Source organism: Falco cherrug, chromosome 18 (genome assembly GCF_023634085.1).
Source record: "Falco cherrug isolate bFalChe1 chromosome 18, bFalChe1.pri, whole genome shotgun sequence".
NCBI lineage: Eukaryota > Metazoa > Chordata > Aves > Falconiformes > Falconidae > Falco > Falco cherrug.
Genome location: NC_073714.1, coordinates 2,413,305 through 2,485,393, shown reverse-complemented (window position 1 = coordinate 2,485,393; position 72,089 = coordinate 2,413,305).

Genomic DNA, 72,089 nt, shown 5'->3' with positions numbered 1-72,089 from the left:
AGCCTTTCTCAAACGTTCCTTCTTTCCCTGACCTCCAGGAGTGACACCCTGATGTCAGCCAGACCTGTTAACTCCCGCTGCAAGTGCAAGCAGGGAAAATTCTAGAGCTGAGAGAGGGCTACTCTGACAGTCTAATATCTCAGACTAAAATGAGCGGAATTTCATAGGAAAAGGAAGAGAACCCTGTGTAAAATGTCAAACAAGAAAAGAGACTTACAGGAAGCTCAAAGTACAGTAATCGTACTACAGAATCATACTGGTGTTCCCAGTAAGTGGTTATGTGTGGCTGACACGTATCTACTTGCCATGCAAACATTTTCCAGTGTTTAAGCTGAAAACCTTATACGGTTTGTATGTAGTCTGTGGGACTCGGTAGATTAATAAATATTTTTGAATTGAGAGGAGGTTTTAAAGCTATTAACCCTATTTTTCTTTCTTTTTTTACAAGACAAAATATATTTAATGTCATGCTTCACAGCTGAAGTGATTGTGGGCTGGAACGGGAAGAACTGTTGGCCTACCCCGTTACGCACATTTACACAGCTGGACAATCTGTAAAAGTGATGTGAAGAAAATTCACAGGAACTAGGGCTCAAAATACATTATTTCTAATCCCAGTTCAGCTACAGAGCATGTGAGAGACTCGGGGAACTTTCTTCTAGAAGTGGGAACATCTTCCTACATCACAAAGTTTAACAAGCCAAGACACTTACTGTACCTCATGTCATATACAGATAAAAGAATAACTATACATCCCTCCTGTCATGCAAAGCTTAAATTAGGTTGAATACATCTATTACTTCAGAACTTTTCTGCTCATCCATCAAGCTAAGAAATACTAGAGAAGTTTAAATGAATAGTTTTTATGCACTTTATTCTCATAGTTAAGTTCTCTGGGAAGACTTTATTAGACTTAACTCAAGAACAGCCTCCTGCAATAAGCAGTCACATCAGATTACTGCTCCTAGAAGACTTATGTAATGAAACAGACACATCTCCTTCTGCTTTCATTCTACATTCTTGCTTTAATTATACACATTGTCTGTTATGAAACCTTGTCATGTTGTCACAAGTGACCTCTGTGCTGAACTTTGCCTTGTCAAGATAGCTTTATCATTCATAAATATTTCAATGAGAACCAATGACTGGTTATGAAAGATTGATTTCTTACAGTTCACTGACCCTTCCTTCGAGGCCTTTTATTAAAATTAGAGTAAACCCATCCCAGAAATCTGAGCATTAATTGTTAATATTACAGGCTACTGAAACACAGAGTCCTCAAGGAAAAGAGATACGTTGCTGCCTTAAAGTAATACATCACTGTAGAAATTAAAAGCAATCAACAGAGTTTAAATACATTACTTTCCACGTTCAGAACCAAACTGAGGTCTTTAATGGACTTTACATTAAATCAGGCAGGTTAAGTGCTTTGGAGGCCTCTTGTCAAAATTTGGTTTGGAAAATTGAACAGCAACGAGTTAGATGTTCGGGCACCCAAGAGATTTGGCTGAGTAATCAGCTGCTGCCTGTGCGCCATCCCTACCTCAGTTAACCATCCTGCTGGAACACTGCATCCCTGCCCTCCAAGCACCCAGGGGCACAAGATTCGAAACTGGAAGCAGAACAGGTAGATCCTCTTTAAGATCTGACTTATAACAGCTGTTTCTGTTCTTATCTGGTGCTTCATGTACTTCAGCACTTTAAGTAGCTGCAACTTGACCAAGGGAGCATGGGTGAAATTATTTCCAGAGTTAAATTTACTGCAGAGAGAAAATATGGAAAAAAAGGAAAAGGAAGAAAAAGAAAAGCCAAGAGGAGGCTCTCAAATCCATAAGCATCTCAGACCCAGGGTTCTGTCTTCCAGATTGCACTCTGCATACAGGTGAAGCTACATAAATAGCAAATCATTTAGCTGATCAAAAGCACTCCAGCAGCAAAGGTCTGCCTGATTTCTTCACATCAATAATGTCTTGATAACATCTTGGCTCTATTTCTCCAGGACATTTTCCTTTCCCAAGGAAACCTCTGCTATCATCCTAAGAATATCCACATACCTCAAGGACAAGCCTCAGCAACATATTTACTTAAATGTCTTCTTTGGGGTATATTTCTAATCTCTTAGGACATATTTATGACCATCAACTGATCCCTCTTTATATTTTATATCAGTAAACACAACTAGGAGCTTCACTAAGGGCATTTAGTGTCGTATTTATAATTTGTATGCCACATCCAAGGAGGATATACAAACTGCAAATTAATCTGATATTAGTCTGTTCCTAGACATCATATTTCATCACCGTAGGGGCAATTGCTAATTTACATAAAAATGTTATCAACCCTAAATCCAAATGATCAATTACTTGTGATCCTTCATTGTTAAGTGGGGTCAGAGGAAGACAGGGACATCATTACCAGTTTAAATGCCTTTTATTTACTTAAAGTCATACTTTAATGCAATTCTGTCAGAAATGCAGACCTGTCCTTGTACTCAGTCTTATCTACTACAGCTATGCCAGATGGCTTGACAGCCATTTGGGAAACTTTGTGTGCCAGTGTGCTCACCTGCAGGAACTAAAGACAGCAGGGGTGAGAATTTTCTGCCCACTTTCACCTTTGAAAAGAGTTGAGTGTGAACACCCAACTCAAGATAGGATGCTGAATAACTAGGGGAATGAGCTTCCAGGTGCCTCGCACCTGGACCACAGGTGCTTCCTTGTCAGCAAGTAGAAAAATTCATACATCAGATGAAGAATGGTGGGCAAGTAATTTTGCTTCTGCTCTAATTCCAATCCAAATCTTTCCACACTATTTTTTTATAGTTGCCTTTTTTCATCTTATACCTCTCCCAGCCTGTGTTCCACATTTTTCTTTTTTTTTTTTTTAAAGATCACTTGTTTCTCATTTAAGATTCCATAGCTGCTCCTTTCAAAAAACAATGTTTACATTACTATAGGTCCCTTGTGGAAGAAATAAAACTATACTCAGCATATTGATTGCATGCACTGATTTCATCAATAGCCCCTCCCCGGTTTGGGTAGAGGGTTAAGCTTGATAGATACTGTACCGAACCTGTCAGCTCGGCGCTCTGAAACGCAGCCCAGAGCAGCCCAACCACACTGTTTGTTTGGTTGGTTTTTTGTTTATTTTAAACAACACTTTGTAACTTTCCAACCTGGACCAGAAGTTTCCCTTCAGGTGGATAAACAAGCAGGGACACTTTCCACCTCTCAATTACTCATGCATAAAATTTCATTTCCAGAGGAACTGTGAAGCCCCAAGCTTTTATGATGAGAAGCGAATTGAAGCTTGAAAGTCCTGATTATAATGAAGTTCTGATTTCACTGAGAGAATATAAATAAATTGCACAGCCCAGCATTATTTAACATGTAGCTCATCTCAGGGAGGAAGATTCACCATGGAGATAAATCTGAGTTGCACTCCAAGTCTTCAGTCTTCCTGTAGAGGAAGCTGATCCTCTGATAACTGAACCCGAAAGCTGAGCATCACAGCAAGAAATTTGGACGAGTATTATTATAATTTTTGGGGGGGCTGCCAGGCTATCATTGTTAATTGCACTAGGGCCTTTTCTTGCCATTTTCTTCTTAGATTAAAGACTTCAAGTACCCTCTGTCTCTTTGGTGGAATATCCACAGAACACATTAATTAAGTTACTGTGGGGGCTTCTTGTGGATTCTGGGCACAGTTTATTAGCACAGGGCTGCAAATAGTTCACTGTCTGCTGGCGCATCAAGTATATTTCCTATCTCAGAACTTCTATTACACCCTATCATAAGCACATCACAAATATTAGTTAATTCAACTTTGATAACCTGGAAAGTAGGGCTATCAGATGAATGATCCAACAGAGTGCTAATTTGAGACCTGGATAATCGATTTTCATGTCCTTGCTCCCTCGTCTCACGGTTGTTTTATTAACTCCTACGCAAGTTACATGGCCTTTCCTTAGCTCTGCAAAACAGGAGCATCACAGGTGAGCTTCTGGAGATAAATACTTGAAATGATGCAAGGTGCCCAGAGTTGCCCACAGTAGGTCATATCAAGGGTCATTTACATATTTTAGATAGCTAGTTACTACATATGTCTTTACAGACAGTAATCTCAAACAGGAAGATATTTTAAAATTATTTGCTGAAGGACACACACCAAGTAGCAGTTATAACCAGCAACAGACCCCCCTTCTCCTGAGCCCCATTCCTTTGGAAAAGCAAATAAAACAGCACAAATTTCGGGGGGGGGGGGGGGGGGGGGGGGGAGGCGGGAATCAAGTATGCTTCTCTATAAAAAGAAAAAATAAATCCACAAACCAAAAAAACACTGACTTTATGGAAGAACAAATACACAGTATCTTACTATTCACCATTTTGAGAAGAGTCTCTTAATTACATAATGTAGTTGCAAACTACAAAAGGTACAGGGAATAAAATCAGATAACCTCCTGGCAAATTCCGGGGTTCTCAGCAGGTGCTGGTTCATCATTTCTGTCCCAGTTAAGACACTGTTGCAAGACCTCTGGAACCAATGCACTCAGCATTTTCCAATATTGCAATTAATTCAACTGAGTGAACTTCAAAAAGTATGTTAAATGGTAATGACTTGGGTCATTAACTTTAACAATGTCAGTGTGTTCGCACCATCATATTTACTATAATTAGCGTGCATATTATTAAATAATATGCTAGACACAAAGAAAAGTATTTCAATCTACAATCAACACTACAATCCTGAAAAATATCAGTGATTCAAAGTCAAATGCCTACCTGTACACTTCCCCCCTACCACATATGAAATAATTCTGCTAAACTGCAAATTAGTCTACCTTCTTTTGGAGGATGTGAAAAAAGCAGCGCAGCTTTAGAAAACAGGCTGCTTAGAAGTTAAAGAGGGTATTTTTAACAGAACTGACAAAAACCTGACAAGTATCATTTGAAGACAACATCTCTACTACACGTGCAAGCTGTATTACCTGGATGGCTGTGCACAGGCACACCATCTCCCGCACCCCTTTTTTTAAAAGGAGCACTTAGCATTACGCACCTGCACCACAGTAAGACTACAGGCAGTCAATCATCTCCATTGTTAGAGCTTAACCTCTACGGAACTACAGGACTTTATAACTAGGAAATCTAAGTTTAGCTAAGGAAATAACCCTTACAATGCTATCTATAGATAAGTAGATCTTTTTTTCTCTGACTTGGGGCAATTTCAAGAAGTAATATCACACTCAGGCTGAGCTACTAGGACCAGCAGTAGACAGATCATAGAATCATTTAGGTTGGAAAAGACCTTTGAGATCATCAAGTCCAACCGTTAACCCAGGACTGCTAAGTTCATCACTAAACCACGTCACTAAGCACCACATCTATGCATCTTTTAAACACCTCCAGGGACAGCGATTCCACCATCACAGAGGAAAGACAGGAAAGGAGTACTAATATAAAGAAACCTGAAGTTGATGGCAGAGGTTACAGATTATTACCTTTCTTCTGGTTGGTCTTGATATCTAGGTGAATACATTACATTCACATTACTCTGTGTGACTGACACAGCACCTAGAATATGAGACATCAAGCCCCATACCTTTTTGCATAAACATCAACTCTCCATGAGTTAAAAATGTCCTTTCAATTGTGATATGTGCATGTCCTCATGTTCCAGCATCTCCCATTTGCCTGTCGGCATTCTCCAAATGCCACTGCTGCTCAGGGCTCTTCCCTCCTCTTAGTTTCTAAATCGTGTGGTGGCTGAACACATGGAACAAACCCAGAGTATGGCTGTGTGTGAAGATTCAGAGTTATTTCCCTGCAAAGGGAAGTGGGATGATGCTCCAGAATGAGCACAACACCAAGAACATAACCCCCAATGTGGCCATTAAGTGCCTGGATCTGAGGAAGGAATCATATATACTGCAAAATGGCTTAAGCTGAGTCAAGTCAGTGAATCAACGCATTCCCTCAAGGCACAGAACAGCTGGCAGAAGGAGTTCACTGCTGTCTTTGCCCACAGCGTTCCACGGTTATCTTGTCAGCAGCGTAAGAGTAACACATTGCATCTGCTTATTTGTGCTGTTGTCTTAAGGTGGCTGCAGATTATTGTTTAAACCTGAATTCTCTTCTCCCTGCAAGTACATTTGAGCACATCCATGCACACTCTGGGTCTGAGTCTGCAAGGACACTTGGCACTGTAAAACATATTACGGATGACATGACAAATCAAACGGGATTCCCTCAAGCCACCTATGAAGGCAACTAGCAACTGTTCAGCAGATGTCATAGTCTCAAAGTCAGCTGTATTTTCTTTTGTGACTATACCTGTCTAAAGTTTAAAATGTGTGAAGTTTATTTAATTATTTTATTATTTTAACGAATTCATTCAGTGGTTATTAAAATCACTGCCCCTCCTACAAAATCGGAAAGTGACTTCACTCAAAGACAGGACTTTCAGCTCAACTGCATAGGCTACATCTTCAATTAAGACAAGAACACTGTACTACACTTCCAATCTGCCCTTGAGAAGGTTGCATGTGTAGAGAACCCAGAAAGGTCAGTCAAGGAGCAGGGACGGTTGAGAAATATGGAATAACTTAAGTGGCATGTGTTAAACTCCTGATCCCAGGGGAAATGAACACAGGTCAAATCAAAGACAAGACAACACACTCATGACTGCCTGAGTGCCTTGTTGCAGTGACTATCAATGAAATGGACAGATCTGTTAAAAGAAAAATGTATCAAGACCCACTTCGCATAAAAAAAAATTACTGCAAGCCACAAAACACCTACAACACGTTATGTACATCAGCAATTTGACAAGATTTTAGCTGGTGACTAAGAGGCAAAATAATCCCAAGAAGAGCCCCTGACCAAATCATCTTCCTGCTCTGGCTTCCTGCGTGTTGCCCACTGATTAGCTTGTTTCACAGTCATGAGGAAAAGCAACATAAAACATACTGAGGGATTTTTTTTTCCCTTTCCCAAAGTAACGAGTAGTTGACACCCATTTAAATATTCAACAGTGCAAGTGTTCTGCCATTTAGTCTCATCACGTTGCTACACTGTGGAAACACTGGCTCAATTCACCTCTTAAGATTTCCCACAAGAAATAACACAAGTCTGGTGTGAACTGAACATTTGTGATAAGCAAACTTCCTCCTGCTGTTCACAAACTGAAACCTGAACACAGTCGGCAATGCAGAGCCTCCTCATTTTTCTCAACGGCTGTTGCTTCCATGCCTTTGCAGAGATCAAAACCTTAATGGCTATGCACTTGCTCTCCCATTTCCTAAATTCTGCCCCTCACAGCTACTAAGAAATACCTAAATACCCATTAGATTAGACTTGCAAACAAAAGTTGGACTGAAGTGTGGGGCAGAAGGCAGGACAGCTATTTCTTTAACTATTCCAAATGCCAAGGAACAAAGAAAATCTCTGGGACCTAGAACAGGAAACAGAGCTCCTGCTTATACACAAGTACAGGAAAGCACCACTTCTGCTCTTTGAAACATTTATCACTTCAAGTCTCACCAGCAAGGACTGTTATTGCTGCATTAGGCTGGCATCAGGCAGAGAGGTTGGGATAAAGGGGAAATGGAGAAGAGCCGAGACAGAAGTTGCCAAGAAGATGTAAGAAATTCATTTCTCTAACACAGGGCCAAGCTTGTCATTAGATGTCAAGTGCTAGATTAACAGCTGTAGGGGACCAAATCTCTGTTTGAATCTCTAGGCTCTCAGCAAGATATGGTAAAAATCCTCCCACAGAAACACTGCCTCTAAATGGCAAAGTATTTTTGCTCCAGTTTCACTATGGACTTGGACTGACTGCCAGATAACCATACACAGCTGTTACCAACAGCACCTATGCGTATCAGTTGGAAATACCAAGTTTGCATCTTGACAAGTATGAGCCAAAATAATGCAGTATGCCACCAGCACCTATCCTATGAAACTAAGAAGGACCTGGCTTTAGATGCCAAACCAGGCATTCCTGATTTGGGTATGAAGTACCCAAATATAAACCCTGCCCTCAGTCAGTCCTAGATCAATCCTTTTGGCCTTACACTGGGATTGAGAAAACCAGAAAAGAAAATTCACAGTTGACTGAGCTAAATAAAAGGCTAAAGGAGGTTGCACACGGAAGTGAACACATAAAGGATCTCCCCTACATTTTAGAGATCCTATCCCTACCCCCCACCTCCCTTAAATTCAGGTAAAAATCTTGCCCACTGTCCTACAGAGTCAGATGAGTCCCTTCTACCTTTTTGCCTTCTCTGTCCTTGTATTTTCTTCTAGGTGAAATGACTAAACAATCCAGGAAAATGTTCAACTTTGCAGAGTCTGTCTTCCTATTCATAGTCCAGACACTGAGGCCAGCCTCAGGCAATGCTGCTGAACACACAGCAAATGGCAAGAAAATTAACATAAACTTTTTTTTTCCTTTCTTCCTTATTTGAATTTTTTTTCCCCAACAAGGTACCCCATTGAAATTCAACATACATTTTAGTGAAGCACTCTGATGCTGTGTGACCTTTGTGTGACATTTTCTTTGCCTATGTGCACCAGGAGAGACCAATCCACCCTTTAACAACTCCATAATATAGCACCATGGCCATGGCAGGGAATGATAAAGACTGCTGTGATGAGTGCTAATTCTTGTGATATTGGAAGGCTCCTTAAATCAAAGCACTGAAAGTGAGAAGTGAGGTGCATAACTACAAGGTTTATTGATCATCATTACTACACGAGCATAATTCTAACCTGAGAGAACTCCACAAAGTCCCTGTATCGGGGCACCTACCAGTTTTTACTAAATAAAGGTAACAAGTGTTTAGCACAGTTGACAAAAAGAGAAAGAAAGAGTTAACCTTATGGGCTGCTAGCTTCGCATATTTAATATATTTAACTTATACCTTGCTATTCTACTTCCAAACTGGACTTAATGCTAAGCAGCGACTCCCCCTACTTAAAACAGGAAGAAGGTGAAATGCACAGGCAGAGAAGACTGGTACAGCAAACCCCAGTATACCCATCTATGAAACAGTAGAGATAGCAATTAAAAATAATCCAGTTTGCCAAAACTGATATAAATCATAAATGGATTCCTATTTGGATAGGTTCTGCATGATTATTGATTTTTTTAAAAATAAAGATATTTAGAAAAATAAACCTTTAGAGCAAGTTCTCACAGTTTGCCTGGGTTTTTAAAATACTTTTGTAAGTAGGATTATCTGTTTCAGAGACATCAAATCCACCAGTGGAAACATTACCACATTGCGAACATCTGACCTCCAACACTAGGAAATAATGAAAAATTAATGGATCCAGATGTGCCAATCCTGCCAATGGACAGATGTTCATTTTACACACCATTTAGAAATCCCCAGTGCATTTGACTACATGATGATAAAATGACTAAATAACAGGAAGAAATGGAATAGTGCTTAGAAAGTGAAATCTGTGCTTTTCCAATATATGAAAATGCACAGACAGGCATGCAAAAGATTACACTAAGAACACGTCATATATATGGCAGCAGATTTAATTCAGGAATTTCTAATAGGACAATTAGAAATTGCCACTATTAGGGACAACCCTAACAACTTCATTTGAGTCATACCTAAAGACTCCAGCATAAAAAAGTGACAAATAATTTGAAGAAACACAGAACACCCTCAAAAATCATCCTTCCATTAGACATTTGACTAGCCTGAATCTATTCCTTTGCCATTATCTAATATATATCTTTAATTTTCATTTTCTTCTGGAGCTCTTCTGTCTTCTTGGAGATTATTTTTTCTTCTATTATGCTTGTCCAACATGGCACTTACCCTTTAATGAGAAACAGGTAAAATTGTCCCTTGTCAGTCTGCGCTTGTCATGCCTAGAGAGGGTTTTACTACATCATAAAACCACAAAATGTCCCAGTACTTAAAAGAGATCTATCTTGCTATCATTATGTCATCTAGGTTCTGCACACAGTTCTTTGCAATACAATAAATCCCTGAGCCGCAAAGCAATGGAAATAGCTGCTGCATCGCATGTTCATATGTGTTTTTTGAAACACATGTATGTTATGTGTTTCATATCAATATGAATGAAAAAAAGACTTTTTACATGAAGTACTGAATGCTGATAGCTTATTACTGGCTCCTACTGCCAACAGTGATAGTTTTCATGTAATTGTTGCTGTAGTGTCTAGTGTTGAGACTGCACACTCTGACGAACAGTCTTTATGTGTGGGTTGGGTGCGCTTGCTGCTGCGCCCGGGATCCCCAGCGCCTTCCCTCTACATGCGCAGCCGCCACCACCTCTCATCCTCATCCTCATCGGGGAAGCTTTCAGTCTGCAAACGAGCATCTGTTCATGTGCTACAGAACAATTTGTTACATTAGATTCTGAAAGCATTTTACTAAGGAGCTTATTTATGCTTTGTGCTTTGATAATGACTCTGATGAAGAAAATTCCAGGAGCAGAGAGAGAAAATGGAAGTTGATGGTGTTTGAACGTAATTTCAATGCTGGCTGCACAAAGCTCAACCTTTCAGTAGCAATTCTGCCTCCGTTCCATTGATTTTGCAAACAGTTGACAAAGGCAATTCTACTGACCAGGCAGATTTGATTAAAATACTGTATTAAAATATTCTATGGGGCTCTCAGTTATTCCATCCTTCACCCATAGGGTTCCTCTAGATAGTACAGATTCATCTTGGTGACCGAAATAAGACCAATTCCCTGCTGTATCTTGTTTACTATCTGTCTTGTCTCTCATGTTGACTGGTTCCAAGTACTTCAAGGAAAGAAGGTATAGGCAAGTTCTCAAAAAAATCTTTCAGCTGCTAGTGCAAAGGAATAGACGTATCAGACTACAAATAACACACAGAGGAAAGTTTCTCCTCAGTCCAACAGAGCCAACGATGCCTTTCAGAGTAAAAAACAGGAGGAACAATATTGTCATTGAAAGGGAAATAATTGAAGACTGGTGCCAGTCATTTAAGAGGGATACTACTAAGAGTCACATTTTACTTTCAGCTCTAAGTGCAAGTTACAGGGGAAATACATCATTTTGCTGCATATAATTTTCCTCCTTTATAAAGTGGAGTAAAAAAACATCTAAAAGCAGGGTATTTGCCCAGACAAGGTCATATGCTTATGTTATGTCCATTATTGGTGCTACTGTCTTTAGATTTCAGATGTCCCTTTACATAAAAAAACACAGCAGCAGAAAATTAATTCCCTGATGCTTGATACATTTTACACTTTGACAGTAATGCAGGGTGAAAATGAGAAAGGCTCAAGCCCCTTTCTCATTAGGCTGTGACTTATACCTGAAACTGCCCAGCTATCTACAACAGCGTAAGCTGTTGGGCAGTAAAGAATCAGATCCTGCACTGAACAGCAGTGGTGTTCTGCACAAACAGTGCAGATATGCAAATTGGGGGGGGGAAATGCGATTAATAATTATTAACAACAACACCCTACAGAGCAAGCCAATCATCAGCTCTCCTGTTGACAGATCTAGGAGCAAGATTACAGAAAACGCTTTATACAAGAACCAGCAATTTAACAAGCTCCTAAAAAAAGCCTTGTATTTTGGGGACTTTCAATTTCCTTTCTTTATCACACATGAAACCTGAAGCTCCCCATGGCTGACTAGTGACTCTCCTTGGGATCATCACCTCCACCCTGCCCACGCTTCCTGTGGTATGCATTCACCGCGCTGCGTACACTGCACCCTGCCCAGTGCTTGCAGGTGACAAAGTCATCAGAAGGAAAAGTCCCCCTCCCCTCAAACCCAGAGCTTAGGAGAGAGGACTCACCAGCAGCCCTTGTTTATTAGGATGATGCCCCCTGCTTTTTCTTTTTCTTTTGAATCTTACAGAATGAAACTGGTTGTTTACAACAGCCCATAAAGATGCGGAACTTACACAGCATCTTCTGGTCCTGAGAGGTGACCAGTCTGTTGGCGACAGAGCCCCGGCTGGCCGGGAAGCACATCCAGCTGGAATCTCGTGCCATCACACCGCCTCGTCCAAGGGCACGTGCGTAGCGGTGGCAGAGCTGGGACAGGCTGAGGCTGCCTACTGGCTCGTTTGGACAGAGCGGAATCGCAGGCCCCGTGAGACAGAAGAAGCAGCATTGCCTACAGCGTGCTACCACGGGGAAAGAGAAGACACCTACAGACAGTGGTCCAGTTTGTTGTCCTCAGCCCTGAAAAAGCCCACTCCCGTGGAGAGTGCAACGCTATGCTTCTCACTTAGCATTCATTAGGTCTTCAGTGGACATTAACTGCAGAGTTATTTACACAGTTTATGGGGAATAACACAATGATTTATCAATCCCCAAAAGAAAAATAAAGCCCAATTTCTCAGCTGAGATTAGAAGAGAAAAAGAGGGAAGGGGCAAATCCTTCAAGCATAAACAGGCTGCACTATTTATATACGAAAATGGTTTCTGCATCTATAAACTTACCATGCCCAAGTACTTTAATTAATTGCAGTGGTTGCTATGGTAACCTTCCTAACTCAATTATAGATCTACAAAGAGGTGCAGTGTATTTATGACAGAGCAGCAGGTAACTCCTGCTGAAACTCAAATAGAGAGCAGATATCACAAAAATAAAAACACTGTGCAATCACTGTCAGAAGGTACAAAATGGATGCAATGGGTTTTTGTTTAACCACATCTGACCCCCAAGGTCCCTACCAACTAAAATTATCCTATGATTCCACCCACTGTAGCCTCCTGAGGGATGATCATACAACATGGGAGCATCAACAGATTAGTGACTGAACAAAGCTGATTGCATTGGCTCCATCTTAAGCTGAGCAAAATGGCAACATAACAGGTGGAAAGGAAAAAGATTTCAGTGAGAGGACTGTAGCTTTTGAAGGATGAGTGAACTCACAGGGCCTCCAGCTACTGGGGAACACAGCTTCCACCGGAGGCTGCACAGCATGACTTAACAGGTAGAGCTCAGCTACTTGACCCCAAAGACAGCATTCTGCTCTACTGCAGTTTTTCCCTCTGACACTAGAAAACCAGTGTCTGTTGTTTGTACCTCAGTTCCCCATCTGTAAAATCAGGACTGTACTTCCTGATTCCTCAAGAACATAGAGACAAAGATTGTTATCAGCTGCACCAGCTCAGAACGGATAAAGTCTGGTTTAAGGTTATTATCAGATTAATGATCATGAAGATTGATGATTCATAGCCAGTTCTCTCTCCCACCAAGTACTATTGGTGTTACTATTCAGCTGCAGAGGCTGAGCACTAGAGAAGACTCAAAAGTCTCACAAAGACCTAATTACTTTCCTGCATTACAGCAGACAAATGGGTCTGCATCACAATCAGTATTCCACCTCCAGCAGTGATGTAGATGTTTCAAAAGTGGATGCAGTGTTCCCTGTTTGTGCACTGAATGACCAACAGAAAAGGAAAGGCAAGAATAAACAAGTGAGAAAAAAAAAATTGGTATTTCCTCTTAGCCTAGTCACCTGAAATCTGAGGACCGGTAACCTTTCCATCTATTATGAAAAATCACCTTGCCATGTGAACTGGGCTCTATTCTTTCCCATACCTGTATTGCTCATATCTTCATTTCTCTGGCATCTTTTTCAGGAACAGACTCACATGACAAAAAAGACATGACTTTCCCGCTCACGTGTCTGTCATCTGTTTGCCCTAGATGTGACTTTTAGTCACTGTGGCAAGGTATTTTTTTGCCCCTCTACAGATTCTGTCACTTATATTAAGTGTCCTTTTCTCCCATTTTAGATTAAATGCCTTGTTAGATATTTCTAAAGGTGTCTTTAGTGAGACATAATGATATTTCTTACCCTCTCTGCCCCTATCCTTCAAGGTCACAGACAGAGACTTCAGCTTGTTTCTTAAAGGTTAAATGCAAGTTCCAGAAGAGCAATGTGAACTTTGGAGAGCTAAGCAGAAAAAAAAATCAAAACCTTCAGAGGATACAATATCATTATGTAAGAAGTAGTGAATATGAATGATACAACTAGCAGTTGGAGATGCTGGACAGAAAACAGCAGCTCCCCTTCTGCACAACAACTTCATCTGTCTCTGCAAACCGACTGCTACTTTTTCATACATTTTTTTCAGGTCTGCCCTGCTCTGAAGAACGCTGCAGCCTGCAGAGCAGGAGGTTGCCAGAGGCTTTTCATTTCAGGAAAGCCCCCACCAGCTGTGACTGCACTCCCTGGAGAATATAGGTTAACTCTTCAGAGATGGGTATTTTCCGGTCTTTCAGGCAAATAGATGCTTACTAAAAAATCAGTGTTCAGAGGTTGAACAAATTTTGCTCTCTTCTTAAACAGCTACTTTAAATCATAAATTCCTGCTCACCTTTCTACACCCATACTACCCTCTTAGGACTGAAATTAGCCCAATTCAAAGGATCTTATCCTTAGAAAATACGTTTACTCTTTTTTTCATTCTCTATTTTTTTCTGTACCCATCATTTTATCACTGGCCCTTCCAATTTACTGGGCTTACGACAGGTACACTGCATAATTCTATATGGTTTGCATGCTGAAATTCACATTAGGTGATACTATAATCCCTGCTAGCCTTCAACTCATTCAACCAAACAACTGTTACAGCACACAGCTTAGCTGTGTAATGCCTATACTTCAAACCTTTGCAGGAAAATCTGAATCCAGACTCAGAAAAGCAGAATCTCAGTCTGACGCATTGATCCTGAGTGCACTATGATCACTAACAGCAATTTGTCCATTTTCCAACAACTTCTCATGATCTTGCAGTATTTCACAGTTGTAAAACACACAGAGTATTACAACTACCTAGTGTATAAATGGGTGCTGGGCAGCGACTCTTCATTCTAGCAGACCTGCCTGTTGTTCCAGCTAAGTCTGGACTCTTTGGCCCCATGTTTTCAGGGCACAAAACCTTGCGGTGGAAACTACTTGAGAAACTACTTTTATTTTGAGTCTTACAACTGAAAGGGTGTTTTTCCCAAGCATAGACTGCTAGTATTGGGTCACCCTGTTTCATGTTCTTCCACTTTGAGGAAATCCCATCTGTAGTCCCATTTTGTTATAGATGGATCTGCCACACTCATGCAAATGCCCTAGCAAATGTAAGTCTGGAATGAAAAAAAATCCCAAGCTTTTACTGTTAAATTATTAAGGAAACAAGAGACTTTATAGTGAGAAATTGGCCAACCAGCTCTAAGTAACGTAGTATCACAAGTGAGTTTCTTCTGGGTTTATATACATCCAGAATTTTCTTCAGTCTATCAAAGGCTCCATTTTTAAAAGTATTTTTTTGCTCTTCAGCTTTTGTACTCAACACAGTTCTGGTAATTGGACATGACTTTTACCTTGGCAGCATTGTGGAAGCAGAAGCTGATAGGGAATTAATCCATGCCTCACTAGCATAGCAGCAGTCTCCAAGGGTCTGGATTATCAGGGTGAGTTTAGCAGCTAGCTCTGCTACAGCACATTATACATGACTGGGCCTCTCCAAGGGCCAGAAAGCACTGCTGAGGAATTCCAAAAACATCTTACTGGAAAACACAGCAAGAGAAAGGCATTCTGTTTTCTTCATCACAGTATGGTTTAAGCAATGAACAACACAGAGCAAACCTTCAGTAGGTGTCAACTATGGTGTTCACTTATTTTTATAAGTTCAGGAATGACTACAGGTTTGCAACTATTTTATTAAATTCCATGAAATTTCTGTTATCGACAAATTGATGACTACATTAGGATTGACAATGAAAAGAGCTGTAGACACTGGGACCTTTCTATACATATTTTATATCTATTTCTATTTATAAATATATGTATAAAAGAGGCACTGGATTAAAATATGTATGAAAATGGTAGATCAGACACTTGCCTTTCCAGCCTCTCTCAAGAGCAAGGGAGATCAGTGAAACAGAAACAAAGAAAACTTACAAGATCTAGGAAATGTTCTATGCTATTTGCTAAGAAGCACTAATCAGATACTAGGTTCAGGTTTTTTTATCTGAACAGATTAAAAAGCCAAACCAAGCTACTTAACATATGCACAATGAGAAAACTCTACCTTTGCACCAATTTAAGAAAAGAAAAATTGACCTTGCTTCAAGGCATAAATCGACCTCTAATAGATTAGGATTTTTCCTGCAAGCAGGTCTTAATTAAAAAGTGCACAAAATCACTTTGCAACATAATTGTTGGTGGTAGCCAGTATTGGAGAGGTTATTACATTAAAAGTACTACCAGACTTGATAGTGCCATATGGCCATTCCCACGCCACTAAAGAAATAATTCTTACACATCCAGTGTGTGAGCTGATTACAGTAACTGGTTGCTATCCTGTCCAGAAAAAAAAAAAAAAAAATCCAGACAAAATCCCCCTAACTACTCTCTACATACATTCCCCATGGAAACTGGCGTTCTCAGAAATAGCTTGAACTATGCGGTCCAGAGAAGAACACAAATAATAAAGAATGTAGGGATGCAGGACACTCATAATGGCAGTAGCTGTAAGACTTGGTTTGGAACCAACCCAGATATTCATGTGATTTAAGAGCGATCTTTGCCATTCAACACTATGGCTACAGATTTAACAAGAGACATACAAGCAGTGCACCAAGAAGCCCAAACACAATCATTTCTGCTATTCATAGTTTACCTTTTCAGATTTCCTCTCTTTCTATTGCTCTGGTTCTTCTCCCAAGGGAGATTAGATGTGGAAAACAGCAGGCTGACCTTTAACATTGCTTTAACACTTCACCTTCTTCAAGTCCTTTACAAAGTAGGTAATTAAACCTATTGTTCCCTCAGCACAATACAGAAGGCACTATTCCTAGCGCTGGAGATCCAATTCTCCTCCTAATTGCATCCTGCACAGTACATTCTAACAGGTCAGACTATCTAAATCAGCACTGCTCCACTGAAGCAAAAGGAGCTTTGCCAATTTACACCATGGCTATATTGGGTCAAAGGTATTCCTTGGAAGTATGTACAAAATTATTAGGCCTATTACTATATGAAGTGCTGAACACCTTTCATATTTTACCAGGAAATTTGGAGAAGCAAATATAGAGATATTGAGAATCCAACTAATATCACTAAAAAAAGGTCACGTAGGAAGTTGAGATCAAAGCCCATGCCAGCATTTATCCCTCTTCCATCTCCATTTCAGTTCAGTTTTTTAAAAAAGACAACCAAAGGCTATGGAAACTTGAAGCTTAATACTTGATGTAAAGGTAGCTGCTCATCTACATTGACAACACTGCCTTTATAGTATCAATCTTTGACTATAAACCTCTCTGTGAACCTAACACTTGACCCCACACTTTTATTTAGCAAAGAACTACATGCACAGCATCATCTTCATATTTAAAAAGTTTCTGTAAAGGGATTTTAAGCAAAGTCAGTAAATAGCTAGGCAGCAATTGTCTCAAACTCAGGTAAAACAAAAGCATGTGTTGGTAAGACCCTGTAATAAATGCTAATAACCCGGACAGTATTTGCCCTGCATGAGTTGACCTTATTACATATGAACAGTTCATCTATAATGCATTAAACTCAAGTTCTTCCTGTTCTAATGAATTAACTGCACTCCAGTGGACTGCCACTGAGAACCTGTTTGGGAAAATAGCTCCAATAAAAATCACATCAATAATAACACCTCCAAACCATTTAACAGTCGGGAAATGCTTAAACAATGATTTTCTTTCCCTTCTCTTGTCAGAAAGTCTTCAGAGAATATAAACATTCCATGATAATCTTTTGTAAACTGAGTGCAAGCAATACTCTTTTTGGTTTTTTTTAATTAAAAAAAATAATCAAGAAATAAATAAGAAAAAATAGGCCCACAATGGAATGCAATTTCTTCCTCGGGGTTAGAACATGATGTCCTTACACCACTTAATTACTCTATCAGAGTAAATTCTCTCTTAATGGCTGCTGACAACAGATGACATTTGCATTACAAATTTTTCCAACACTTTTGAGAGGTACTCAGATTTCTTAAAGGTAATGCGAAACTGGTACTTAGATACTACTATCTAAAATGATGGCACTGTCTAATTGTTTTCATGAGATCACCCAGTGAGATTCCAATGCATTATTTATATTACTGGATAGGCAAACCATTGTGTTAAGTGCTGTATGAAGTTCCTTGTCCTATGTAAACTGTAAAGACCTCAAGTGGAGAAAGCATATAAAATACATCCTTAATGTTAAAAGCATATTTTAAAACTCATTGAAGTTAGTCTTCCTTTTGTAAAACATATTAATCCTCCATCATACAGACTAGATAGTATCTGAGAGAATACAAGCTCCTACATTATTCTGCCGGTTACTAACTGCTGTAATGCCCAGGACACAACAGCTGTGCTAGTATATATATCTGCATCATAACGGGGTGGGGGGGACATGACTTAGCCCACTAGATTAAGTGTGGCTAAAGGAATTGCTATAATAATTCAAACAATGGGCTAACATTCATATTCTTACAGAAAGATGACGATGGCCAGTTTGTTAACCTGAAGTTGCCTCTTCTAAAAAGATGGCATTTCAACAGACATGCTACCAAAAAACTACACTTGGGAAAACTTTTTAACACTTACTTTCTCTTGCATATGCAGTTACATTTCAGAAAGCATATGTGGCTCCTATTACCTTTAAAATAGCGGAACTGTGCTAACATGAAAAGGGTGGGAGAGAAGAATAAGACCAAAGTAGTTTAGGGAATACAACGAAGTTTCCTCAAACATAAAATCAAAGCAAACAGTCTGATGATTATGTAACAAGTGTTGAAATGACAGCCACGTTCCTGGTTTCCTTGTGCCAGTTGAATATGCCATTATTTTAAGGATTACTCATTCTCTAGAAATGGTTTTCCTCCTTCCTTCTGACTTGATTTTCAGTGCACAGTGGAAGACCGTGGAATGCCCCAGTTTCATCTTTCACAAGTAATCAGTTAGCATGGATATTTTTTCCAGAAGAGCAATTTCTCATTTTTATATACAGCATTTTCCTATATCACCCATAACCACGAGCCATAACATGCAAGAGTAAAACCTGACTGGGGGCAGGGGGAAGGGAAGGGTGATGGGGAATTGATCTGTGGTAAAGCCACAGTGACACACACTAAACAGTGAATCAAAAGACATGAACGAGGCTATACCTTAAATCACTGAACACTTCAGAATGTCCCCTTTTGTGCTCAAATCTTTAATCCCCTTTTAAAAAAAAAAAATCATAATTTAGTTTAATTCTTTTACTGTTTTCATAAAGTTATTTTTTGTTGTTTTTTAAAAGTGAATTGCTAGAACAACCACTGAAAAATTAAATAATTTTGCTCTTAGAATTGACCTGAAGTCATCCAAATCTTTTTATACTTGTTTTTAACAGTTAAGAGTTTACTGCTGCAAAGCGATAAATTTTAGTTGTAACCCAGTAAGCCTCTTTGAGCCTGCAAACAAAGATCGCGCTGGTAGGAAATAAGAAAACTCCATCTTTACACTTCGCTTTCATAGCAAGGCTACTTCAAAGTGTAGCACTGTACTGAGGTACCAGCAGCGCAACACGGCTTGAGAAACTTTGCATCCTTTGCGTCACATGCCATATAGTTGATATGCAGCCTCACACATTAGAAACTGTTCTTAAGAAGTGAGTGAATGTCGAGCAATGAGGAGGGTCAGAGAATGTTCTCTGCACACTCTTCGTCTGAGCAGGAAAGCATGCAAAATCATCAGCTTTACCCAGGTTTCTAGGGGGATACTGCACCTGTCTTGCTGCCCTGTTTATAAAAAGTGCCCCCATTGCTCCATTCTGCTGCTCTGCACATGCCTGCGCCCTGGTCACCAGTTCTAGTCCTTTACAATTGCACAGTAGCACATGCCTAGCAGCATCAACCTCTGTTTGGAGTTTTAAGATAAACTTTTTTTCTTGCCTCTGGCAATGTGTGGTCTAATTGGATGTTATACAAAGAAAAAGCATTTTAGAGGTGCTAACAAATTATAAAAAAACCCCACCCAGTAAGTGTGCATTTAGTCAGAGAACCAAAAGCTTCACTGACTTGTATTTGATACTCGGACATGGATGAATTGCACAAGACTGTCAATTCCTGAAGTACCGTGCAGCTCGCAGGATTGGGCTGAGACCTCCTCCCACCGTCCATCTGCTTTCCTGTACAGTGGAGGAATCAGGAGGGGTTCTGGGCGGGCTTGCTGGGGAGTAGCTGTTTAAGGCATCAGATAACAAAATTATCTATTGGCAAGGCACAGCACCATGGGCTGTACAGTAACCAAGCTAACTGCCTGTATGGACAATGACAATGGTAGCCAACTGTTCAGGATTTCTTGCCCAAATTCTGAGTGTATGTGGATTCTCACCCGCAGTCATAATACTTGCACAAAAGAACACTTTCCTCAAAGCACTAGCACAACTGAAATACAATGAACCAGATGATCACAGCTCCTTACCACAACGTACAGACCCTTGTTCAGTTTCATCTGGACTGGTGCAGCGAAAGAACAACCAATAAAGCAAGCATCATAATTACTTAAAAAGAATTAAATGCAATGCATAAACCAGCAGAGATGGGGGTGGAAGAGCAACTGATGAATAAACTTGGCAAGAATAGACATGGATTTCATAGTTATTCCTCATCTCTCTCACACATACCCACCCCAAAGCTGGGTGATTACAGAAACAGATGTAGAGTCCTAGAAAGCCAATGAATCAATACACAGTTAAATTACACAACCCGTGAAAAAAAAAAAAAAAAAAAAAAAAAAAAAAAAAATCAATGGAACCACAAGATGTAACACTAGGACATAAAAATCCTGCAAACAATAAATAAAGCAAAGCCATATTTAGGGACTGTCTTGCTATCTATGTCTAAAAGCAGAGCTTGGGCACACTGTAGGCACCGTAGCGAATTATTATCATAAAATAAAAGCCTACAAACAATGTAGCTATCCAGATCTTACATGTTCTCATATTCCCCTTAAATGCCAAATATCCCCAAATTTACAGCCATTTCCTCTATAAACCTTGGAGTTTCCTGAATGTAGCACACACCCCTTATTCCTTTTCCCCAGAAAGGCCACTGTAGCATAGCTGCCATGTCCATTAGTTTGGTATTTGAGAGGACTGGATGGATACGTCTGGCAATCAAATCAGACCATACTCAAAAGCTGCACACACTTCCAAGTGTAACATCTCAAATATTTCAGAACTATCATTTTAAATTCTGCTTTTTCTTTGCTCCCATTTCTTTTTCAAGGGAAAGGGAGAGGAAAGAGAACTGCAGATGGATTAATGTATATTAATAAAATGCATTGATTGCACTGTTTGCTCATACTATTTCTGGAAACCAGAATCAGACCTTATGTCCTTAAGGGGCTCGATTACTTCTTCACTGATTCACCTGTAACAGTTTACTTAACTGTGTCTCTAAGCATCTCTGTGGTCGCATTGATTGCAGTGGGACAACATATTTCTGCACACATTCTGCCTCTCAGTGCTACTATAGAAGCCAGGAGTTTCCCACATGACATTTGCAAAGATTTTACAATACTTTTCTTCTTTGAGAAGCTAACATTCAGACCCTAAATCCTAAATAGTAGTAAAAATTCAATAAAGGCAACAAGGTGACATGTCATCTGGATGAGGAGGTGCATTCATCATGAGGAAACAGAGTACTGACATACTGTCCATAGAAATGGACTGGGACTCACGTTAAAGGTTAGTGGGGTATTTTCACTCTCTCTACTCTCTCTTGTCTCAAAATCCAGCCTAACTGATGACACTTCAGCCTGCACCCTGAAGGTGCTGTGTGGTCTCTTTCTTGTGTGGCACCTGGATTTAAAGTGCCTGGCACTAGGCATTCAGACATTTCCTCAAGCATTGTCATCACAGTAAAAATGAGGCCTGGAAAAACATATTAACAAAATTTTAGAGAAGTGAGCAGAATTTTAGTAAATGCCATGCAGAATTTGGACACTGGTCAGCGATACTAGTCTGTTCTGTGCCTGCCACAGTAAAGCTGGCTCCTTAGCACAACTGCTTCAACAGCATTGCCAGTCCAGCTCACTGAATTCACAATTAAATGACTAATGTCCTTCTCATCACTGACATTCACACAACTAACAGCAGATAAAAGAAAACTATGATCTAACCACCTTTCCACTCTCCAACTGACCATAGCTGTCCATTCCACAGAGAACAGTGACCTGGAGGTTCAGGCTTCCTCGATTCCCAGCTCAGCTGTGAGACTTCACATCAAAACAATGTTGGCTATCTTTCTCCTATGTCTGTACAAAAGATGCTCATTTTGCAACGCGTTCAGACCTCTAGAACGCCAACTGTGTTGCCAGAAAAAGAAAGGCGTGGTAGTTTCAGACAATTCTGTTTCAGTCTCCCAATCAGTGCAGCACAGAGTGAGAAACACCTTTCTAGCACATGACAGTGGCTACGCAACCTCATTCTGTAATGAGAAGCTAGCAGAGGAGGATCCCAATTTTCTTTGGCTCTTAAGACCTAGACCAATAAACATTTTGTATAATATGAAACTGAACAGCTAAAGATTAGTAATACGGAATGGCCTCAATGCCTACATTCAGCTCCTGGCAATCTTCCTACTCTTTCTACAAAGGTTCCCATTGTGTATAATAAACATGGACCTACATACTCCTATATTCAGACATGTGCCCTTCATAAACACAACAGAAATGCTGGATCCTTTTCTCATTATCATTTCATAAGTTGCAGTATTTAAGGCTTGTTTGTGTTATAGCTGCTGATGTTAAAGTAACACTTACCCTGAAGCTTTCATAAAATTTTCAGAACTGCTATTATTTTTAACCTACTGCCAGAGGCAAATCTTCTAGCAGAGCACAGCTCTAAGAGGTCATCTATTTCCTCCTAGTAAGCAAACTCCATTTCCTTATCAGGGCAATAAATATTACCACCAATAATATAAGTACAAAACAGTTCTCGCTTCCATTGCCACCATGGTAGAACATTGTTTCAATGACAATTTAGTCAAAACTGCACTTAACCCCTACCGATCTGATTTTTTAACAAAAAAGAAATTACAGTAAAATTAAATAGCTTCCCATTCAACAGTGGAATTTTATTACATACATTCTTGGATAACACCTCCTGGTCTTGTTGCAAGCCATGCACAAATCATCAGAATTCGTCACTTAATTCAAATGGGTCTACAGAAATAACAGATTCTTTTGAAAGCTGTAACGTAAGATCATTAAAACATAAAAAAAGACTTTATCTGTTGGAGGAAAAATATGTATACAAAGGAGGGGGGAAGAGGAGATCTCAAACACAGGAAAATGACAGTATTTTCTACCTTAACCTCTTCAGCTATAGTTGCTAAGTAACCATGACACACCACTGTGTATTCTCTGCAGTGTCTGGTCTACAGCCTGACAGTTTGATTAATTCTTCTGAGTACCAAACCTGCATGGTGAATATTTTAAATATTTAAGCATTTATGGAGGAGACAAAAAAAAAAAAAAAAAAGACTGACTATGATTTATAAATTAAGTTTTATTACTAGGCTGCCATATTTAGATGGGAAACTAAAATCCTTTTCTAACAGAGGAAGATGATATACGTACTTGTTTCTTCCTCTAACATTTTTGTACTATATACCAGTTAATACATTTCTCCATCCTCAAAAGCATGCATGTTTAATTACAGAGCCTGTGTATCAATGTTTGTAAACAAACACAACTCCCCCATTACGTTGTCATTGCATTGTCCTCTACATTTCTACATGAGGAAGTTAAAAATCAACAAATATTACTATGTCAGTGTACATGTAAAGGAAAATTCTCTGGATCTTACCTCTTTATATCAACTCTAACTTCAAGATTTCCACACTTTATATTACAGCTGATCAGGACATTAATTAACAAAAATTTTTTTTAATTACTTCTAAAAGCTTCAAGCTTTCATGAAATTTTGGCTGGCTGCCTTCCCCACTCCTCTCCATTTGCTCAGACTGCTTTGGGAAACAGCGAACAAAACAACCCGCAGTACTCGCTCTCAGATGCTGTTCCAATTGTCCGTGTAACACTGCAAGCCACTGCTGGATCAACCGCCCGACAGCCGGCCAGTGCTGGGTGCGGTATCAGCGCGGCACGGCCACATGCAGAACAGTGTGGGAAGAAGAAATCTCTGCCCATCTAAACACACAGGGGGGGTTTACAAAGCCAGAAATTAATTGTTTTCAAAGCAGAGTTCGAGCAGGGCACTGGGACCAAAGCAAGTGTCTTTGCTTGATCTTCAACAAAGGAGACTCCCAAGCTGTACTCCCTGGATAACTAGGAGCACACACAACCGCCACAGGTTGTAAGGTGTTTGCTCTTCTCCTTTGTTACCAGTGGTTCTATCCACTTTTAGGTAGACAGAGCAGTAATAGAATATTATCTTACACATTAGTTCACTATTTAAAGAAATTATGAACGGAAAGAAAAGACGTTCACAAAACAAACCTTTAGCTAACTAATGGAGCCAATACTAAAGAACTACTTGAGAACTCCTAACTTGTATTTTCCAAAGAAACCATCATGTTTCTCCTGAGCCACTGACCTTTTGCATGGCTATAAAAACTGAACTCCCTTTGCATTTCCATTGTAATGTAATTGTGTCATGCTTGCTAAGTACAATTTGACTTGATTGACTAATTAAGCGCTGCAGACTACCAGTCTTTGAGCAATCAACTTGTCTGGTCGCATAAAATACTTCCTCTTTTAACGCTAAGGAACTTTTACAGAGATTAGAGCATATCTTCCACCAGTAGGAAATGCTTTCATAATACAGGACTCTAAATGTCCCATGGGATTTGCTAAAACCAGGCAGAGGTCTTTATGCATTCTTACTAGGAATGTTCTCTGGTTGAAAGATTAATATTCCTGTTAGGATGCTTCCTGGAAATGCTTCGTCCTATCTTTTGCTTCAGCAATTATCCTACCCCATTGCCTCAGACATCTCCTATAAATATTGACAAAATCAAAAACACTAGATTAAAATGTGATCAAAATTATATTTTGGGTCTACTCATACTGTATTTTGTCTCTCTATCAGAATAACCTAATAGTATCTGCTGAAAGGCAGAAAGCCTAATGCATATGTAGTAATAGCTAGAAATCTACCCTTTGATATTACAGAAGGCCCAGAAGCAGAAACATTATCTCTATCAGAGACTGTTCATTAACAGAACTATAAAAATATAGAGAGCTAATAATGTGTCTTAGCTACAAACTAAAACATCTGTTATGAAGTCGCGTTCCCTGACTATACCATACCTCTATCCTGAAAGAAGCCTCTACCAGGTACCCAGAGCCCCCCGCAGCCAGGCGTGCACAGCTGCAGACCTGCCCCCAACGCACACGCGTGATTCCACGCTCCTCTCCCAGGACTGCACCCTATCAGCTGCAGTCACCTTGCTGCTCAAAGCTGGCAGCTCTTCTGTATCGCCATGCCTTCTCCTTCAGGAGCTTCCACAGGGAGAGAAACTAAAATAAAATTAAACCCTTAGGAAGATCTTGGAATCCCAATTTAAAAAAAAATATTCTCTACTGCCTTACATCCATATGTACTCTTCACATTTATGAGAATGAGGAGCTTCTATATATACAATTATAGAGTTATAATGCATAGGGACCCCTGGAAGCAGACAAACTTAAAAGTAGGTAGGTTTATGACCCACTTTTGACCAACTTTTCATTCTGGTAGAGGACAGGCTTCCACTGCGTCAGAACTTTGTAGTTCTATGGTCAGGCTTGTACTGGTTTCTGCTCCCTATCACATATTTTCACAGAGAATTTTTCTTTTGCTTGGCAAGAACTGAGCATTTATTCATATTATGTTCATTGTTATAATGTAGGAGGGTCCTAGTGGCTCAAGTATTGATTTTTTTTTTGTTTGTGCTCATTTTATCCTGTTCTCAAAAGGATTCCTTCTGATTCAGCCGTCAATATAACATAGAACACGTGACCCAGACCCATTCTTCACGTTGTTTTTGCTTAGCCCTTTATTTTTCCCTTGTGGCTGCTTGATGGTGGGGTTTTGGTGGTTTTCTTTTTTTCCTCTCTGTCCCTCCCTGCAGCTTGCTTCCCCCCTCCACCCTTACTGTTTATTACAAGGGGTATTCCTTTGGTTTAGATAATTGATTTTTCCAAACATAACTCAATCCTGCATCTCTGAGATGCTTGCTGTGAGAGCTACTTCAGCTCACTCTGATTTCTCAGGACAAAAAAAACCAAGGAATGAAACTCTACTGAGGAATGGCTGAGTTTTGCCATGCAAAAGAACTTTACAAAGTAATTCAAGACTACACACAGAGAGAAATATTCTTCTGCCATAGAACATAGTTCTCCACAGCAAAATTAGTAATTCTTTGTAGTTTTACCCTAGACAAAGATATCTGATTTGGCTTTTATACATCAAGATATAAACATGAAAGTGAGTTTTCAGAAGGAAAAGCAGCTTTCATTTTAATCAATAAAGGCAACTTTATATAAAGTTTTTATCAACTCAACATGTAATGCCTCTTTTTTACTTGTATATTACTTGCATAAAGTATTTTCTTGCCTATTTCTAGATAGGAGCCTTTATTAAACTGCAGTTTAGGCCCTTTTTATGAAACAAGTTATAAGCTAAATTCTAGCTGTACTGTAACTTTTTGCTTATTACCTGCTTTGCAAGAATCCTAGAATTGCACCTGCATTGCAGTTTTTAGCCCTACTAGCTCTGCTCTGCATTTTGTAAACAATTCTCCTGCACTACTTCATGTGTCAGCTTCAAATCCACCTCCAAAATTGAGTGCTTCAAACTCAGGTCCTTATTATTGAAAAGAATACTTTTCATTTACATCAACTCCTCAACAGAACACCCCAAGTCACTTTGTGAACACTGAACTACACATCAGCTGTTCAAGATTATCATTACCAATTTTCCAAAGACTAATAAACCGAGTTTAAAAGGTTGGTAAGTCCTAAACAACAAGGGTTAGAATTGAAATTTTCTTTGCTATGTTTTTTATGTATCTGATCCTCAGTCATAAATCAACATTCCATTATGCTTGGTGGCACACAAACACAAATTAAAACCAACCACTTTTTCTCCACTCCCAAAGCTGAATGTCTAATCATTACTCAGGATACAACTGCAAGAAGCGATAGGGATATGTGGGCACATGCACTAATAGTGCTTAACTCAAATTAAACTGTTCTAGGATTTAGTAATCCTTAACTTCAGCCTCTTGAGTTAAAGACACTTTCCTCTGTGAAAAAGCATGCAAATCCTTGTAAAGGAGTTGATATGGCAAGTGTTTGAACTTTATCATTGAATTCTGAAAACAACCTTCCAGTGTACTGCAATTTCAGTCCAGTTATAGTGTCAAGTCTCTAAATTTTGCCTGTTAACTTATTGAGCAAAACACTCCATGCTTTTGCGTGACCTGTTTTTGATCAAAGCATGACTTTGCTTCTGTAACGGCATGCTAAATTATTAATAACTTATTGGCTTCACTATGCCTTAACACAACAGACAGAGCTGATGACATTTATGAGAAGTGACATGTTTAAATACATGTAACTTTGAGTTCTTCTTTCCTTTTTAAAGGGATCATGATGAAGGCATCTGTTGCACTGGGCAAAGAATTACTTTAGTGTGACATGATCAAAAGCTGTGGAAGAAACAAAGAGTCTAGAAGTCTCCAAGGTAGAATAAATTTAATAGCTTTGTAGGCAGATTGATCTCCTGATTATTGTTAGCAGCCTACTCCAAAGAAAGGGCAATGTTACAGATACCATATGATCTTTACTTCTTCTACTTGTAAGAGCAGCTGAGGTGATGTCGCCTGCCTTTCCTCAGTCTTTCCTCTGGCACCTACGGACTGCTTCCTAGCACTGGTTCAGCAGCTGAGCTAATACGGGCAGTTCACTTCATCTCTGTAATTTCTCATTTCCCCCTCTGTCAACTTCAGACTGAATATACTTCACAGTCACCTAAAAATCTTCTTTCCAGACTAAAAATTGACCTTCTGGCTTGCTTTATTGTCTAATTAGAATGAATGGATGAATGCTTACCTTCTCTATATTCTGCTCTGCTTGTTCCCTCTCAACACATGCTTTGCAGCTCCTTTCATAACGTGAAGGTGTTTTGCAATTACATTGGAAGAGAGCAGACCTGACTGATTACTCTCCAGTAAACACCTTTTTCATTGACTTTTGGCACAACGGGCTTCCCTATCCTCTCCAGCTAACGTCTGAGCTCCCTCCAGAGCTAGGAGGAGATCTGTCAACACTACAAAAGCTATTGCTGACACAGTGAGCCATTCCAAACCTCACCTATGAGACTGGCATAAATTGAGCATCGCTACAGTATTTTGCCACCTCTCTTTCACTGGCTATTAACACTTTTATAAACGGCATGTTATGTGTTTGGAACAATTGTATTGTGTCTTTATACTGTTTTTGAAGGCAGATGATAGCTTACACTCCCACACACTGAGAAAGTACAATTTGTTTTGATGAGGACCGGGGTCTATTCATGATGTGCTAACACAACCACAAGAGCTTTCAGTGGCTCGGATTCAGGGAAGAGCAAGCGCAATTCACTCCATGAACTGCCATGTAGACATATCCTGTGACTGCATATTGACTCCTTTTATTATTATTTATTTAGATCCTCTCCCTGGTCTACAGAGAATGCACAAACTTATAAGTAGGACTTACACTTCCCCAACACTGAAGAGAAATTAGATACATCAGTCCCCTGGTTTAGGCTAAGCCATGAAGTTTGGATCCCTATCACTATTTCTGTTTGTGTTTATCTTGGATGTACTCCATCTTTATTTAGGTTACTCCAAACGTGAACCAAATTTGGTTGAATATTACATTTTACTACCAGACCTCTCTTTATTTATTCATTAACCTTGATAAAATCGCTCCAGGCTTCAACATGTTAACAAGAACCAAATTCAACCCAATATTTACATGATTTGGTTTATCTTGAGGGATAGACAAAGAATTTGGGGTTGAAAGGCCAAGAATTAACCCAAAAGCAAGAAATACAGTACAAATCCTTGTTTGGGAAGTTATGTCAGGGTTATGTACCTAATGAAACAGAACCTCACCCCTTCACTGTCCCAGTGAATTTCCAACATTTCCAAAACATCCCAGTCACGTTTCCATGTACTAAGCCAGTAGTGCTTCATAGCTGCAGCCAAGATTCTCTGTTCTGCATTAAATTGGGGGTTTTTTCCTCTGAAACAGTTCTCTGCCTTTTAATTATGCTTTCTAATACATGTATTTAAATCTTCACCAGTTTGATTAACCAAGTACCTCACCAGTAAACAGAAATTTCACTGTAAATTTCAAATGCATAAGGTGGGGATCATCAAATCATACTTTTATTCCAAGAAATTGACAGGATCAGCCATGAATGCTATTCACTCTGCAGTACTGTGGTAACATGCTCCTCTGATTAATGAGGTGACAGCTTTATGCTGTGAAATAGCAAAAGGACTTGACAAGACTCACAGTTTTGCTCATTGACTCTAACAGCTGGAATGATGTTTTCTAATATTCTCTCAAGGTTTGTCAGTAATCTATTGTCCTTGTCACAATCTTCTCTGAATGGATTCTCACACTGGGGCAAGCAGCAGCAAGGTGAACTCCAGCAAAGCAACAGAAAGCAGAACTGGAGACACGGTCAGCCAGAGCGCATCTTCTTACCCACACAGTCAGTTGAGCTATTATTGGTTTAGGTCATAATGCACATGTTTGGTTTTATTTCCTTGATATAAAAGTAAGGTATAAGCAAGCAACTGTACATTTAAAAATGTAAATATTTTTAAAATGTACAGTACAGGGAAATAAACATTTTCTTGTATGTAAGAGATTGTGTGTCAGAGGATGTTCCTATCATGAGTTCTAGAACATCTCCATATCATTATACAGTGGATTTCAATCCCAGATTGGTATCAGTCTTCTCTATATTTTTTTAAATTTAAGCATAATAAGCAGTATACTAGTACATATATATTTTATTTATGCCTCCATTCTCAGCACCATACTTTTACATACTTTCTAAACCAGATGTCAGTTCTCTCCAGTTTTAAACCAAAATGCAAGTCAACTTGCAACAAGAACAGGGAACTCAATGGAAAGACCAAACAAGACCACCAAGATGGCAAAGCAGGTGCCCTGTGGCAAAGCACTACGTATAGCGAGGAGTGCAGAAGAATACATGCATGCAAGGCAGACATGCTTGAACCAAAGGAATTCTGTATGGGAATTGCTGGGGAAAATTACTTGACCGATGTTTCTCTACGTTTAGATTAGATGAACATAACTGCATTAAAGTCCAAGTATGTTGCAAATGTCAGGGGACCCACTACTTTAAGGAAAGTACCTGCTTCTGTATCTTCTCCCCCATATTTTTTGCTCTGTGATGCCATGAATTCTCAACAGCAACACTGAAAGGAAAGCAAATACATACAAGCAATAACAACAAGCCCTCTTGGAAAATACTGATCAACATTCCTTCAAGTCAGTGGCACTGGAAATAGCTGTGACTTTTTGCTGCTGGTCTGAACAGAAAATAAGAGCAACAGATTCTTAGCAGCCAGGCTTCCCCACAAAAGATTTCAACACAAGTGATTCTTCACCACTCAACCTTGTCAAATGCCAGGCATGAGCACAAAATGCTATTAAAGTGACACACACAAAAAAAGGATTAAAGAAATCACTGTATTAGTATTTTACACTTCCCTTGTAAGGAATGAACAGGCATAAAAAATTACAAGGAAATGGGGGAAAAAGGTTCAATCAGTTTTTGAGTGCAGAGAAGCATTAGAAACATCACATTTCCTTTAAAGACATGGCAATTATATCTCTGTCTGAAGCCAAATTTAACCCTAAAGTTGCATGCCTCTGTTTCGACTATGAAGACAGTTCCACTGAAAGTAAAGGATTATAATTGTAAATTTCAGAACCTGTGGAACTGGCCCACAGAGAATTCCTGAGCTTGGTAATTTCTTGTAGTAATTATCTATATCCAGTCACAGTTTTCATTTCTGTTGGGAAACAATCTGGCAGCCCTTACAAAAGGACTCGGAACAGACCACATCCTTACTTGCTTACAAGGACTTTAATGTTAATGAAGTCAGGTGCCTATTACCTTTTCCTGTGGTACTCAAGAAAAACCAAACAAACAATCAAACAAAAAAACACCAAAACAAAGGCGGCCAGAGTTCAGTTGTACCTTATTTTCTGAGGGGTATTTTGGTAGGTAAAACCTGAGAGTTCCTTACAGCTCCCAAATGATCACAATGTGTACCAGAATGTACATGCAAACCAGTCTGCTGAGAATTATTCTAATCTAGAGGAAATAAAGGAGAGAGGATAATTAAAAGAAACAAGTTCTTAATGATTGAGTCAGTCCAAATTAGAGAAGCAGAAAGAATATGTTTCACTCTAGTCTCTGGGATAATGGGTAATTCAGTAGTGGAATTCAGTATTTCATACTCAAAATTACTCTTTCCCCCCCCCCCCCCCCCCCCCCCCCCCCCATAACAAAACTACTGAGAAATCAGCAAAGAACTGTGTGTGATTGGTCTCACTTGCCAGCACCTAGAGAAGAAAAAGCAGCTCTGGGCAAGACTGTTCTAGTTGTGATAGTTACCATCCAGGCAGCCATGGTGGTTCCCTCTTTGGGTAAATCGGAGCTAGTGTGAAAAGAATTAGGCTCAATTTCTTATGCAGATACTTAATTAGCAGAAGTGAGCTCTTGGAAGCTGCAAGCTTCTACCTTAGGGGCACAGCAAGTGATGCAGTGCTCTAACACTGAAGTGACAGGTTTGGCTTCAAAGTATTCAGTGTTTGCGGCAGAATGTCACATTCTTTAGGAATTCCATATGATTTGCCTGAAGCTTCATTGACTCAGGACCCAAAGTCATAAGCTTCACTACCAGGACTGACTCTTAGAAGCTACAGTTCCAGTTTCAATTCTGAAGAGTATTGAAGTATTTTTTTCCAAACATCACAAGTAAATTCATAGAACTCAACATATCTGTGGAGCTAAAAGCATACAGAGGTCCGTTAACAGAGCACAGCTGCATACACAATGGTATTAGTAGGTATTCATCAATACCTATTAGATATAATATTTTGATGTCTATCAAAGACATGAGGAATCTAGAAGAGTGTTCTAGTGTAGGAACATATATACATACATGTTGTACATTCTACACCGAGTTGAAGCTAGAATATGAGACAGCATAGAGCTTTGATCTAGTCTGAGTCAGTACAGCCATTCATCTTCTAGATCAAATAGACTGTACAAACTGACAATGAAAATAAAATAGCTGTTAAAGCAAACCCTGGGTGTGACACCACAACGAACCATCTTCAGCTGAGCTACTGAAGCAACATGCAAGTGACAAGAGTCCTTGAGAGCCTTCTGCATAAGAAAAAAAATTAACAAAATTATAACTGGTTATTTCAGAGAGAAGAGGGGGGGGGGAAAGCAAAGCAAGGGAGATGAAGGAAGTGGCGTGTGACTTGGCAAAGTAAGGCTTGTTCGCTCATTTTTATCCTCAGTTTGCATGTAGAGGGGGACATAATCTTAAAATTTCTTTTTAAAACTATTTAAAAAATCTTCATGCATTTATTACAATCTGTAATTCAGGAAATAAGGCATCACAGAGTTCCTTCTAGGGTTACTCAAAGAAGGGCTACACGTGTGTGTAAGGAACACAGCGTTACATTAGATTCAGAACCAACAGGTAAAACCTTCAGGCTGCAAGGCAAAAAGCACCTACAAACTGACAGGGATTAGGACACTAATCCCAGAGGTGCTGATTATTTTGTAATAGTGTATTGTAACATTTTCATTTCACTTTCTGCAAAATACATGATGTTATCAGGATGAGAGACAGCATTAAGTTTTGCTGGAGATTCCTTTAACCCCTTCTATCTTGATTTTTAAGCACAATGGTCAGCAAGTCTTTCTGACCAATTACTTGTGCTACGTACATCATCGTGCCACTGACACTGACTACAGTATCAGAGAACTAGAGCCAAAGCAGTCAAACAATTAGGAAACCCTGACTTCCACTCACTGACAAACAGACTTTTGTCCAAGACCGGTGACTCCTAACACCTTTTTGATACAGATTTATTGAAACTGTCATTCCCTGGCAGTTTATCATCTGATCTAATTAACGGAATCAAAGGAATACTTATTAAACTTCCTGACACCAACGATTACAAAGCTTTCTCCACCAATCCAGCAATGTCAATTGCTTGACGGATGATCAGGGTTTCTGGAACACAATCTGATAACAAGTTGGCCACTACTCACACAACACCAACATTACACTTCAACATTTCTTAAGGAAAGCTGTATAAATTGAGGCTATTCACTAATTCACTAATGAAACCTGACCATTTGTTAATGCTACTGATCCAAATGCAATGTAAAGTCTGCGATATGCTTTCCTCCAAGGCAGAAGATGCTTACATGGTGAACTTTACATTTTCACTTTTATCTCATGCAGTAAATGATAGGTGCAGATACAAGTTATGCAAGCATAAATGTTACTTCAGCAGCTTTGGGAGACAGAAATTCAGTTCCCGGATTTGCACTCCTCTGACTTAGTTACTCTGTGTATTTAATTAGGTTGATGATTTTCTATCTGCTTTTCTGACTTTAGAACTTATTGCTTATAGGACTAGCTCACTCAAAGCCCTGGGGAATAAAGTCCAGAAAAAAAAAAAAAATCACAACCGGGTGATGTTGGCAAAAGGGTTTCTCATTGCCTGCTTTCAATCCATTTCATCTCAGAGTGAAAGAGAATACATTAGAAAGCAATGCCCATGTTCTTAATTTCTTGTCTAATTCTTTACAAAGAAGAGCAGCAAGGCTTTTAGTAAAGATGAGACTGCGGTAAAGATGAGACTGTGACACAGCTTTTAGCAAGCACAAAGCCAGCCTGTCCCACACCAGGTCCTTAAATTACTTGACTTTACAGGTGACTTCTAGCAACATGCAGGTATTACTTACTTGAGACTTCAGGTAATGCCAAGCCAGGGGCTTTTATTCACTGATCACGGATCTAACACATTATTTTAGCACTGCCATCATGTGACAGTAAAAACAAACAACAGAGTTACTCAATAGCAACATCTTGAACTTAATTTAATCATTAATCAGAACTTTTAAAAGTCATTAAAAGTCATTTCATCACTCGTACATTTCAAAAGGTGATGCAACACTGAGGGGACGGGTGATACTAGGACTGCACACATGTAAAGCCTGTATCTGTGTAACACCAGGCACAGCAGGGGCTTGACCTGGTTGTGGTACCTCCACATGACAAAGTTGTTGCTACCAAGAAACCATATCACCAGAAGACATTCTCACATCTTGTTAGTGAACTTGTGAACTTCAGTGCCTACTATTATATATATTATACTACATATAGTTCAATTTCCTAGTTTTTAATCTATATGAATTTTACATCAAATATGAACAAAACCCAACAAAAATTGTCACATTATTTCTCATACTAAGTATACTGCTTAGCTGAAAGGTTTCCTACCAGTTTGTCTAATGCCTTACACTTGTTTCAACTGACCCCCTCTCTCCTCACCATGTTTTATCCTTGAAAACATAGAGTATATTATATTAAATCTTCACCACAGATTCTGCAAATCTTCTTAGCTCCAGTGTGTTCCTGTGTATTTCCTCAGGGTAATGAAGGTAGCTTAGAAAAGAAGTCGTAATTCATTTAGAACAGCTGCAGGTAAAAACCACAAGGTGCCTTTAACTAAGAAGAGCTGGAGGTACACAGAGGCAGCAAACTGTGTAGTGCTGAATATGCTGCAGTCCTTGACTTCTTTAACATTAAATGAATTAATCAAAAAATAATTAAACATCCTGGACATACTTGTGTTCAATAAGTGGGACATGCTTAGTTTTCCTCCACATGAATTCCTACTGATGAAGCACTTTCTGCTGCGACACAGAAATAAAACCATGTCTCTTGGTGATTCAATGCAGATCCAGCAATTAATTCTACTTCTCTGGGATTTTGTTTTAGAAGTTCAGTTTTATAAAAAATCTTAATTTAAATCTCTGCGCGATAACTGATAATGATTTTCTTTTACTCCCACTGGGGTAGGATGGTGAATGTATTTTAGGAGAAAACCAGAGTAGTTAATCTAAATAGCTTCAGTGCTTAAATTCTTTTTACGAAGGCGATGATTGCCTCCTGTATATACCCTTTCACCTCTATATAAATCAGCTTTCTGATTGGGTTCCCCATTGTTGCAGAGTTGTTTCTATTCTGTGAGGAGCACACTTCTCTTTTCTTCATTACTCTAACAGTTCCTAGGCACGCATTTTCCTTTTTTCTGGATTAAAAAAGGTAAAAGCTGCAAACCAGATAAGCGTAATTGGAGAGAAGTCTAGCTCAAGAAAGTTTATGATCAGAATTGTCAAGGCAGACCAAAGTGGATCAAAAACAGTTGCATGAGGGGAAAGGAATATAAAATAATTAACAGGGCATTTCCACTGAGTCACCTGCATGAACTTTTGCTAACCAGCTGGTGGTACAACACAATCGGAACTCACCACTCAGACAGCTCCTCATACTTTCCTGCCATAAAACATACGGCATAGATGATTGTACACAGATTTCAGATCAGTACATCAAAGACTGTCATAAAGAGTAACCAAAGAGGGGAAATGCCCTTCTGCTGCATCTGCTATCCATTACTACAGAATTTAAGCCTCTCGGCCTCTTTTAAAAGTTCTGATTACATGTAATGTATTGGAGTGCTCAGTTTTGCTTTTAACAGTCTGACTAACTCTGCAACAAGTCACAAGTAGTTAAGTTCTCTGAAAATCCAGGCTGGGATACCTCCAGTTTCACATCCATAAACAGGATGCACCCACAGCACAGATTCTGCTTTTAAAATTTGAGTTTTCACTGTGCTTGGACACTTTGTAAAGTAGTTATTATTCTCACATTTTTGACTGAACTGAACAGTGTCTGTGAAACACTGAGGCACTGGAGTAAAAGATACCAGGGAAGTGTAAAGTATTTTGTCAACTTCTATACACCGTATCTTTCCAGTAATTGAGGAAACCAATTATTTAAATTTTGTCCACACTTGAAAACAGTTGTTAGAAAAGAGGTAGCTTCCTACCACTAACACATATTTGGTTCTGATAAAGATAGTTCTTGACCTTTAGCAGATGTTAAAGCAAGAAAAAAAATCCTGGACATGCTATAAGGACGAAAGCCTAATTTATAAAGCATCCCATTGTATTGATTGGCTGCACACTAACACCAGCAACAGCTGCTTTGCTGCTCCTTAATAACCTGAATTCATTTTTGCTTCAGGCACCCCACACAAGGCATGAACAGTAACAACGCAAAAAAGCCAATAGTCTGGTGACGCATGGACAACAGGGAATCATGTGTGCTTCTGTACATGCTACTCATTTCTTTGATCTTCCTTTTCCTTGGCTCCCTGTGTGGACCAAAGCAGCATAGATTCAACCTGACCAAGACGAAAGTGTACAGCTGACTAAGATACAGTACCTTCCAAAAGAAAATGCATTTTCTTTCAAAAGACCAAAAAGCAAGCACAATCCAAGATTGTTTGCATTCGTTTTTGCCTAAATTTAACTAGTTAACCAGCCACCAGCAAGCAGTAGGTTTTTTTATTTTATTTTTTTTTTACCACTACAGTAGATAACGAAGTATTTAGAAGCTTTTACTTTTCCCCTCTTCTTCACAATAATAAAATCTTTTCAGCCTGAACAAATTCAGCTTCATCCTCCCCTAAAAATGTGCAGCTGCTCTCCCCATCACTGCGGGAACGCCTTTACCAACTTTGCACTGTGGGGTAAACATGCAGTTGTAACTTTCAGGAAAAGAGACATGCCATTCTGGAAATACCTGGTTCATCTCATACAAGGTCTGGTACTTTCATTTGTATTGATAGTTGTTACATGGCTGGATTTACTTACTTCCTAGCAACTAAACCAGTAAAAATCTTGTAGGACTACACAGCATTACTCATTTTAAGACAAGCTGTTTCTTCAGTTGATACTTTTCCTAGTACTTAATGAACAAATTACCTTCACTGCAGTAGCACCAGGAAGAGCCGACAAACCCACCCACGTTACATTTAGGTCTGTGACCTCCTTTTCCTTGATCTCTGTTGTAAACGCACACATACTGTAAATGGACAAGTTTACAAAGTGTGTCCAGAATGGTAATGAAAGTAATTATGTGATTTTTTTTTCATTAAACACCGGATGCAGCCAAAGTGGCAATTACGTTGCTTTCTGCAGAAAACAAGTTTGTTTCTTGTTTGCTACAGAGTGCAGCAATGCCAGGCTTCAGGTAACAAGCCACAGTACCAGACAGCATTTAAGGCATGGAAATAACATCAGACACAGGGGCAGGTGAATTCAAATGGTTAAGGGGTTACAAAGGTTAAAAGTATATCTCGAAGTGATGGAGAGCTTTGACCATTATTATAGACTGGTACTCAAGACTCCAGGCTTCATGTAAATCCCGTATGCTGGAGATTCTCCATCTGCACAGGGGGCTTATAAAAACAATGTACCTTATAGACGTTTGAAGTATATATGCAGATTAATTACAAAGAATGATCCTCACAGCAGATGCATAATATAAAAACTATTCTTCTGAAATGTCAAAGAAAAATAAATTAATTTCTTAATCTCAGACACGGGACATCTTTAAAGCACAACGCTACTGGCTATTGAACCCTACTCAAAGCACTACACAAACAGTGAATGGTGACTGAGTTAAAAGTTCCGTATCCAAACCCAGACACTGCTCCTGCTTCTGCCTTTTGGCTGGCTGCGGGGTACAGTGACTGCAGCACTTCAACACACTGGCACATGCAGTAACGAGCTTTCCATGACTTGGTATTTAACTTGCAGGACAAAAGCCCAGATTCTCTCCCACCCCCAAGTGTGTTTACTAAAACAGAAAGAATCATAAACAACTGAGCCATTTACTTCCCATCCACTGTTGGCAGCAAGTTAGGACAAAACAGAGCATACCTGGTATTCAAAAGTGTAACTAGGAATTACAGACACAGACAGATGGATGGACTATCCATCATCAATGTCCTCCCTCCCCCAAGTTTATATCACTGGATTTAATTTGTAACCTAGACTCTCTACTGTTGCCTTCATCAGTTTTTATTATCAATATCTTCAAGTTCAGTCTTGCAATCACATGATACTGAGTACTTGCATACAAAACATGCCTGAAATGATTTGCTTGTTCCAATTACAAAGTAAACAATGTCAGCTAGGCACTGCAATAACTTACATTTCTCTTTGGGTTACTTTCTACATAACAGTTTCAGGTTTATTGCTTGGTTGGTTGGGGTTTTTGTTTTGTTTTGTTTTGAAGTATCAGCAATAGAATATGCTACTTTGCCAGCCATGGTAAGTCAGTTTCCTGCTACTCAATATCACAAATACTTACTTCAGCAATGAGTACACGTAATACTAGATGCTTTCAAGAGAGAAGACTAATATTTTAACAACGTGAACATAAAATCCCCCACAAATACAAATGGAGGATAAATAACCAGGGAAAGCAGAGCCAAGAGATATGCATATATAGTCTCCACAAATTACTTGCCCCATGGGTGGATAGACAGAGTACATTTGTTGTATTGTACTTGACTAGCTGATTCTGATACTGCTTTTGCCAAAGTTCTCTGTGTTTCCCCACTAAACTGTAGGTCCTTAACCTTAAAGTAATTCTGTGAAGCTTTTCTTCCCAAAGGAAAAACCTTTGCAGCAAATGGTGTTACTTTATGTCAGTACTACACGGAATTCTTTATACCTTGGCTGGAGATACTATTTTCATTGGTGCTGTGCTCTATGTGAAATTGATTTGTAGATCTCAGGCTAGTTAAAGAGATGTCTAATATCTTAAAAAAAAAAGTTATCATAACTAAACAGTCTTATTGGCAACCTTTGCAAAAAAGTGCAAGGTTGAACAGGGGGTAGTCACTTTGCTGTAGATCTCTCAAAGACTTTTCAGTATTGACTGGCATTATTAGGTTAGAAAGTCAATTTATTATTTTCAGATTCATTTTCCAATCTGTAGACTGAATCAGAACAGTAAACAACTTGCTGCAACTGAATATTCTTGTATGGACACTTTGCATGTAGGTTACAAAGCATATTTCAACTGAAGATCACTTATGAGTGAAGAAATGCCTCCTAGTTATTGGTGGAATTCTGGCTGGAATTCTTTTTAATTTCAGTTAAGGAAACAAAGAGGCGAGCATGGTAAAGGTGTGAGCATTATAATACCTTTCCAGTTTGCTCACACTGCACTGCAGCTTCAGCAACAGCAAGATGATTAGTGGAAAATGAGAGGCAGGGAGAGTGCTGGTCATTTTGGATGGGAAGACATCATGGTATGGTTGGGGGTTTCAGGTAAAAGAACCAGACAGCAAGGCAAAAACTACTCCTATGCATACAAACAAGAAGGATTCTACTGAGCAATTAATACTATTCATATTTTATTAAGGCATTTTGGGAAAGGGGGAGGGTGGGACAAGAAAGATGATATTATCCAGTAAGCACTGCCAGAACATTCTAACACCTCTCCCTGCGAAGGGAATTTAGTACGGATATCCATTTATTTAATTCTGTTCTCTGCTAAAATCACCATTTCCCAGAGTCATAGTGTGTTCATTATGAAATAAGCCCTGACATCAGCTTTATTATAATCATAAATCTCCATATTAGCTTCTCTTTATCTATTTCCTATTTTTCAATTTCAAGTTGTCATTCCCTCTGGTTATTAGAAACAAAGGTTCAGATGCAGCTGCCTATTGCTGGAAGCCAAGAGAATCTATCAGAGGATCATTAAATATTTCCTCTAACCCCTCCTATCCACATATACTTCTTGCAGTTGCAAGAGTCAAGAGACTGGCTGGAAGAGACCTCTGATCTGATCTAGTAACTTTTTAAGAATGAGAAAAGCAAACATCTGAAAAGAACTTCAAAAAGCCATTTTTCACAAGCATTTGAAGCATCTAACTTGGGGTTTAATCAGCTCTACCTGTGCTGCTTGTCTGGCCATCAAAGCTCTCCACTGCTGGACATGCCACAGCTCCTCCAGGAAATACCCCCATACAGGTACAAGTTTAATCCTCAATCTAAACCAAATTTGTGTTTGATGAGAAGCCTTTTATGTATTTAAAGACTCAACAAAACTTGCACCACCCCACCCCAGTGCCCTCCAAGTCTGTCAGACCAAGCTGGCTCCAGTCATTCAGTCTTTCCTTGTGGCTCCGTTTCCCCAGACCTCCGTGTTCCTACAGCCAGTGCACACGTAAGAAAGAATGAGTTGCCTGCCTGAACTCTTCGTCTGTGGATCAGTATGGAAGTATTTACATTGCACATATGTATGGATGTACATATAAAAATTGTATAAATGTGCCTAACTTGCCTTTACACTATTTTCTGATCACTACAACACTTTTCAAATCAGTACTTCTGGCATTTAAAAAAAAAAAAAAAAAATCATACTCAGAACTCATAGTTCTGAATTCTTTAAGCTGAGACAGTTTCAGAAAATCTAACACATATACAATCCTTTTTAGCTAACGATTTAGTTCCAGTTTTAACATCCAAAAGGAAAGATATCTTCAGTTCCAACAGAGGGAAAAAGGCGGAGAAAAATAAAAGGTATTGCTCTAATTTAAGGAAGCGTGTGCAGTGGTATCTACATTTGCATCAAAAAAGCTAAAACTAATAAAAAGCCTTGCCTTGCACTAAATTTATGCAAATGACAGAAGCAAAAAAATGAATATTCATATACAGCATGCTGCTTAATGGGTTACTACAGCATGTTCTCACTCTGAGGTGGGAAGTTTGAAATCTAATGTATTTGTAACTACTGAGGTCTCACTAACACACCTGAGGAATCCTCCTGCTGGTGCTAGCAGGACAGACAAAAATATCTCAAAATCCTGACAGCATGAGAAATATTTGAACCTAAGCATTTGTTTCCTCTATTATCACTTTGTATTGAAGCAGCATTGTGCTTAGGGAACACTACGTGCTTAGGAAAGAAAACATGGGCTTGGCCACAGGATACAGCTGACACGAAGCTGTTTCAAGACGTACAACATTTATATGACCTTAATTGGCAAGTGGTGGTCTGTGGCTGAGTTACAGCTCCAACACCGTTTCTGAAGACATGAGTGAGCCAATGCCAGCCTTACTTTATTAAATCAAAGTACCTTTGAAAGCCTGATTAGAATCTCACAGGCCAGTCAGTGACTAACCACAGATAACCCTGAAGGCAGATGAACTGTCAGCTGACTGACTGCTTTATTGTGTCTAATTTGACAATAATCTCAGCAGAGCTAAGGATGGACAGATTGGACCAAGAACCTGGATGGAAGGACCTCCAAGAAGGGGTGGGGGAGAAGATTTTTTTTTTAAAAAAAATCACTACACTGCAGCAAGTGAATCATCGCCAATTCAGTTGCTGACATTTTTCCTTCCATGGCAGTAGTTCATCAACACCAGCTTGTGGCACCATGCAATGCTATACACAAAAAAAATATTTTTTTAGTTAATTTCAAATTATGGCAGCTTAGCACCTCTGCAGCTTCCAACATGCAACTGAACAGCTATGAAACTCTCAACTTCCCACTTCTTGCAGTCCTTACTGCAACCAAGCAGCCCAACAAAAAGCCTTCTATAGTGGCCAGTAATTTTTCCCACAAGAAATAAGACAGCAGGAAAGGGATACTCATGTTTACTATCAGAGTAATCACAAAACGCCATAAGAGCCAGAAAACCAGCACAGAACATTAATTTAGGCTAGCTAATCACAAAAATATTCAATGCACTCAAAAGTCCTGATTATCAGGACAAGTGCTAGAGTAGCTAATGCACAACCAGGCTCAATTAACCCTAATTAGTTCAGAGTCATGCTACAAAAGACTTAATTAGCACTTACTGGATACAGCTAAGAAAAGAAGCATAAATAGCATTTGGTTGCAAGCTGTATTTAAGAATCTCGTGACTAACTGACACTAAAAGAAAAGGGGGAAAAGGAAATTAACTGTTCCTTTGTGGGGACCAGATAGGAACAAATGCAGGCCTTACTTTGATGGTGTAAGTATTTTTCTGACAGTTTGGTACAGAACATTAAAGGTTTGCAAGACACCATCTAGAAACTTATTTTTAGGATTTTATTTTTTTATTATTTTCTACCTGATTTGCACCTTCTTTCATACCAAGCTGTATATTTTGAAAATCCTGATTATTTCACATTTATTGAAATAGCTTAGCTTAACTTTTTTTGCCAAAAACCTCTATCTGCATGCCTGACTGCACTAGCAGGGCCTTGAGGGTCCCCTACTTTTAAATGGCTGCTACTCATCTTGGCACAAATGTATGCCTGGGCTTTACAAAATAAATGAAAACTGATTCTCTGCCCAGGAGAGCTTACAGTCTAGTGTCCTAGTTGTATATCAAAATAAGCCATCAATCAGCATGTTTTTAAAGGAAAACACATTAAGACAGGGACCTGAATCAGGTTCTTTAACACTGCTTTAGTTTTGCTCTTTAGAAGCTATCAACATTTGTTTCTTTCCTGACAGAACAGGAAAATATAACAATTTAAAAGTCTTCCAGTACAAAAAGAAACCGTGTTTCACCTTGCTCAACTGATAACCACTGCTGGAAAGGAATGAGTATATCGATACTGTGTACACTGAAGAAATCATACATCCATGCTCTCCAAAATGCTTTACTTTTTTAGGAAGTTGCAACAATAGAGGTTCTCTTTTTTGTCTATTACACCTATAAAGAGTTCAAACTTTTAAACTTTGCCCTGCAGTTGAACGGTCAAGTTCCTCTGTTACAAAGATGGTGACATCTGGTGTTTCTTCTTCAGTCAGCAATGTTAGAATAAGGGTGCTTTTCTAAAGCAGAGCATATTACTTGTAAAATCCTTCCAGCCACAGAAGACAGTCTTCTCTGCATTGAGCTTGACCTCCTATACAGGTTTCCCGCATATTCACCCATCTGAGTCCACATTTCTTATTATCTTATATTAAGCTGCCTGAACATAATTTTAAGGTATAAAAAGGTTTTCAGAAGAGGGAGAGATGCCATCTGCAAAACCCTTCATTGATGTGGCTGTACTCTGTTCATCTTGATGCCCTTTCCTTAATCCTATTCAAGACTTTTGCAGATCTTCTGAAGGCAGCAAATGAAGGATTTTAATGAGATAAGTTTGCTTTTACCAGCTTTAGATTTCAGCTTAGTCTTTCCTGTCTCTTTTCTGGAGTTTTAAATGCTTAAGTACAATGCATTTTCATGTTCAGGGAACCTTCTTCTACAGACCCGCTCAATTCACACTGAAAAGATGACTAGTTTGAAATTTCTTTAGACCCACACTGTACCTTGATAACCAAGGACCGTCAAATGACACACTGCTCTAGATTCCTCTGTGTTTTAGCATTTAGGAGCCTTCTGATTTTTTTCCACTGAATCTTAAACATTAAGGTCAAGTACAACATCAAAATCATAGACCTATAATATTCTTGTTAAAGGGGTCTAGGTTCCCCTTATACTAAAGAAATGGTAACAAACGAGCATCACCTGAAAGTAGAGCCAAGTTTCCTCTATTTCCTTTCAACATTGCTGAAAAACACACCAGCTAAAACATAGTATCTGCCTTTCAAACCTCCCTAAAAATTGAGAGTTTCCTGAAGGTGTGTATTTCTAGATTTGATTTGTTCCATGCACTCTCCATTATTAAAACCCTACGCATAGGTAGAGACGAGTGACAGCTTCACATTTGGTCTGAGCCAGTATTAGCCAGAAAATAGGATTGGCTTTGGGGAAGGAAATCAGTCAGTCAGTAATTGTGTTTAGCTAATACTAAGGAGGTCTCCAATACAGAGAAACTTGTAAACTTCACACCTGGATTAGGTGTTAGAAACTCCCATCCATCTGAGTTTTATGCAACCAAAGTTCAGAAAATGGTTGTCAGCATTTACCTGGGTATAATGAAACTGTTGTCATCCTGTACCTCAAAGCCACTGCCTTAGTCCTGCCCAAAACTCTACAAGTCCCTCTTCCATGGAATAGTCAGAACTCTGGAATTCACGGAGTCCCCCTCAGTCAAGACTAGCATGAGATACCAGGGCAGCCCCTTTCCATCACCCAGCCAAACTCAGCTCTATTCCCCTGCCTTCTGCAGCCAAGGTACAGAGCTGGGTGGGCACTGTTTGTGCACACACATGTATATGTGCATGCATACAGCCCCTCAGTTAGGCATTTCCCATTCTGCACTGTAAAGAGACTGACATGAAAAACACTGATTTGTGAGAACACAGCAATGGCTATGCACAGAAGCAATTAACTATACTGGATGAGGAGAGACCCTTCAGACTTTTAGTAGCTCATATGCCACTGTCTTCCTAGGGCAACACATGAGGAAAGGGACTGGATAGGTCAGTGAAACAGCAGCAGTACAAACCCAGGATGTAGTGGCAGTATTAATAATGAGGATTTTTTTTCACAGGCATAATCTGCTAGACTACGTCTAGGCAAATTAATCCTGCTTTAGCTGGCTCATTAGCCTGGTTAAAGCAGCACAGGGATGGTGTTATGCTGATTTGAATTTCAGAACTGGCTCTGCTAGGGTTAGCATGCAAGATGTCTCAGCCTGAAATTCACAAACTTCAGCAATAAATATGAAACTTAATATGATTCTGGATGACCTTAGACTCAAAGACACAGAGTGTAAGAAGTGATCTGTGTTTTCTCAGCATCCCTCTCAACTGGCCTACCTCTGAAACGTATATAAGCCTCTTACTTGATATAGATCTCTCTAGTTTAGCATAGGCAATTCAAGTCTCTTTTTCTCCTCCTATCACTATGGTTTATGGTATTAGGAAATGACCTAGTTAATGTTCGGTATAACTTCACTTATAAAATTTTAAACCAGACACAAATTTTATACCTGTTTTCATTTCATGGGCACCCGTAAAAAGAAAACCAGAAACTTCTGTGATGTTAATGAAACTTCAGACATGACTGAAATACGCTACAGTGACTGCTATGCGCATTTAAATTTTATATTCTCAGTAACAGTGTATTAAAATACCTCAGAAAAAAAGTCCACAAAAAAAAAGTCTGTCAACTGCATCCTGCCAATCAGAAGTAAATTAAGTTAGTACTGCCCCGTTGTGAGACAAGACTGTACTTAAATAGAAACATCAATAATTCTATATACTTATTTGATATAACAGCAGTATCTAAGAACAGAAGTCAGGGAATCTCTGATAATTCTCAGAGTATGTCTTTAATTATTTGGCATTATCAAAATTGTCTCCATAGGTCACAATACTGTTCTGCAAGGAACTGCAGTGTAAATAACAGCAACCAGTAAAGCCAGGTCCTTAAATTGATGTAGATGTCTACATCAGTATAGTTCCATAAGCTACACAGAGTATAAAAATTGTACAAAAGGCATTTGAAAATCATCTAGGAGATCCAAGATAAATCTGTATGTTCTTAAGTTAAATCCTCCTGGCACTGGTATTAAGGGGAATTAGGTTTGCATTAATAGGAGCTTGAAAGATGCTCTAATAACGTTATTTCCGTCAAAATACAGTTACATAAGAATGTTTAAACAGTGGAATATTTTTCATTTGAGTTTGATTTGTAACATTTACAAACATGCAGATACATTGTTAAGAATACATGAAACTAAATCCAGATTCATTTACTATACTGTGCACTCTGGTTAAGATGCTGCACTACCTCCTTGCAGAAATCATTAAATGATTACAAGAACTGCCAATCGCACCCTCTGCTTTTCTTTCTTTCCCTACTTCAGAACTACCCCAAAGATTCCAGCTGAATAACTGACCGGTATTTTTTAAATACTGGTCCAAGCCCAAAGGCAAACACTAGTTCAGACTTACAGCACATTCCATGTGCTAAAGGAAGCCTGTGCTTTGACTGATCCTGCACTGGTACAGGGTGCAGTTGTACAACCTTAAGGACACAGAAACCAGACTTCATTAATGCTACTGTTTATTTGGGATAGGAGTGTCAGGACTTCTAAGTTCTACCACTAGCTCTAGAGAGATTTTGTGACATGGCAACTATAGTAAATATCACGTGCAATGGATAATCAAGACCCTTGGGCTTTGGACTGTAGCTCTATCAGTCACTCACTATTTGACTTTGGACCAATTGCTCTGTTGGCTTTAATTGACCTTCTCATATAGGACGATTAAAAACTTCATGACTCCCTAGTGTTCATAACATGAGTTTAATGTTCTAAATGTTTCCCAAAGTCCTCAGCTAAAAGGTGCTATGCAAGTTACTCAGAGTCAGCTATTACTACATGAAGATTTCTTTCTTTTTTCAGTATGAAAAAACATTAGCTTTAAGGAGCTAGCAGCAGTAAGCATGGAAGGGGACAATCTGCAAAAAAGCAGTATGAAAACAAACGCTTTGCTTATAAAGCAAGAAATACTTAACCCTGCCGTTGTAAAGAGTCAACACACAGGAAAGGCAGACCACTGAGAATGTGCGAGTAGGAACCCAAAAGCCATTATGACGTGCACAGCAAAAATGATTTCTAGGTATCTCAGCGGCCTGGAACTGCACACTAGGCCAACAAACCGGACCATATGGCAGGTAACCACAGGCTCCCTTCCCAAGGCCTGTGGAGACTGTGCATATTGCTGAGGTCACTAACTAAGCAACCCAGGGTCAGACAGCAGCTGCGGCATTGGAAGTCTACCCTTCCCTAGCTTATGTTATAGACCGGCACTTGGAATAAGCTTCAGGGATTCTACTAACTGCCCTTGCATGAATAAGGAAAGTATAAATTGACTCAAAAGGAGCCAGGATAAAGAAATGTATTATCTCCTCAGTGCTGCCTCACTATCCTGCCTTCATGTTTCAATTAGTTTAGGGAGGATAGAAGTTACATCATAAGAATAGCTGTATCACAGCCAAGATTATTAAATAAAAAAAAAAAGTCTTTCCTGTACAGAATGTTCTGCCATTTTATCTCAAGTGTTTTAGTGAAACCTAGGCAAGCCCCTGATGCAGACACGTTTGCTTTAAACTGATGACTTAATTGGGGTCTTCTTAAGTTAAGTAAAAATAAGCTTAAGGTAAAATGTCAATGAAGTCTTTTGTCAGGTTAATTAACAGACTTTAATCACGCCTTGCTGTATGAGCAGGCAACACCTCACACTACTCCATCTAAAACTGCTAAAGCTTATCACCCTCAACTGTTCATTATCAGTAGAGGCAGTCACCAGCCAAAGATTTGTCTAAGTGCTTATAGACAGCTTGATTGTAAAGTCAGCTGGTTTAACATAAGTCACTGCTACAACCATGGCCACAGTAATAGTTTGTCTATACTCTTTAACTAAATTTATGCAACTCTGCACACAAATGATTTCTCAGCTTCAATTATCTAATTTTCACAGAAATTCCACACTTACTTTGCAGAAGCCCAAGTAGGGATCATCTCAACATTCCTCCAAGTTGCTTCTCTCCCTCCATTAATAAAAGACTGAACATAAACATCTCTTCAAAGCTAGGTATTTATCTTGGAAGGAAAACTAAGTTGCAATGATTTATTTAAGCGTTTGGTTCTAGGAAACTCCTGTTGAAATTTCAAGCTGTTGTATTTGGATATTTTTATATTATTGAATAATATACTGAAAAATTCCACACGAGGTCCCACTTCATTTGTTCTTCATCAGCTGGTTATACAGATGCTAGGATCATTTGTTTATTAGGAGGCACAGAAGACTTATGGCTGGGTGCACATTTGGCCTGCTTTCCCTCGCTTTGCTGGCATGCACAAAAGCCACAGAGCACAGGAACACTACACCTCATTTTATGGAAAGATCTGTCCCACATATTACCTGTACTTTTCACCTGGTTACTTTTCAGCTTCTGCTTTTCTTCAAAGAATTACAAAGCTATTATTTACAATGACCGTTACACTGAGGGTCAGAAAGGCATCACTGTCACGCAGCGCATCTGGTGGTATGACACTGATCAGCACAAATGGAGTCCAGATCACATATGTGGTTTTGTCCTGTTCACTTACCTTTTCTGGTGTGAGTCTGTGGGTGCTTGGTGTCCTCCTTCCAGGAGCAACAGAAGTTGAAGATGGTTCATTCCAGGCTGAAATCGTTCTTCAAAGATCCCACAGAAACCTATGAAGAAAAGGCAGAGAAAATGATGAGGCTATGAGTGCGATACCTTCAGAAGCAAAAGCAGCACAATGTGTGGGGCAACACGTGGGAGTATGTGTCATGATTTAACCCCAGCTGGCACACCAGTATCTTTCCTTTATCCCTTTATTCACTGAAGAACAGAAGTCAAACAAATTAGCAGTTTCCTCATCATACAGAGGTATTTCAGTTTTGTTTTCATGAAAACATCTGCATCATCAATATTCAGCTATATGTAAGCAAGAAGCTAAAATATGGAACATTAAAGTTTTGACTACAGCTTGAATGGTCTCCAGGAGCAGAACTGCTTATGTATTGTTAAAAACAAGAGTTCGGTTCAAGGCCAGCTTTGTCTGCTCTCACAATACTCTTCCTGGCGTTGCTTATTTCTTTTTAAAGGTTTTAATCTGTGTATATAGGAGACTTTGGTCTTACTGCTAACCTTCCTCTGGACATGCAATTGTATGGAAAAATACTCTGAACAGCAGCCTGAGGTTTGCTGGAGCTTTCACAAACTATTAAAATTGAAGCCTAAAAGGTACACAGGACTTGAGAAGGAGAACATAACCAAGATTAGTTCACCGAAATAAATAAATAAGGAGAGGAGGTAAGGAGTAAGCATGGCCCCATTTCTTCCAGACACCTCCCATGACATGCAGTCACCTGTCAACCGGCAGACTCCCCTGGGAAAGATGTGGTATGGAACAGAATAAATACACCAATCTCCTCCTCCAGGCTTTTGCCACATGTGACAACCAAAACATTCATTTATGTACAGTCGTCTACATAAAACATATCAGGGACTGGCTGGGATTTTGTTAGGAAAGTCAGTACAGCAGTGACGACATGGCTTATAGAAAAAAAAAAAAATCTCTTTTACAACAGGAAAGAACCTTGGAGGTCAGTTTGTAGAGAAAACTCACCTGGCAAGAATTTCAACCATAAGCAAACTTAGACCCTGGGCTGAGTGCAGACCTGACTTTAAACACCCTCAGGTTGAATTTCACTTCCGGGTTCCCCTATTTCAGGTCTTCCAAGAGCTGAGTCAAGTGCTTTCAAAAACTGTATCACATGCACTTGCCAGCAGTCTAACAAAGCTCTTCCAAGTAGATTCATAATTAATGAACATGTGAGGTGGTGTCAGCTTTAATGATCTCTGACTTCCTCAATCTTTATTTATTTCTAAGGCCCTCCCTCTTCAGTGGCTGACTGTCATCCTATTAAAAAACCCAGTTTATAAATGGGATGTGACAAGGTGAAATAGAGCCTGAAGTGATGGCTATCATATGTGAACGCATTGTGCTGCTCTGCAGCTGCAAGCACATAAGGGAAGCACTGATAAAACTCTAAAATGTATTTTGCATGCAGAATACAGGGATGATGGGGATTTCTTTACTACCTTACTGACCCCAAACTTGTGCAAACCTGGGTTTTTTTAGACTCCTAAACCCTGGAAAATAAACCTTCATTTCCAAGTACATATAGGCCTCCTCCTAATAAATTCCATTCTGAGGGTTTTTTCCTAAATGGATCTTAATTGATTTTCCTTTTTTTTGATTTAGAGGGTGGAGAATACTGTATGTATGAAATACAGAAATGTATGAGTCAACCGATCAGTGCACTTTTTTTCCCTTAACATATCATCCTTTCAGGACTTTTTTAACCTCAAAAAATAGTCAAAATGCCTCCCCTTACATATATCAAGAGGCAAGAGAATTCTAGGGCAACTCTGGAAACAACAGGAGGCTTTCACACAAGTTGAAACAAAAGAAAAACAACAACTTCAAAAAGCACAGCAAAGTAACTCTGCTTATATAAGCAATAAACAGTCAATACCTGAGCAGCACACACAGCCAGCTTGTCTCTGCAATAAACACTTTCAAAATAGACTATTACAGCATATGATAACTTCTCAGGTCAGGGAAACTAGATTCTAACTGCTGATCTTTGAGCTCTGAAGCACCTTGTTATGCACTGGAATGGTATATTGAGAAACAAGCTTACAGGTACTGGAAAGGGGATGCCTGTTGAAGGATAAAGGCAGGACACTTCCTTCAACCCGTATTTTCTTTTTGCAGGATGGATGCAACAGCAACACTGTATTGATTCTAGCAGGGTTTGAAGCAAAAATTACGTAGCTTTTGGCCTAGCTGTAACAGCACCAGCCACTTAATTTAAAGAAGAAAATCCCACTCCCCAGACTCTTAAGAAATACTCAAGCTTCCATCCCAAAACCTGTTGAACATTATTGGCCTTTTTTTCAATCTAAAGAAAACAGAAGGGAAATCAGTAAGGAATCTACCTGCATGTGAAGAGGTAATAAAGAGCACTTGATTAATTGGCCAGCTAGGGCAGAACAAGAAGTTTATGGGCCTAGAGTGCTGCTGCACTCTGAACAGTGTCTGGGAATAAAGATCATTGTGGGGTTCCATATTTGTCACTGTTTCCCAATGAAATGTGTTTAGTTTACACATTAAGTGGGCTGTGTTTCCCTCTCCACTCTTATTTACTCAGTTATATAAACTCCATTTAGTATTACAGGCCCTAACGACATTCTATCCAATCTGAGCATTACAAATAAACAGAGATAACATAGCAGGTTTGAATCTCTGTTCTGCCCAAGTTTTTGTACCAGAGCACTCAACTTCAAGGAAAAGTAAACTGGACAAAATATGTAAGATGGTCTTCTTTTTGCCCCATTCTGCATTTTGTTACACCTGACCAATTCCGTTTTAACTAAGGAAGTAACATGCGTGTAATTAAAGACATAATTTTGCCTGAAGGTCCTCAAGTACCAAGAGACTTAAGAGTGTGCTGAGCTTTAACCACATGGTTAAATACTTTGCTGAGCTAAGACTTTATTTAATCGTTCTGCTGAAGATATACCAACCACTAGACTCCAGCGAAATGAGGTGTGTAATTCAAGTAGTTTAAAAAGTTCAAGTATGCCGACTTCTATTTACTGCAAAATATAAAGGTGCACCTGAAGTAACATCTGTAAACAAGATATGCAAAGCTGACCACAGAGTTCTCAAGGTCTTTGCAGAAATATCCCTGAAATATATGTTTTTACCATTTAAAAGCAAGACAGGCTTTACAGTAATACAGTTTTGTTATGAGAATATCCTATGCTTTCCAGTATAAATGAGGTTCAAAATTAATACTGCAGACAAATTTAACATTTGACAACTTTTACTTACATCTTTACACTCTGTGTTAGCATGCTGGAATAAAGATATTGTATGTTCTCAAAACACAGTAACACACTGTCCTTACTACTTTAAGTACCTGACAGAGAGAAATTAGGTCCCTTGCTCTAAGAAAATGCCAAATTCTACGAAGACTCCACTTCACTAGTTACTAAACTGGAAGCCATGTTCCACTGTACAGAAGTAGGAAAAACCTCAAGAGCCAGAATGTAAACATAAGCTCTTGTGGAGGCACAGTTGCTCCTGATACATTGTCCATCACTGCTGTTCAAGACCCAGATTGACCAAGACTCCTAAGCACATACTGTAAGTAAAGACAATACTCACTTCACACATTTACAGGTAGGGATGCCACTGAATATCCTCCTAAAACATAGTCTATGTGCCTGAAGACTGCTTAGCTGACAGCCCATTTGCAAAATACAGCTGACTGACCAGCACTGAAAACAGCTCTTACATTTCTAGTACACAAAGATTTGAATTCTTCCTGCAAAAGGAATACTGACTACAGCAGGTAGTCATGAAACCTATCACATTTCATCAAACCACCTCATTCTACTACCTCATCTCATTAAATCTCAGATGATTATTAATTATTTATTCAATTATCATGTGTTATTATTTCAGGGCATACCCAGGCTTTAGCAACAGATCAAGGAGAATTTCAAGCTCATAGCATTACGATTTTTTTAGTATGTCTTTTCACAATTATTTTGCTAAAGAAATCTCTATTTGACAAAGAATAAATCTTTATTTAGGAGGTGGTAAAAAAAAAAAAAAAAAAAAGAAATTTCAGAACTATGTAGAAATTCTTCTTGAAGCATAAAAATACAGAAACCCACTTCTTCTGCTCCTCCTACCCTTAATTTTGAATAGGAATTAAGCCCCTGCAAAATACATTAACAAAATTAAATATGAATAGTTTGTTTAGTCTCTGTAACGGCATACTACAACCACTTCTACGTTGGGTGCCACAGCATTTGTATAATGGTAAATGAGTACTACTTCTCTCCAGCCCTAGGAAAAATAATAAAGATACACTCTTTTTGTGTACCATTAACATCAAGTGTCTCCCATGCCTCTTTCAATACAAGTAGAGAGATCTGCACATCAGGCTCCCAGGAGCTGCTGTACTAAAAATACATTGTAGCATTACTAGGTGATAGCAATAAAAAGGAGGAAACAACACTATACAGGATTTTGGTAGTAACAATTTGCACATGTGCAAATTCACATAATTCTAACTTCTTTTGCACTGCCATGGCTACTTCAGTTATCTTTCTGGGATGCTCAGGACTTCCAGAACACACATGCAATCTGTATTTAAACGTGAGTCCAGCCACTCAGGTGAATTCTGTCCTGAATGCAGCACCATGCTCTGCTCAGTCTTGTTCTCACTTTCTTCCCTGGAACCTTAATGAATGGATTTCCCATTCCATCCAAGGACATTTGTTTTAAAAGTTTACAAGTTAGTTGTGCTTCACTCCACACAACTAGTTTGTCCTGCAGGCATCTTAATTCCTAATTTTCAGCAGGCTAGCCCAAATGAAAATCACTATCAGTATGGTTAGCATTTGGAGTTTTAGTATTGATTTATGCCTTGGGTGGAAAGGTTAATTAAATGTGAATTTTAAGCTGACAACATGATTAGGGGAGTGAGGAAACCTGAATTCATGAATACTTCCAAAGCTGTTAAAACCATTTAAAATTAACAACGACTGGAAAAACCCTGCCTGTTACTGGCAACTGGATTAATGTTATTCTGAAGACTTTAAGAGAAATAGCAGGTGGTCTCAGGTATTCCAGTCCAGCTGTGGGTTTTGTTTTGTATTTATATTGACATAAGCATGCAATTTAATACTTTATGTAAACTGCTCTTGTAAATTCTATTTTGTTTATTCCCTTTCCCTCCTTTTTCCTTTCAACAATGAGTCCCGGAACTGTATGAACTATTGGCTATACAAACCTTGAACCCAGTCTCATGGCAGATACTAGATATTCTAGAACAAGCTACCGAAATACCTTAACTGAAAGCTTTGAAAGATCCCGGCCATAGCTGGCGCTGACATGTGCTCAAAGCCGGAGGAACTGATTGGCCCATTTATTTTGGAAATAATTTTGCTAAGATGTTCCACCTCCACTTCCAATGTACAACCACCAGTGGAAGTTGCGCTGATTTAAACCACAGACCTGCACTCTTGAGTTCAACCACAACAGGAAATAATTTTTTAATTTTATCTTTTTTTAAGCTCATGTAGTCTTTCCTCTCCTAGGTCTGTTCTGTTTTCTTGTTGCATCTTTACAGAAAACACACAAGAGTTTGCTCATACAAGCAAGGAGGAAATTCTATTTAACTTGACACGCAACTCTTACATGGAAGCAGTAAACTGAAAAATACCTAAAGGTGGGAGAGGAATGCAACATACAAAGCAGTAACACTTCTTGTAAGAGACATATACCCTGACTTAGTAACATTCAGCACTGGAATCCAAGTACGATTCCAGCTGGGGAGATAAGAGAGGAATGGGGGGGGAAAAAAAGCAGTTCAACTGCTATCACCACTCTGCTACCTCCTACCATAAAACCTTTCAGTCATTTGATCTGCTCAGTAAAACAGCAACACCATCGAGCTCTGCACTGGCAAACAGAAGGATTCCATAACAGATCAGACTAGCTCTCATCTCGCTTGGTTTTCTCAACACTATACTACAGTCTGCAATTTACAGTTCGGAAAACAATTACACTTAACACGATTCATTCTGCACATCCCATGGCAAATGACCACCTTGCAATGAAAATGATCCATCTCCTGCTATCTGTTTAGACTGTCCTTGTCTTTTCCTCTCCATCCTTCGTAGCAGACCATCGCTAATAGCAAAGGGCAGAGAAAAGGCCAAAACCGGTTATTTATTCAGTACATTGCCTTAACTAATTGACAGAAAAAAATTGCTCCATTGCCATTTCTTTTCCTCCCCACATCATATGAAACCCTAGGCTTGTGGAACTTCTTTTATTAGTGCTGTATCTGCAAATCTCTTTGGAATATTGCACAACAGCAATCTGCAATGAAGTGTTACATTCAGTCTTTGCCCTTGGCATACTGTGCATGTCTCAATAGAAAGACAGAGACCATGCCTGAACCACTTTCAAATTTGTAACACGCTGTTGATGTTTGTTTTCTGTGGTGACTAATGGAGGAAAAGCCAACAAAACATTACTGGTTGTTGTTGGTTTGTTGGTTTTTTTTTTTAATTCCCTGTCCTCTCACATCAGGGCTGCTTATCTATTATTTGAAAGGTTAAACTGAGAAAGATTAACCTGTGAATAGGCAGTGTCTGATTAACTACCAAAAAAATAAATAGTTGCATGGATTTTGAACAAAATCAGAGGCAACACAACAGCGTCAGCATGGACAGATGTAAGAAAGCTTGAGCTCCTCTGCCAGTTTTCCAAAATGCGGATAGAGATCCTGTAAATGCAGTGCTGTGTCCAAGCTAACAGAATCTTAGAAAAACCCAAACACAACTAAAGAAAGAAAATACACAAAACACACCAGATATGCCCCCTAGATAAGAATACAGCTCTGACTCACCTCACCCCAAACCAATGCCTAACTCGCTTTCTGTCTGATCTTGTAACTTGCCTGTTTTATGTCCGTCAGGATACGCTCATTGCCATACAACACCAGATAGCAGAATTCCTTCTAAATCAATTGCCAGAGATCCCAAAAGCAGTTTACCAGATACATTAGCCTGTATGCAGTGCTACCACAGCTGGACTGCTAGCTAAATCCTTCTAGTGTCTTTAGTCAGTAGTTTGAAAGCAGAAAATACTAACTGAGTATGGCATGACACAGAGTAGATCATGAAGCAACTCCACCTTGGCAGCAGGAAAGATGTTCCTTTTCATTCAAGCGGACTTATGAGATTGGTTTGCAATTTTAGACCTATGAATGCATATAGAAAGTTCTGGATTTGAGACACTAAACTGGAGGAAAAGGAAAATGCACCAGGATGTTAAGCAGTAGTACTTTACCATGAATCATCCAGATATTTTTGTAAGAATTTAGTTTTTCCCACTCAATTATATTCAAAGAGACAATAAATATCATAGTTACAAAAAATATAACATTACTACTGACCTGTGCAATGGAAGTGAGATTAAGATCAAGCCCACAGTATTTCACCAAACCTCAGTTTATTCTTCATTGCTCAACAACTATTTTGGAGCAACTATCCAAACTCTTCAATGAGGGAGCAAAAGGGAAAATAGAGAGGAGTGCAAGAGCATGTGCATGTGCAAGGAAGCAAGGGCACAGGTTGCCCGGAGATGTGGTGGAGTCTCTACCCTCAGAAATAGGCAAAAGCACAAAAGCTGTCCGGACAGGGTCTGTGCAACTGGCTGCAGGTGGCCCTGCTCAAGCAGGGCTGTTGGACAAGGTGACCTCCCTTCCCACCTCAACCACTCTGATTCTCTATTCTGTTTACACACACATATGCATGTGTACAAATGCACATGTAGACTGTGTATACATATATACATGTATATAAAAATACATACACACACCCCACAACTCCCCAAGAACACAAAATAAATAGCCTGTTCACTGGCATTAATCCTGCTGCAACCAGAGCAACCACGCTGTAATTTTATGCCACAACGGTACATAGATATACTGTTCTCCACCCTAATTATACATTTGCTGCTTCTGTAATTTCGTGTAAATACAGTAAGATAGCTGCTGTCTTGAGCTCCTTATTTCTTCCAAAATACTTTTAACAGTCCTCTGATATTTAATTACACACCACACATTCTTCCTTCTACAAATTGTCTTCTTTAATTCAAAATCCTACTCCATTAGCACGGCTGAAATTAGCAAACAATAGTTATTGTTTCCTCTAGTGCTCTTTGTCAGGGCTGGTTACACTGTTTGTTGTGAGCAATTTATCTGCCCCACATATGTTCATGCTCAGAACATACCTATCTTCCATGTGAACTCCAGATTTGAAACACTCATGTTTGTCACCAGCATTCCTCTCCCTCCCACGCTAAAATACTGATCCTTTACAGCTTGTCCATGATCTTAGCATGTTTCCACATTAAAAGTCAAACGGATCTAACTCTGACTTACCAAAGTGGAAAAAAGGGCAAATAAGCTCAGTCTTGCTACAGCTTAGTGTACATACAAGCCTCATACCAGATTTAAGTGTTTCAGACCACACCAACTAAACTGGCATAGAATGTTGAGAGGATGCCCTTACTTCAGCCTACGACAGGTACATTTCAGCCTAACTTAGTTAATAGTGATTAACTTTCCATACCACTTTAAACAGGTGTGAAGAAAAAGGTATGTTACATGGTACAATGTTCCTGGAAAACAAGGCTTGACTGCTGACAGCCCTGACTCTAATTACTTCAATTTAAGTAAAACTCATTTACACAATATCTTCTTATGCTTCAGCTTTTCCTGTCAACCTGTAGACCTCTGCACTAATATGCTATTTCTATTTAATCTTTTCAAGCAAACAAAACTGTTTATCTTTGCTGAGCCAGATCAACTCAAACCTATACAAGAACTGTTCCAAAAATTATATTCCCTCTACTTCCAAGCCCTGTTGCTCCAAAGCTGCCTGACTCTGTCCCAACAGATTCAGAAATGCCACCAAAACCTGCAGAGCAGTGACCTTTAAAGCACTCTGCTAAACTGTGCTACACGTGGCACTCCGAATAATTGAGATTGTTGATTTGAGTGGGAGGTAAAGTAGAAAACCACACAGTTCTCTCTCTTACTTTGCGTACATGTGTAAATTTGTGTTAGTAAGTAATAATCATCATGAACATGCCACAATTCTCTTCCAGCTTCCCAAACAAACTTTTGTTCACATCTTATGTACAAAGAATTTCCCTGCGCAGACCTCTATGTTAGACTTAGCAAAAGAGAAAAAAAAATATATATAGCAAAGGAGCAAAGGATAAACGACTAATAAACCACTATTCCAAAGTGCATACAATTTAAATAGAAGATGAGACAAGAAGCAGAAGTGAAGCCAAGTATGCATCATGGTGATGGCTTCAGGGCCACATTAAAATAGCAGAGATGAAGGAGAAAGAGCAGGTTTTAGATGCCTGAATGGGGTCCAACTTTGAGAAAAAATTACAAAAAAATATTCTATTTCTGGCTCTGTCACTGATTTGTAATGGGACCCTGTGCAAGACATTCATACTGTCTTATCTATTTAGACTGTAACCTCTTCAGGGTAGGAAACATCTCTCATAGTGTAGCGCAGCAGTATCTGACACAGTGTGAAAAGAAAGAAGAAAATATGTATGCAGTTAAGCTACCAAAAAACCATCCAAAACTCAAAGTCTCAGGCAATTTTTTTCCCCACGTTATGAACGCTGTACAAAATAAGAGTTTTCTAGGCGTCTCCAACAGCCACTGAGCTTGCATACTAGTGTGCTAATGTGTTTTTTGTTTGTTTGTTTTGGTGGTTAAGAGATTAACTTTGTAGTTAATTTTAACTTTTAAAAACTTTTAACATGTTATTTAAGATTACCCCTTACTGTATTTTCTGCAGTCAATAGCAGTCAAGATTTAAACAAAACAACAACAAAAAAAAGAATTAGATATCAAAACACCAACTGTTAACATAACATGAATAGATGACCAGATTGCTCTTGTGACAGAAGCGGTCACAAGTTGTCTACAAGGGTAACAACTTATCATATGTTTTTAAGTTTTTCTTTCTGTAGATTATGCTACTAACAGTGGGGGAAGTTTCCATCAGCTTCTGGGTTGAAGACAAGAAATGGAGTCCATCTGGGTAGGAATTCATTACAAGTCTGATAATGACAGCATCATATGGCTGAGTTCACTGTTTGTAATGGAGGGCAGACTAAGAACACTGGGAAGCATAAACACATATCTCAGAAGAAATATAACACCCCTAACCAGACATATTAACAAAAACATGAGGCTCACTCATTTTCTTGGTGCGTACAAACTCAAAACGTATAAAACACAGTGAAAGAATTCTTGAGGAATTGTTTGTGAGGTGTTTCAACTGGGTCTGTCCTCAAATACTGCTGCTTTCATCCCCAGTTACAATAATAAATTAACATAAAGATACCTTTACTCCAGGAACTATAATTGGAAATGATAAACTGCCACAAGTGTAATTTGACCAGTAAGATTCAACGAGAATAATCATGAAGTAGGTGATGACCCATAAGCAGAGTTTAAGCACATTCAGATACCTCACATCTGACAAAATGATGAAGAACAATCCATTTGTACATACTGAAGAATCTGAACCCATTTCCATATAGATTTCTTAATTCTTTCCCCAAACACTTGGTGCTGGCACAGACCTGGGCTGGCAGCCTGCACAGACCTCTGCATTGTCAATTTTAAAGCTTCTGCTATCTGCTGCCTACATTGCATTTTGCCCAAGGTAAGATTTACACATAGGTTTCTGTTGAACATAGAAGAACAGTAAGAATGGTTTTCAGATGTCCTCCATGTTAGCAGCAACACACAGAGTAGAAATACTAATCATGACTGACAAACTTAAGAGGTTTCATTTCCCAGCATATTTATTTATGCAACTGACTATAATAAAATGCCTGTCACCTTGACAACAAGGCATTTATTTACAAATCTGGAAGCACAGAATGGCATAACTATACCTATACAGACTTCAGCGTTATGGGAAATGGATGTCCCTGCTTTTTGAAAAGTAGCTCCAAAAGAGTAAAGGGAGGGGAGCGGTGCAGGAGGAGAGAATATCACAGAGGAGAGATTCTGACACAGTATGTTGCTTCTTTCCATACTATGCATTTGTTCATGGATATTTCTGAGCATCGGTAACCATCTTAGTTCATTAGGAAGCAATTTCACAATAACCCAGTAACCACTATAGGCTCCAATGGGTGTAAGCAGTAAGTATAGATGAAGAATATTAACACTGATTACCTCTGGAGGATGAGGCAGACTGTTGAGGACAATCCACATGGCAGTATTTGTTCCTCTGGGGACCAAACTGATGCCTACCTATATCCAATCTACAAAAGAGTCCAATAATACCTATAGCTCCATTAACCCAGAGCAATGTACTGTCACTCATCTAAAAAGTTAGGGTTTTTTTACAAGGCACTACAGACAAGACACCAAAAAAAATCAACAACCTACTTCTGAAACAAAAAAATGCATGTTCTCTTTCCAATTACATTTTTATTTTTTTCTGAAGTGACACTAATAATTCTGATGAGAGCAAGATCCAAATAGCATCTAAGCCCTGAAGGTCCTAGTCCTTTTGTGTGTGTGAATGTAGCGTACATTAACGTATACAGGAAGAATTATTTATCTAATCACTCACATTCTGACTCAGCTCAGACTTACCTCCACTACAAACAAAAAAATCAAATCCACTAAATCTGCAAGTCCAGTTGTCAACCCCCCACACCTCAGAACCATCAGCTGTTCAGTGCATTATTACATATATCCTTCTAGAAAATGAACAGGCTGCTCTTCACAGGTCTGTCAGTCATCTAGTCTGACAAAGTAGTTTGAAACTTGTCTAGTGTCATTTATTAGTCAGCTTGAATCAAAACATTGTCCTAGGCATCTACCGCCCTTAGGGTTCTTCAGCACTACAGACAAATTGATGCATTATGACAAATACAAGAAGGAACAGGGACTCAACCTCCAATTCCTCTTCCGTAATCACATACAATGGAGACAGGAGCCCATGTGATGCACACATCACTGAATCGCCTAGTTCCATGAGACCACTACAGTAGCAGTACTTATTAAATGGTAACATGAAAAAATATCCAAACCAGCTAAGCAACCTCCCACACACCAAAAATGTTAAAGACTAGTAATTTGGTTCACAGACATCAGCCGAGTATGAGCTACAGAAACCTCTAGTTTTAAAATTGGCAGCTCTCACAAGGCAGTTTTTGCAGCTTTTTACCCTCCACTTCAAAAATAGGTTTTGTTCATCTCTCACATGCTGTACATGATGGAGTATGCTATAAAGTTAGAGCTGGTCAAAGAGGATTCCCATCCTACCCCACTCCCCAAGCAAACACATGGGGTTTGTTTAGCAAACCTAGGAAACCTATTTCAGGAGTGTTTGGGTTTGACTTTTAAAAACAAATCTGCCTATATATTTCAAAGGTTGTGTCTTCAAGGTATCTGAGCCCATCTCAGTCGTTAGCAAGCAAGGGTATCCTGTGAGGAAAAAAACATTTTCATTCCTTTACAGGTAGAATGCATACAAGTATATGAGCAGCTCAGGATTATACACAGTTAAAGGCTGAGAGGAGAAATAAATCGGGGGCCCACAATACATTCTAGTTGCATCATCCCTCTTCCTTCCAGATGGGACAACCTTCCTAAAATTTGTGGCATTCACTCAAGGCATTTGGTTCAAGATAATCTCTACGATGTACCCCACCGGTTTACACAGTGCCATTCTGCACACTAGAAGCTCAGAGAAACACGATGGGCTCTCTGAATTTTTATCGAATATTATAAAAAACAACTTCTTTAATAGCCTACACATAGCTTTTCTTCAATAAATGGAGAATATTGGTGAGCTTGAAGGGACACCTGCTGTCAAAAGGTGACATTACAAGCACATAGCAGCAGCCCTACGTTAGAGTATGGGTGTAGGAAGAGAACCTCAAATGATATTACAGCCTGTAATTGAACAATGATCAATAGCCTGATCATTATAGTAAATACAGTAAAAGGAGTAAAATACCCATTCTGCTTAATTCGGGATTCAGTTGCAATTGCATCAGGGTAACCCTATCCAGTTGGGTTCTATGGCTGTCTTAAAACAGGTAAACTGAGTATTGCATCTGCGAAGGGGGAAGATGCTGTTTAGCCAGAACCCAAATGCATTGTCGTGCTTTTTTGTAAGGGCCCTGGCTGCTGAGTGAAGAACCTGAAGCAAAGGTACCCACACTAGGTGAATGCAAGACTCTGCCTCGGTAGGAAACAGCCCAAGCTGACTGTGGGAAAAGAGGTACACACCCTCAAAGGCATACGTACAGTAGTGGATTTCAGCTGGAGTTAGCACCTTTGAGGGTTTGGACAAAAAAAGAACAGGATCTACAAGATGACAGCATGTTAAGAGCACCGCTCTAGGGTACATGGACACCTCCTCACACTGAATTATTAAGAGTCAAAGGCTCCAGACAAATACAGCCTGTCCACAGAGATTATGGACCATACCCAGCCACGAGTGAGGATCCCCATGCAAATGTGGACATTTCACATTCTGCCAGTGCTTATGCCAGGGGCTAAAAAAGCACCAGGTCAACAAGCCAGGGACATGAAGTCATCCTTCAGACACAGTGAACAACTTACCTCACTGGACTACCTCTGTGAGCCACGATGCTGTGCTTTGCCACTAAAGCGATGCAACACTAGTGGAAGGATACTTCCCTCCCCTAATTCAGCTCTTCTTGCTCATCTTATAACATTTTACACTGGGGAAGAAGCAACTTCTCTATTAGATGCACTGCAGTGCAGACATGGCACTATAGTGAAAAAAAACACTACAACCATTTCTTTTTTTTATCCATATAAAGGTAGGGACTTTAACTCTTGGAATGCTCACATTTGACATCAAAGGCCAACCTGCCCCAAAGCTGCTCCTTTATAAGCCTTATCTTCCACACTCATTTTTATAAAAAATCTGTTAGCCAGGCTGCAGAAATTCTTTAGGAGTGGTTTTCTGCTTTGAAAATAAGAATCCCAACAAATAGACTCCTGTACTAAAAAAGTAGAATTCACTGCCCATACCAGAGCACTTACCAACACCACTAAGATAACATCCCTGTATGGATCTGGGATGCATAAATCGACATGTATTTCAGAGGTAGAGAACACTTCAATTTCATGCTCTCTAGCACTTGCTATTACTAACAAAAGCAGGCAAAAGACATATATAAAGTGATGCAAAAATAACTAGCCCTATACATGGCTCTACTTTTGAGTTTGCTTCACCAACATGCACGCTTGTTCTAGTAAATTGTTGGGTATTGTTGTGGTTTAACCCTGGCAGGCAACCAAGCACCACACAGCCACTTGCTCACTCCCCCCACAGTGGGATGGGAGAGAGGATCAGAAGAGTAAAAGTGAGAAAACTCAGGGGTTGAGATAAAGACAGTTTAATAGGTAAAGCAAAAACTGCACGCACAAGCAAAGCAAAACAAGGAATTCATTTGCTACTTCCCACAGGCAGGCAGGTGTTCAGCCATCTCCAGGAAAGCTGGGCTCCATCATGCATAACAATTACTTGGGAAGACAAATGCCATAATGCCAAATGTCTCCCCCTTCCCTTCTTCTTCCCCAATTTATATATACTCTGCATGACATCATACAGTATGGAATATCGCTTTGGCTAGTTCAGATCAGCTGTCCCGGCTGTGTGCCCTCCCAATTTCTTGTGCCCCTCCAGCCTTCTCACAGGCAAGGCCTAAGAAACTGAAAAGTCCTTGATTTAGTATAAACATTACCTAGCAACAACTAAAAATACCAGTATGTTATCAACCTTGTTCTGACACCAATTCAAAAACACAGTACTGCACCAGTTACTAAGGAGAAAATTAACTCTCTCCCAGCTGAAACCAGGTATCAGCCCTCTTCCATGAAAACATCAGAGGTAAGCGATTTAAGGACCACCCCGTCACTACCTCTACACCCCACTCAATTTCTGCTTTCTGTTTTTCCAGCCTCAAAATGATGTTGACTAGCTGTTGTTTGGGAAGTTTTGACCTAAAGATAGTAACCACAAACACAACGGTTCCACACATGGAACAGGAAGGGGGGTGGGGGGGTGGAGAAAAGAAAAAAACAAGTCAAAATACTTTTGGTGCACTTGTGGGGCCCCCCCTTTTTTTTTCTAAATGCAAAGCTTTTCAAGTCCTTTTGCTTCAAGCTGATCCTCGTCATTAAAGCAATTGATAAAAAAGCCTTTGTTAAGGGATCTGTGCATGTTAGGGTTCATTAAAATGTAATACCCTCAAAACAGGACATTTTAATCTACCCATATTTGGGAAAAGAGGGAGGAAAATTAGATATCTTTTCCCCCCTGCATGTATCTGTAGGCCATATGTGTTAATTACAATTTAGTTGTCTAAATGAGAAAATTATACATTAGCAAGCAGTTAACTAGTTATTAACTCAATTATTCCTCAGAGGTTTGGGAGAAATACTCCCAGCTAAGGTGTCCATTCTAGCTTGTATATTATCATTTTGCATGTTCTTCAATTTACAGAGTTGTTGAAAGGATTTAAACCATATTATAACCACTGCTTAAGTATGGTAAGTTACACAGAGAAATACTCCTATATCCATTTTACAGGAAGGTAAACTGAGATAGATGTTACATATAGGCAACACTCCACATTATGTTTGTTATAATTCTGGCTATACATTATCAAAACTCAAAAGTCTTTTGAGTAAACAGAGCCAGTGTATTCATCAACTGCAAGCAGATGAGTAAGAACAGCACATGCCTTGGTATGTACAAAAGTACAAAGCTGAATGAACGGTTTGACTTGATGGGAATACAGCAGAAGGGCCCAGGAGAGATCAGCAGTCAACCCTACAGTCTTTTACCACCACTAGACTTTAAAAAAGGTCACATTCCACGCAAGTTTCCCCACCCATGAAACAATAATTGCAATAGCAATCCTGTTCTTTGAGATATACCAATTAAAATGATTATGTGTTAGATACTGCTTTTTAGTCTCTTTCCATGAAGTTATCAGTCCCATCATACACGTTATGAACCTATACTCGTATCATTCCTAAATAATAGCAAAATGATATTAAATCATTTTTAAGTGGGAAATGTGTGCATGAATGACTTATCTGGGGGTTCCTCTTGTCATCTTTACTTCTACTCAGATTTTACTACAACAAATATAAACGCCAAAAAAGGCCCAGGTGGACATACAGGTCCCTTTTGGGCTAACCTTTTAATGTCCAACTAGGTGGTGCTTACACTGTGGTACTTAACTATCTGTGCTACCATTGATCCTCTCTATTCATGCCACCGTCAGATCACTGAAAAGTCATTTGAGCAAGAAAAGGAATCCAACTTCCTTTGTAAATAAATCCCAGACAGGTCAAACTGGTAGCTGCCATCTCCCTACCTAGTTAAAGGATATCTGACAGAACTCCTGAGGCAAAAGCAGAGGAGACACACCAGCAATTCAGCAAACATATTCTGAAGAGATGAGCTAGCTTCTAAGGAAAATTATGCTATGAGTATCGTTTGCATCTAGTTAGTGGAAAGTGGGAGCAAAACACTGTTTTCCTTTTATATTTCACAGCTACCCTGCACTGATATGAGTCATTACATATAGTAAAGCACTACATGGGGTGACGTGGTCCAGAACAGGCCTAATCCTCAACTGAAGTAAAGCAATTCCTTGGAGTAGCACCGCTTTCTACCAGTTTATCTGTTCAGCATTATCAGCAGCTTCACGTGACAAAACCCATTCAAAATATCAGATATCCAGTCCTGTAGAGAAACAGGCTTGGCATCTATATATATAAAGTCACTGGCTTTTTCTTTTCAAGATGCACACAGTAATATTTTTCACAAATGCTATATCCTCAGTCTAACTGGTGTGTAATGAACTGTTGATAGATGACAGCAATCATGAGTGACTGCTATTATATCTTATTCTGTGAGTGGCAGAATGAATAGCATGAATTCGTTTCAGAGTGAATGAATACCTTCAAAGCACCTTGCATAAAACAGGAGCCTTCAAAGCAGGGTTACCATTTCCAAAGGTTCAATATTGCTCCAATTTATTTTTCAGATGGAGGGCCAAGCTCATCCTCATCACAAGTCTTTTGAAGTCGGACACCAGAGCTAACTTCAGAGCTAATTTTAATATATAGGGTACGTCTTCAAAAATGTACCTACTAATCGTATTGTATTGTATGGCACATAGTACAGTTCTATTCCTGTCAGCTGGCAGTCACCTGACAGGACAGGCTTAACCCATTACTTCACTGTGCTACTCTTCAGATGGATTTGCAGCATGCCTCCCAAAGGCAACAGCACCTTTAGCGTTCACTGAAGACTAGGTGAGACTTCCCAAAAGAACAACTGATAGCATGTGTTCATAAGAAAGCAACAACCTTGGGTGCATCACAGGACTCACGTTAAAATGCTTTCTATACTCTGTCAAAGTTACCACCCAACACCCGTTCTGCCTCACTTCTACCTGGCATGTCCATGGAGTAGTACAAAGTTAATAAATATTACAGCAAACTAAAGGATAGATGTCAGCAGCAGCAGTACACTGCAACCACTTCCTCCAAGGCAGATACTTACATACTCTCAAAACCGTAGCTTCATCTCATAATGGGATTTTTGATTATGCACTCTGCATTAGGAACTTTTGAAAAGTGATCTGAAATCATCTATCTCTACTGAGCAGACTGCACTAGCAGAATGCAAGGAATACACATTTATAAGTTCTTGTAATACAGCTGGACACTAAAAATGCTTTCTTGGAAAGTGGCTTTGCAAATCCGCAAAACACACAGAGATTTTCCCCAGACTTCAATCTAAATTCCATTCAGTTTTCTACCTCCTCATTGGACACATACAATGACTTTGAATTTCTCTACAAAATAATGGACTTTTCAGTTAAAAGAATGCCACCTGTCTAAACTCAGTGTATCAATACATCACCTTTGATGAAGCATTAACACATGAAGCTTTCTTAGACCCAGGTATAGTTTCTGGTTTATGCAGAGCATTTACTCTACAGTAGGGCAGCAGAGGGGGAAAGACCATTGAAAACACCATCAGTGAGACAGAATTGAACCCTGATGCTCACACACAAAAGCAAACATTGCTTTTTGACCGACCTTAACTCTTACATATCAACCTTCTGGTTCCTCCCCTAATCCTCTTTTAATGACCTTTCTGTAGGAGAGAGCATGAAAGCTGCAGAGAGGATGTGTTACTGGCAAGTAAACTAGACAGCATAAAGCTGCGTCCTGTCAGTTATCTGCACCATCTGCAGCCTACAAGACTACTGTTCCTGAGCAGTTAGTAACCTCCCACTGAGGGAGAGAGGCTCTTCATTCTGATGAAATTAAAGCTCAACCTTTAATTCTCCACAGTGTTAAATGAAACAAACCGCTGACCAACCAGAGGAAAAAAACCTGAGCCTGTTTTCATGGTTGTACAATACTACTGATTTATATAGAGAACAGATCCTTCCTTTCTTGTAATTGGCCTTTTTTTTTTTTTCCTCTGTCACTCTTTTGTTAACAGCTGCAGCAACAAGAGATCAAACAAATTTCAATTTCTTCACACCACATGATGCTTCTTAAAATTTCAAAGATTTCTGAAAGTTGCTTGTGCTCCTCTATGTCCATTACAGCAACTATAACATACAGTGCCCAAATAAACTTTTTTTTTTTTTGCTTGGGGATACCAACATTCAATGTATGCAAGAAGTATACAAATACTAAGACACTTCTTGCTCTGTACTGCAGACAGTTCGCATTTCCATGACACTTGAAGATTCTTTGCAGAACTCACATAATGCAACCTGTGACTTTCCAGGTATTAAAAAGTATGCTGCTTATGGTACTGTACTTGAAAGCTTCAATTCTTCTCATATTTACACATGTAAAGAGGATCTGTATCATGAGGAAACTGCTTTTCATGATTTAGAAAGCATACAGCTTGGGCTTCTCTGCTATTCTACTGCTTCCTCCAAAGCACACACTACTCAACTACATACTACCTAGATTCAGAGTGGAAAAACAAAAAAAAACATTGGCCATGTTGTAAACAAATAGTTATCTCAGGTTTTCCAAGGATCACACTGCTTTCATTGCACTGTGGAAATACGTGGATTGCAAGATGAATGCTGTTTCCAGATCTTCGTTTTATTTGCCTCAATTTAGAGTAAATCAGGGAATTGCTAGAAAAGAAAATATGGTTTCATGTGGAAGGCTGTTTCTTCTCAAGAAAACTGTATCCCATTCCTGTTCCTCTTGACTTTCCTGTATGTAGCCAAATAATACAAACTTCAACTCATGATCTCAACTTTGTCCTCATTTATGATGCTGTTTACTGAAGGTTACATGGATTTGTATTCCACTTCTGTATAGAACAGTTATTGTTCTTCCGCCTCATGCAACTTTCATATTTCCTACTTCTTCCTAAGATCATAAACTCTCTAGCATAGGTTCTATCCTACTGGAGGCCATTCTAAATAAGCAATCAAGAACAAAAGCCCCAAAAATGAACCTACAATGCATTGTCACGATTCAGAGTCCAAGTAATGTTATTTCAGTCATCTGCCAATAGTTTCTTTTTTAAAAAATGAAGTTAAGACTTGCTACAAGTGTAATAAATGCAATCTTATTTTATTCTAGACAACTCTAGATTTTACTCTAGACAAGGCTACTATATTGCTAAATACAATTATATGTATCGTGACCTACAGTACAGCACATATCTTCCCTGATACTTGACTGACATCACTGACCAATGAATTATGGAATGATAGACAAGGCTAAAGGCACGCCAATTTCATCTTCACATCAGCAAAAGCCAACTACATAGTAGCTATATACAGCACAAAGACAAAAATTACTCTAAAACACCTTATACAGAGTACAGGCACGAATAACAGGTTCCAGCTGCAAGGCTGCACAAACCCACACAGTCCCAAGAGGCTATGGTTTCATTTGTGAAGCTATACCCACAGACCTTGCATCCCAAAGACAACATCGCTGCAGCAATCGGGCTGCTCAGTCATTCTGCCCCTTCCCTGTACTCACCAAGGTCCTACAGGCCTTGGATTGTAGCTCACAGGATGACACCAGGTACATTTTCACAAGACCCAGAGGAAACAGACCTAGTGAGACACACAAAATTTGTGCCACTGGCATTATCCCAGCTTCATAACAGGAAAACAAAACACAGAGGAATTGAGGTCCTACCCTATAAGTGTGTGTGACAGAGCTAAACAAGTATCCAAGTCCCTTCTGTCACTGATGCTAACACAGATTCTCAGTAACGCTAAACACCAGGTCTAAGTTTAAACATGCACCACAGAGCACTCACTTGGCCTGCTGCATTTGGAGCCCCAAGCTGTACATGATGAGCTACATGTTTTATTAAATGAGCTGCCTTTTCAAATTTGGTAACTTCCCCCTCCTCTTCTGCAGATACTTTTGAAATCATCTTCCGACCACTACAGTGAACCAGATAAAACTCACTAGGAATTATAAAATTTGCCTCCTACTGTGTGTATTGAACCTTAGATGACAAAAATAAATAAATAAATAAGCCCTCGAGTTTCCCTCTGAACTGCAGTGTAAATACTTCTTAAGAGTCAAGCAAGTGGTTTGAAGGGCTTGTTTCACTTGTTCCATGCAAATATCAAGATTAACAGAGAGATTAATTATGTCCCATTTTTCCTCTTACAAAGGATACAGGCAGATTTAGAATAACAAAAATAAACCCTCTGGATTAATATTCATAACACAATGCTGAGCAGTACAAAAGCAACTCATTTTTTATGTAGAAAGGGGGAGAAAACAAACTGTCAAGAGTGCTCCAGAAGCATAAATACATATTAAGTAAGGAAGTCTCACAGGATGTACTTTCTCAGTCTGTTGAAAGAGGGTTGGGGGCTCAGAAAGGGTATGCAACATGTCATGGTCTCAGGGACTGAAACCAAGTTAAAGAATCCCAAATCAAAACTTTGCTCAAAACTTGTATCTGATCCTATTTAAGTTTTCTGTTTACCCTTAGGAGATGTGTAACCTTGGGTTCAGGTCCATTGGCTTCAAAGCTCAGGACGATTTTGGTTTGAGGTCCTGGGGCAAGTTATGTCTGTGTCACTAACTAGCCAAATACGTTATGCCAAGAACACTGGGCAAGAAGAAAAAAAAAAAAAAAAAAAAAAGTGTTGCCATCACTGCACCCACACTTTGGTGATGAATACAAGCCTAATTCTGAAACATGCAGTGCTGAAGACTGAAATGAGAAGAATGAAACGCTGCCAGAGAAACAAATTAATCTTGCAGTTTACAGCAGGGTCTGACCAAGCTAGAACTTTGTGACTATTTTTAAGTTCTCCTTCACCTAAATATGCACTTATACAAGAACTTCACATTAGATACACAACTAAAACATATTAATACACTCATAGGTGCTCTTCTAAAAAGTAACAGCAGTACTAGTTCTTTAAATTATTTGACAAGCTTTGAATTATTTAGTTTAGAATTAAAAGCCTGCTGGATTTCCTTTACTGGAGTCTCAGTATTAGTGGGGCCCATGGATTTTATTTTTAAGTTTCCAAGCTTTGCAAAACTAGAAAGGCTTGGCAACATCAAAATGTGTTATTTAAAATTATCATTATACTTAATATCCTGATCAGTAGAGGCACTGAATCATGGTTTCTGCATGCTGATCATTGGCAATGCTGTCTCGTGTAAGTGGTTAAGTTACTCAGTTCAGGTTATACCAAATCCACTATCATTAGACGACTCTTCAAGACCAGTACATTTAGGAGGTTATGGGCAGGGAGTACATGATCCAGGAACACATACATGCAGAAAGATTTTTTTATTTATGAAAGGAACAAAGCTTGACAGCTTAAAGTATACTGTCAACTCCTGTAAAAAAACCTTTTAGTTCTTGCTGGTGCAGGCCTAGGTTTTGTCTTTTGAATAACAAAATCAAAGAGAAATTCCACTGTTCCTCCTGGCATACCCTGAGCTCTCTTTCCAACTTTTCATGCAGTTTCAGGCAATTCTGGAACCGACAGGTGCAAGGAATCTTATACATTAAAACATCCATCATGCATGTGATTTGCTGCATCAAGTACATTTCACTTGAATCACTACCAGGCATGTAAACTGTTGAATGATGGTTCCTCATGGCATATGCTAAATGAACAATATAATACTTGTCTATGAAGCAGACTGTATATCAATGTATAAGTTTAAAGAAAAAAAAAATCCAAACAAAAAACACAAACCACATCCTCAGACCACACTGGAACTCATTTTCAGAGAAGCCCCAGAAGATCAAGGCACAACTCTCATCCAGGAATTATATGCTGGATTAAATTGGCACCTGCATCATCTGTATGCTAGATATTAAAATCACTGTGTAGTTCAGTGCATAAAAGGTTTAGGTCTTCAGCCACTAATTCAGATAGATTAGGTATAATTACCTCCTGTGTTTCATGTCTGATAGGGGTCAAATATCCAAAAAATGTCATTTTCCTTCCTGCATCTGAGTTCCATTTTGACTTGCTAAATTTGCAATAGCACATCCTCTACTTCCCCACTAATTATTCCATATTACAAATCTGTGTATTTGCTTCCTCCTTTCTTCTTGTCTTTATTAAATGTCATTTTACTGATCCTGGAACATTTTCCCAATGAATCAAAATTATTTGAAGCTATATCCTTCCTTCCAAAGCACTGACAACAACCACCTCTCCCTCCAGGTTTGTGTAAACTGAAAATGCTCTACGTAACCAAGAAGCCTCTAAAAGTTTAATTTAGCATGCAACACATTTACAATCACTTAGGATTTCATAGCTGACATACAGAATAATGTCATGGCCTCCCCCAAAAATGTGATATGTTATCAGCAAGACTGTACTCAGAGCACCCCATCTGGGAAAAGCTGCTCCCTGTAACAGCCAGATTAGGACTCTTATTACGAAGCTTCGTGTGGCACAGGATCTCTGATACTCAAGGGAAGATAGGCACTACTAGTACGCACAAGGCAGTAAGATTTATAAATGCAGACATGAACACACAAATACATACACCTACAGTCAGATTTGTTATTTTCAGCTCACCATCTATTTATGAATTTTATCAAGTATATTTTTAAAAGATGTTTATTTAGACGAGCTTTTTGTTTCAACTTTCACTGGTAATCACAAAAATCAAGGAGATTAAGTCACCCTTTTAATGACATTTGACTTCTTTTTTTGAGCAGCTTAAGGTAACAGCCCATTTTATATACTGGATGCAACAGAGACAGAACTTAATACATATAATTACGCAGTTTGCAAATGTGACAGCTCTAATGTTGCTGCAGTACAAGTCTATGCAGTTAAATTAGAATTATAATGACAGTAATTACACTAATTAGCCTTTTTTTTCCTAGTTTGTTACCAGCAAAGTTTTGCATATTTACGTGAGTAACAGCTACTTGTGCTTTCTCCTAAAAATCCACCATAACTGATTCACTAAAAAGCTAATTTATCACAGCCATGTAATACACAAGTAACATTCAGAGATTAAAATGCAGATGCCAAAAGGGTAAGACTTAAAATCCATACAATGTTTTTCATAAATTATTTACATGCACAGTCTACAACCGTAATGCTTAGAAGTTTAGACAGGCACAGAGTGAAATATTTAATGTAATCCACGGGCAGAGCCACAATTAATGCGTAA